The sequence below is a fragment of the Hordeum vulgare genome, chromosome 6H, assembly GCF_904849725.1.
Source record: "Hordeum vulgare subsp. vulgare chromosome 6H, MorexV3_pseudomolecules_assembly, whole genome shotgun sequence".
Classification (NCBI taxonomy): domain Eukaryota; kingdom Viridiplantae; phylum Streptophyta; class Magnoliopsida; order Poales; family Poaceae; genus Hordeum; species Hordeum vulgare.
In genome coordinates this window covers 524018052-524090140 of record NC_058523.1, presented here as the reverse complement: position 1 = coordinate 524090140, position 72089 = coordinate 524018052, and the positions used below count along the sequence as shown (strand labels likewise).

General features: G+C 45.8%; 2 protein-coding genes across 2 annotated transcripts; one reads left to right on the top strand and one right to left on the bottom strand.

The window, feature by feature from the left end:
• The first annotated feature begins 38076 nt into the window (after positions 1-38076).
• On the top strand, positions 38077-39902 carry LOC123402682 (peptide methionine sulfoxide reductase B5). The gene is made up of 3 exons (XM_045096623.1): positions 38077-38349; positions 39326-39482; positions 39591-39902. The coding sequence occupies exons 1-3, from the start codon at positions 38255-38257 to the stop codon at positions 39738-39740; spliced, it is 402 nt and encodes a 133-aa protein (XP_044952558.1). The 5' UTR covers positions 38077-38254; the 3' UTR covers positions 39741-39902.
• Positions 39903-39970: 68 nt separating this feature from the next.
• On the bottom strand, positions 39971-42968 carry LOC123402681. The gene is made up of 2 exons (XM_045096622.1): positions 40811-42968; positions 39971-40681 (listed from the first exon to the last, which is right to left on the bottom strand). Exons 1-2 carry the CDS (start codon positions 42845-42847, stop codon positions 40202-40204), a joined length of 2517 nt encoding a protein of 838 aa, XP_044952557.1. The 5' UTR covers positions 42848-42968; the 3' UTR covers positions 39971-40201.
• Positions 42969-72089: the final 29121 nt, after the last annotated feature.

Sequence of the window (72089 nt, the reverse complement as noted above, 5' to 3'; positions counted from 1 at the left end):
AACAACAAGATCAAACAGAGTTCGTCAAAGTTTTTCTTATGTCTCTTTCAGTTTGTCAACTGCATTGCTTGACGACAAGCAAGGCTTTAAGCTTGGGGGAGTTGATACGTCTCTGTCGTATCTACTTTTTCAAACTCGTTTGCCCTTGTTTTGGACTCTAACTTGCATGATTTGAATGGAACTAACCCGGACTAACGCTGTTTTCAGCAGAATTGCCATGGTGTTGTTTTTGTGCAGAAATAAAAGTTCTCGGAATGACCTGAAAATTTACGGAGAATTTTTCTCGAATTAATGAAAAATACCTGCACAAAGATCCACCGGAGGAGGTGAGCCAGTGGGCCACAAGCCCATGGGCCGCGGCCACCCCCCTTGGTCGCGCCGTGAGGGCTTGTGGGGCCCAAGAGGCTCCACCACCTTCAATCTCAGCTCTATATATTCCGTTTCGCCCGAGAAAAAAAACATAGAGAAGGATTCATCGCGTTTTACGATACGGAGGCACCGCCACCTCTTGTTCTTCATCTGGAGGGCAGATCTGGAGTCCGTTCCGGGCTCCGGAGAGGGGAAATCGTCATCATCGTCATCATCAACCTTCCTCCATCGACAATTCCATGATGCTCTTCACCGTTCGTGAGTAATCTCATCGTAGTCTTGCTGGACGGTGATGAGTTGGATGAGATATATCATGTAATCGAGTTAGTTTTGACGGGGATTGATCCCTAGTATCCACTATGTTCTAGATTTATGTTGCTACTACTTGGCTATGCTTAATGCTTGTCACTAGGGCCCGAGTGCCACGATTTTAGATCTGAACCTATTATGTTGTCGCCAATATATGTGTGTTTTAGATCCTATCTTGCAAGTTGTAGTCACCTACTATGTGTTATGACCCGGCAACCCCGGAGTGACAATAGCCAGAACCACTCCCAGAGATGACCATAGTATGAGGAGTTCATGTATTCACCACGTGTTAATTCGTTGGTCCGGTTCTTTATTAAAAGGAGAACCTTAATATCCCGTAGTTTCCATTAGGACCCCGCTGCCACGGGAGGGATGGACAATAGATGTCATGCAAGTTCTTTTCCCTAAGCACGTATGAGTACATATGGAATACATGCCTACATTAGATTGACGAACGGGAGCTAGTTACTTATCTCTCCGTGTTGTAGCTGTTACATGATGAATCACATCCGGCATACTCATCCATCACCGATCCAGTGCCTACGAGTCTTTTACTACTGGTCCTTGCTATGTTACTTTGCTGCTACTGTTGTTATTGTTGTTGCTGTTACTCTATTGCTACTGTTGTTACTCTGTCACTACTGTTGTTACTTGCTACTGCTGTCACTACTGAGTTTACTTGCTACAACACTTTACTGGCGCCATTGATACAACAAGTTACGAATAGTCTGCCGTCAACAGACCTGTTTCTGGCACCGTTGCTATCATACCACTTTGCTACTGATACTTTGCTTGCAGACACTAATCTTTCAGATGTGGTTGAATTGACAACTCAGTTGCTAATACTTGAGAATATTCTTTTGCTTCCCCTTGAGTCGAATCAATAAATTTGGGTTGAATACTCTACCCTCGAAACTGTTGCGATCCCCTACACTTGTGGGTTATCACTATCTCAGAGTCAAGTCCATACTTAGCGCTAAAATCACAAAAAAGTATTTGGTTCAACAAAGGATTTAACGCAATCAAACTTGAAATTCATACCTCACTCCATACCTTCTTCAAGCTCCCAATCTTCAGAGTTGCGTTTAATTCTCTCCATTAAATTCCATTTGAAGTCAATATCTCTCTTCATAAAAGAACCGGTACAAGAAGTGTCAAGCATGGTGCGATCATCTTGAGAAAGCCGAGCATAGAAGTTCTGAATGATGATTTCTCTCGAGAGCTCAGGATTGGGGCATGAATATAACATTGATTTAAGCCTCCCCCAAGCTTGAGCGATGCTTTCTCTGTCACGAGGCCAAAAATTATAAATATAATTCCGATCACGATGTACTAGATGCATAGGATAAAACTTTTTATGAAATTCCAATTTCAACCGATTGTAGTTCCATGATCCGGTATCATCACATAGCCTATACCATGTCAACGCCTTATCCCTCAAAGATAAGGGAAAGAACTTCTTCTTGACCTCATCCTCGGGCAAACCTGCAAGCTTAAATAAACCACAAACTTCATCTACATAGATTAGATGCAAGTCTGGATGTGATGTTCCATCTCCTGTAAAAGGATTAGCCAGCAGTTTCTCAAGCATACCCAAAGGAAATTCATAGCAAATATTTTCAGTAGGTGCAGCAGGTTGAGGAGCAACTCTTTGTGCTTCCGTTCGACGTGAAGATACCCCGAACAAGCCCCTCAAAGTATTAGTTTCCATAGTAACAAGTGACAATAAATTTCAGCACACTATATGAATGTTTCCTTACCAATTTCCACTTACCAAAGGCGCTTCAATCCCTGGCAACGGTGCCAGAAAAGAGTCTTGAGGACCCACAAGTATAGGGGATCTATCATAGTCCTTTTGATAAGTAAGAGTGTCGAACCCAACGAGGAGCAGAAGGATCTGACAAGTGGTTTTCAGCAAGGTAATATCTACAAGCAGTGAAATTATCGGTAACAAGTAGTTGTGTGGCAAGATGATTCGCAGCAAGTAGCAAGTAACAAAAGTAACCATGGTGCAGCAAAGTGTCCCAATCCCTTTTGTAGCAAGGGACAAGCTTGGACAAAGTCTTATAGGAGGTAAAGCGCTCCCGAGGACACATGGGAAATTTTGTCAAGCTAGTTTTCATCATGTTCATATGATTCGTGTTCGCTACTTTGATAGTTTGATATGTGGGTGGACCGGCGCTTGGGTACTGCCCTTACTTGGACAAGCATCCCGCTTATTATTAACCCCTCTCGCAAGCATCCACAACTACGAAAGAAGAATTAAGACAAAGTCTAACCATAGCATTAAACTAGTGGATCCAAATCAGCCCCTTGCGAAGCAACGCATAAACTAGGGTTTAAGCTTCTGTCACTCTAGCAACCCATCATCTACTTACTACTTCCCAATGCCTTCCTCTAGGCCTAAATAATGGTGAAGTGTTATGTAGTCGACGTTGACATAACACCACTAGAGGAAAAACAACATACAACACACCAAACTATCGAACGAATACCAAATTCACATGACTACTTATAGCATGACTTATCCCATGTCCTCAGGAACGAAAGTAACTACTCACAAAGCATAATCATAATCATGACCAGAGAGGTAATGAGTAGCATCAAAGATCTGAACATAAACTCTTCCACCTAGTAATCCAAATAGCATCAACTACAAAGAGTAATTAACACTACTAGCAACCTTACAAGTACCAATCAGAGTCGCGAGACGGAGATTGGTTACAAGTGATGAACTAGGGTTTGGAGATGAGATGGTGCTAATGAAGATGTTGATGGTGATGAGTCCCGTCCGACGAGAGGAGTGTTGGTGATGACGATGGCGATGATTCCCCCTCCGGGAGGGAAGTTTCCCCGGCAGGATCGTCCTGCCGGAGCTCTAGATTGGTTCTGCTCAAGGTCCGCCTCGTGGCGGTGGCGAATCCTCCGAAAGCCTCCTCCTGATTTTTTCGGGACGAAACCCTTCTTGTAGCAAAAGAGGGGAGCCAGAGGGCCAAGTGAGAGCCCACAAGCCTCCTAGGTGCGACCAGGGGGGCCGCGCCTAGTAGGCTTGTGGCCTCCTGCTCGCGCCCCTCTGGTACTTCTTCGGCCCAGTATTTTTTATAAATCCCAAAAAAAATCCTCGTTGATTTCCACGGCTTTTGGAGTTGCGCAGAATAGGTATCTCAAACTTGCTCCTTTTTCAGGCCAGAATTCTAGCTGCCGGCATTCTCCCTCTTCATGTAAACCTTGCAAAATAAGAGAGAAAAGGCATAAGTATTGTACCGTGAAGTGTAATAACAGCCCAAAAAGCGATAAATATCAACATGAAAGCATGATGCAAAATGGACGTATCACACACCTTTTTGAGAGAGACATGCACTTATCGTGAATTTGCTAGAATACTCAATGAGCTTCACTTATATCTTTTGAGTTAGGCAATTTAGCTCGCATGTGCTTCACTTATATCTTTTGAGCTAGATAATTTTGCTCTAGTGCTTCACTTAAATCTTTTTAGAGCACGGCGGTGTCATATTTTGAAGAAATAAAAACTCTCGATCTTCACTTATATCCTTTTGAGAATGCTCTCTCTAAGTAACTTGGTAATTGGCGTGTGCTATGAAATTAGTCCTAAATATGATAGGCATCCAAAGAGGATATAATAAAAACTTCCATATTCAAGTGCATTGATTAGTAAGAGAAGTCTGATTCCTCACAATTAGTTTTGAAATATGGATATGGTAATATTAGTGTTATGTTAGTAGGGTGTTGTGAATCTAGAAATACTTGTGTTGAAGTTAGTGATTCTCGTAGCATGCACGTATGGTGAACCGCTATGTTTGAAGTCGGGGCATAATTGATTTATTGATTGTTATCCTTTGTGTGGCAGTCGGGATCGCGCGATGGTTAAACACCTACCAACCCTTCCCCTAGGAGTATGCGTTTAAGATCGTTGTGGCTCCTTCTGGTGGAAAGAACTGACCAAAGTTATGCCGGTGTTCCGAGGGATAACTAGAGTCAATGTCAACAATGGCCTCTCGACGCTCTTTTGGAAAGACAACTGGAACAATGCCGTATATGCAGAAAAATTCCCTCGGGCTTTCTCCTTTGCTAGAACTGAAGATGTCTCGGTTCAGACCTTCCTGGGGACTAGCTCGCTCCAAGAAGCCTTCTCGCTGCCCCTGTCTGAACAAGCGTATGATGAACTCAGGATGATACAACAAGAAATCAGAGAAGTACAGCTAAACCCTAGGGGAGATGGCTGGGTGTGTTCTTGGGGGGCTAGCACCTTTGAGACGGCAGCATATCGACGTTTCTGTTTCCAAGAGACTACGGTGCATCCAGCGTTTCGATGGCTATGGAAAACCAAATGTGTACCGAAGATCAAGGTATTTGGATGGTTTTTGCTGATGGACAGGCTCAACACGAGGAATATGCTCAAACGGCGACATTACAACATAGGGGCTACTCTGGACTGCATGCTCTGCGATCGTCACGCGGAGGAAACACTGGAACACCTCTTCTTTGAATGCAGCTTTAGCCAACGCTGTTGGAATATGCTCAACATCACATGGTCAGAACGACAACATAGACTGGAGAAGCTACAGCACCAGAGGGAAGCGCACCCCAGGGACATGTTCATGGATGTTTTTCTGGTGGCAGCCTGGAGCAGATGGAAGGCAAGAAATAATAAGTGCTTTGAACAAATAACCCCATCTCTTGAGGCTTGGCGGCGTCGGTTTGTAAAAGACTTCTCCAATCTTAGACACCGTGTGCCTACTAGCAAGGTGCAAAACATAGATAACATTGTAGCCACCCTAGCTGACACCACATAATATGTAACTCCACCCTGCCCCACTTCCCCCCTCCCCATCTTGTACATGTGTAACTCTTGGCTTGATATATACACGCAGTAGGATTTTATCCTACTGTCTTACACTCAAAAAAAAGGAGTATGCGTTTAGCACTTTGTTTCGATTACTAATAAAACTTTTGCAATAAGTATATGAGTTCTTCATGACTAATGTGAGTTCATGGATTATACGCACTCTCACCCTTCCACCATGCTAGCCTCTCTAGTGCCACGCAACTTTCGTCGGTGCACAAACCCACCATATACCTTCCTCAAAACAGCCACCATACCTACCTATTATGGCATTTTCATAGCCATTCCGAGATATATTGTCATACAACTCCCACTGTTCCGTCTCATGACATGTGTCGTCACTTTCATATTGCCATTGCATGATCGTAAGATAGCTAGCGAGATGTCTCAACATCATCGCTAAGCTAGATCGTTGCACATCCCGGTACACTACCGGAGGCATTTCCTATAGATTCATCATTGTTCTAAGTATTTATTTGTAATTAACTAAAAGTGTGATGATCATCATTATTAGAGCATTGTCCCATGTGAGGAAATAAAAAAAGCGGCCAAAGATGCCAACCAAAAAAATGAAAAAAAGAGGCCAAAGAGCCCAAACAAAAAAATGATGAGAGAAAAAGAGAGAAGGGACAATGCTACTATATTTTTCCACACTTGTGCTTCAAAATAGCACCATGCTCTTCATGATAGAGAGTCTCTTGTTTTGTCACCTTCATATACTAGTGGGAATTTTCATTATATAACTTGGCTTGTATATTCCAATGATGGGCTTCCTCAAAATTGCCCTAGGTCTTCGTGAGCAAGCAAGTTGGGTGCACACCCACTAGTTTTCTTTTTGAGCTTTCACACACATATAGCTCTAGTGCATCCGTTGCATGGCAATCCCTACTCATTCACATTGATCATTTACTTAGTTACTGTCAAGAGCAAATTCTCTAAAATCCTGAAACCAAAGAAGAGAGCCACGAAAATACTTTTCCGCCGCTGCAAGCTTCTGTCTCCGCAAGATCCCATGTGGGGACCATTCTGGTGCCCTGCCGGAGGGGGATTCGGACACGGAGGGCTTCTTCATCAACACCATTGCCTCTCCGATGATGCGTGAGTAGTTCACCACAAGCCTTTGGGTCCATAGCTAGTAGCTAGATGGCTTCTTATCTCTCTTGGATCTTCAATACAAAGTTCTCCATGATCTTCATGGAGATCTTTCCGATGTAACTTTCTTTTGCGGTGTGTTTGTCGAGATCTGATGAATTGTGGATTTATGATCAGATTATCTATGAATATTATTTGAGTCTCCTCTGATCTCTTATATGCATGATTTCGTATCCTTGTAATTCTCTTCGAGTTGTGGGTTTTGTTTGGCCAACTTGATCTATAATTCTTGCAATGGGAGAAGTGCTTGGTTTTGGGTTCATACCGTGCGGTGTCCTCACCTAGTGACAGAAGGGGTAGCGAGGCACGCATTGTGTTGTTGCCATCAAGGGTAAAAAGATGGGGTCTATATCATATTGCATGAATCTATCCCTCTACATCATGTCATCTTGCTTAAGGCGTTACTCTGTTTGTTATGAACTCAATACACTAGATGCATGCTGGATAGCGGTCGATGAGTGGAGTAATAGTAGTAGATGCAAAAAGTATCGGTCTACTTGTCTCGGACGTGATGCCTATATGTATGATCATTGCCTTAGATATCGTCATGACTTTGCGCGATTCTATCAATTGCTCGACAGTAATTCGTTCACCCACCATAATACTTCTATCATGAGAGAAGCCTCTAGTGAACACTATGGCCCTCGGGTCTACTTCACATCATATTTTCATATCTACAAAATTACTTTGTTGTACTTTTCACCTTCAGATCTCACCTTGCAAATAATCGTGAAGGGATTGACAACCCCTTTATAGCATTGGGTGCAAGTTTGTTTGTTTTTGCGCAGGTACATTGGTGCCTCATCTTGATACTCCTACTGGATTGATACCTTGGTTCTCAAACTGAGGGAAATACTTATCGCTACTTTGCTGCATCACCCTTTCCTCTTCAAGGGAAAAACCAACGCAAGCTCGAGAAGTAGCATGGAGCATCATGAATATATCATGCTTGAAGCTTGTCGTCCAATGTTGTGGCAATCGACTTGTGAAGATGTGCTAAAGAGTGTCTCACCCATAGTGAGTATGGGGAGCAATGAACTAGCCTTCATCAAACCAACACAATCAAGAAAGGTGGTCCATCTTGAGGAAGCCGAGATCATCGTCATCTAGCTCAATAGTACTAGGTGTAAGGTATAGCTTTTCACTTGATAGGTTTTTCTATTTTAGGATAGATTGTCATATTGTCAATAGGGGCTCTCAAGTGAGTAGCTTGATCGTATCGTTCGTTGAGATCTCAAACCATTTGCATCCTTGAATCATATTTCTTGGTTCTTGCTTGGTGTTTCTCTTTGTGAGTTTTGGAGATTATGGTCATCTTCATGACAATCTCGAGTTCATCGAAGACGGAGTCCATATGCATCTTCTATGATGTTTTCGATGTTGGAATTTTTTGCCGGTTCTTCATTCATAGAGGTCTCACATTTCTATATCATTGGCATTTTCATAACTGCATGTTCTTAAGATTTCCAGTCGTTGTTTGGATATCTCTTGTCGTCCTGGATCATTATTGATAATATATATTCTCTTGGTAAGGATAAGGTAGGCAATGTGTTTGCCAAGTTTGTTGGTACTTGCTACTGCGACAACAGACCTTCCCTAGGAACGGCCCCAGGAATCCTGCTGCTACGGGCTACGCCTATAGGGACTTCCTTGGCAAATATGCAAAGGATTTCCCCGCGGCCTTGGAGCCTTGCATTGGTGTTCCCTTGAAGAGGAAAGGGTGTTGTAGCACAGCGGCGGTAAGTATTTCCCTCAGTCTGAGAACCAAGGTATCGATCCAGTAAGGAGGATCACGTCAAGTCACAAGTACCTGCACAAACACAAAGAGCTTGCACCCAACGCTATGAAGGGGTTGTCAATCCCTTATAGATTGTTTGCAAAGTGAGAACTGGAAGCAAAAAGTAAACAAAGCAAAGTAAAAGTGAAAGTGGAGACGATAGTTGTGAATAGACCCGGGCGCCGTAGTGTTTACTAGAGGCTTCTCTCGTGAAAGCAAGTAGACGGTGGGTGAACGAATTACTGTCGAGCAATTGATATAACTGTGCAAAGTCATGACGTTATCTAAGGCAATGATTATATCTATAGGCATCACGTCCAAAACAAGTAGACCGATACTTTCTGCATCTACTACTATTACTCCACACATCGACCGCTATCCAGCATGCATCTAGTGCATTAAGTTCATAAGAACAGAGTAACGCCTTAAGCAAGATGACATGATGTAGATGGACAATCTCAAATCTATGATGAAAGCCCATTTTGTTACCCTTGATGGCAACAACACGATGCGTGCCTTGCTGCCCCTTCTGTCACTGGGAAAGGTCACCACACGGTATGAACCCAAAACCAAGCACTTCTCCCATTGCAAGAATCATAGATCTAGTTGGCCAAACAAAACCCAAGACTCAGAGAGACTTACAAGGATATCAAATCATGCATATAAGAAATCAACAAAGACTCAAATATAATTCATAGATAATCTGATCACAAATCCACAATTCATCGGATCTCGACAAACACACCGCCAAAGAGGATTACATCAGATAGATCTCCATGAAGATCATGGAGAACTTTGTATTGAAGATCCAAGAGATAGAATAAGCCATCTAGCTACTAACTACGGACCCGTAGGTCTGAAGTGGACTACTCACGAGTCATTGGAGAGGCGATGATGTTGATGTAGAAGCCCTCCAACTCCAAAGTCCCCTCCAGCAGGGCACCGGGAAGGGTCTCCAGATGAGATCTCGCGGAAACGGAAGCTTGCGGCGGCGGAAAAGTGTTTTCGTGGATGCCCTGATTTTTTCTGGGGTTTTAAGGAATTTATAGGCCAAAGAGATAGGGCAGGGGAGCGCCACGGAGGCCACAAGCCTGGTTGCCGCGGGGCCCCCTGGCCGCGGCAACAGGGCTTGTGGGCTCCCTGTGAGCCCCCTGCCTTGGCCCTCAAGTCCCCCGATCTTCTTCTGTTCTGGAAAAAATTATTTCAGGGATTTTATTCCGTTTGGACTCCGTTCCAAAATCAGATCTGAAAAGAGTCAAAAACACAGAAAAACAGGAACTGACACTTGGCACTGAATTAATAAGTTAGTCCCAAAAAAAGATATAAAAGGTATATAAAACATCCAAAGTTGACAAGATAACAACATGAAACCATCAAAAATTATAGATACGTTTGAGACGTATTAGTACTCAAAGTAGTTTTGTACCCAATGTGCCTCCTTAAGGTAACTTGTACTTAAATTTTTTACATTGCTAGTTACTTGCCCCTTTGCATGTTGTGGTTTTGTACCTTGCATGTGCTTTTATATGTTGTGATTCTAATTTGCTTATCTTGAGTAATCGAGTATGTATATATTGGTTTGCACATCATGTACATATGAGTCTTGTATTGAGCCTTTTCTGCATCTTGTTTGTATCTTTGTTGGCTCTTGTGAGAGATTAATGGATTATCCCATTGTGGGGGAGTGATGTGCTTTGCGCACTTCACAATCCTATAAATGTGTATACATGAGTAATACCACTTAGTATTGATATTTCAAGATTATCTAGTTTCTATGTGGTATGTCTTACTCATGAGAAATTCAAATTATATATGGTCCATTAATTATCTATTGTTGGTTTGAATTTTCCACTTGTTAATATTGTTGGGTTATCACATTATGGGGGAGTAATACGCTATGTGCATATTACAAGCCTAGAAAATGTGTACATTTGAGGAATTGCCATTTAGTGTTGATATTGTAAATTGTCTTGTTCATAGGTGGCATGTTAGCTCTACAAGTGTCATTTGCTTGTGTTTTTGGTGTAAAGATGATGTTGGATATATTTGTAATCTAACAATGAGAATTATTTCCAAACACTTCGTGTCCTTTGATAATTGGTATTCCCTTCATGTGGTAGAAATTGCTAATCATCTTTACATTGGATATTATGTATCGTTTGTTTTCCTTGCCTCTTGTTGATTGGTTTGAACATGTCTAGTGTTTCTACAGATATAGAGAAAGTGATGACACCATCTTGTGCATTTTGTATTCAAACGCAAGTTCTATATAATGCACAAATCTTGGGGGAGCTATCCTATTTTCTTTAGAACACTCGCTTTATGCGTTTATCATAAAATCTTTTGATCCCCATCAAGAGTGTGTTGATGGGAGGCAAGTCTTCCTCTTTATGATGCTTTGTACCATCATGTAAAATTTTCGAGGGTTTGGTTTGTTTGGAACCTAGCTCTCATTTGGAAACTACATACCTCGTGTTTTTTTTCCTTCAATTGGTATCTTGTTTCCTTTTGTCTGGCACGTGTCTGTGGATATCTCATTCCTTGATGTATCTTTTAATTGATATCCTTGTGACAGCCCGATGCCGATGTTCTAGAAGATTCCCCCTTCTTTCCGTTTTCGTCGTGTGTCTATTTTTATTTGTCGCATCATCATTGCATCATGCACATCATCTGCATTGCATCGGCATCTCCGTTGCCGCCCGTTTTCAAAATTGCATCCGTTGTTAGTTGCCGGTTCTCGTCGTTGTCCGTTCTGAGCCCGACCGCAATCGCACGCGCCCGCGGCATCGTCGAAACCTTGTTTAAAAAGTGTGTGAAAAACTTTCTCTGATCGGGGTGAAACTTGGCATGCGGTCATAATTAGATATAGCTAGGCCGCGTGTCGAATTTCGTCGCGATCGGAGTTCGTCTGGTACCCGAACGGTCGACCGTACCGGCACTGTATTCGGTCTACCGTCGGACGTCTGTCGGTGTTTTAAAATTCGTTGCCGCGCCGCCCGTTCTCCCTCTCGTCTCCGGATATCCACTCTACACGGCCTCGTAACCGTTTTCCCGCGTTCGGAATTAGTCGAATCCGACCCCGCGGTTGGATCCGGAACGGAATTCCGGTTAACCTAGGCCCCCCTTTCTTATTTAAACACACCTTCCCTTCCATTTTAGGTCTCCCCTAACCCTGCCTCGAAAAGCGTGCAATTCCCGAAACCCTAGAAACCATCTCTCTTCCCCAGATCTGATCCAGCCTAGCTCACCCGGTCTGGACCGTCGGATCTCGGATCCAACGGCCTAGGGCGCCTCCCTCCTCCTGCCCGAGCTCCCTCCCATGGCAGCCGCCTCCTGTGCCCGTGTTCCTGCGCCTCCTCTAATCCCGAGCTCCCGTGCCCCGCCTCCGCGCCCGCCGGTGGCTGCCGCCGCCTCTCCCTGCCCGCCAGCCGCCGCCCTTCAAGCCCCCGTCCGCTGCCCAAGGGTTCGCCGGCCGCCGCGAACTACCTCGCCCAACCGAGGTTATGCCGCCGCCGATCTCCCTGCCCGAGCGCCGCCTCGAGCCGCCACCACCGGGAACGGAGCCCCGGTGGCCGGATCCGTCCCGCGCCTGCGTTCCCCGCCGGTTCCCCTCGCAGCTGCCTGGAGCTCCTCCGGCGACTCTCTGCCGCGCCGCCATGGTTCGTGCAGGGAGGAAGACGCGACGAGGCGCACGCTCGCCTCCCCCTCGCGTGGGCCGCTCCGCGCCAGCTGCCTGGGCCCCGAGCCGGCCCAGCTCGCAGCTCCTCCAGGCCGAGGCAGCAGCAGCCCCAGGCCTAGTTCGAGCCGGCCCGAGGTGAGATCCTCCTCCCTGCCCTCCTTTTCCTCGCCCAGTTGCATTTTAGTTATGATGCGCCCTAGTTTCGGCCCGATAGCAGATAGGCCCGGTAGGTTATTATTTTTAGGGATTTTCGCAATTAATTAAATTCCAGATTATATAGACGATTTTAGTATGCCCGTAGATTTTATTTTGTAAGTCGGATCGAGGCGTATTTTATATGGTTTTGGCGTAGAATTTCGCGTAGAATAAGATTATCCAACTTGCATAATTGTTTGACATCGTTTAGCGTGCCGCATGCCTAGAAACACGTGCTGTCCTATTACGTTTCCGACCCGTATAATTTCTCGTGCGTGTCCGGACTGCCTGTATACCGTAGATTAAATGTCCATGTTTTAGGAATCATTTTTGCATGTATTTTAGAGCGGTCAATTGTATTTTTACGTGTAGGGATTTGCCGGTAATTTATTTTCCCGCGTATAGGTTATTTTTTCTCGCATTTATGTGCGGCATTATTTTGTGTTGCAAACCCCACATATTTTATATGTTTCCGGGGTAGAAAAATCCCATGGATTTTTCTGTGCAATTAGTTTTAGCTTTTGAGCAAGTTAGTTCGCCCGATATTTTGCCGTGATGCCCTTTTGTTTATTTCGTAGGATTTATTCCGTGCTTCGTTTGACGGAGTTGTCAACTAGGAAGTTGTTCTTGGATGTTTTGTCTAGCCCCTGGTATTTTTGGTTGCAATAGAAATGCATGTTTAGGTGTGGTTTGCTTGCTGTCAAGTTGCTAGAAATAGTGCTGTTTTAGAGGAGCTGAAATATTTCTAAGTCTGGAATCTGTTATATTTTGTTGCTGTCTTGTCTTGCTTGTATCTTGTGATGTGTAGCTCTTTTGAGGTTGGTCCAATGGAGTTAGTTGTACCCCTTGTGTTTCTCTAGCATGCTGTAAATTTTCATGCCATTTGGAGACCTGTAGCTTAGGATTTTTCTGCTGTCAATATTGCTTCAGATCGAAAACTGCACTTTCATGAGGTGTAATTTTCACTAAGTCTGAAATAGTGTGTGAGATGCCATTTTGTGTCTTCTTTCCCTAGTGATCCATGATGCCATGCTAGTTGTTGTTAGTTGTTTGTAGTAGTGCTTCTTGCCCTCTTCCGTGCCATGCCTTGCTTGAGCATATCGGAGTTGTGTAGCCGTAGTTGTGGGGCGTAGAAAATGCTATGTGACTGATTTTGGCAGATTGTAGTGATTTCTTGTTTTGCTCGTAGTTTTTGAACTGTAGCTCCGATTTGATCGTGTCCTATATGAAACTTGCTTAGAATCTCGTGTAGTTTCATTTTCTCTTGTTGTTTGTATGTTTTGAAGTGCTCGTAGCCGCCGTTGCCCATATATTGCATTCATGCCACCGTATCTTGCGAAGCTTGTATCTTTTGAACCGTAGCTCCGTTGGAGATGATCTCTATGTGTAGATTGCTTGTCTTGACGTAGAATCCCGTGAACCTATTTGTTTTGCTGTTTAACAACTATTTAAATGTGTTAGTTCAGATCTGGACAGAATTGTAAATTAACATGTGAGGTCGTTCGGAGATGCTATATGTCATTTCCGACCTCATTTAAAATGCCTAGATAGGTAGATTAATTGCACTTCACCTCTTGTCATGTTTAATCACGTTTAATATTGCCGTGTCTTTAATCGGGATAGAACTAAATAAATTAACGTGGAGTTTCGTCAATATGCAACTCGTTGCATATTGACCTTCTCTTAATGTGTAGTGTTTGATTGTGTGAATTGTCATGCCGTGTCTTGCATGTATTCAGCTGCTCATGCATCATTTGTGTTGTGCATCGTGTGGTGAATTCCGTGTGTTAATTTGTGTTTCCGGTTTGCTTCGTCTCGATAGAGTTCCGCAAGCGTGTCGGATGTGAGGACCCGTTCGACTACGTCAGTTCGTCTGCTTCATGGAGTCATTCTTCTTCCAAGCAGGATCTCAGGCAAGATGACCATTTCCCCAGATACCATTACTATCATTGCCCTGCTAGTTTTATCGTTTCTATCGATTATGTCTCGTTGCCTACCACATGTTAAATATCAACCTCTCAACAATGCCATGATAACCCTAAACCTGTTCGACCTAGCAAACCACTGTTTGGCTATGTTACTGCTTGCTTAACCCCGTTGTTAGCGTTGCTAGTTGCAGGTGCAAATGCTTCCATGTGAAAAACATGGGTTCCTTGTTATATCACCATATTTAAATGCTATTTAATTTAATGCACCTATATACTTGGTAAAAGGTGGAAGGCTCGGCCTTTCTAGCCTGGTGTTTTGTTCCACCTTAGTTTCGTCTACCGGTGTTATGTTCCATAATTGAGCGCTCCTAACACGATCGGGGTTGTTATGGGGACCCCCTTGATAATTCGTTTTAGATTAAAGTTGGTCTGGCAAGGCCCAACTTTGGTACTACAATTGCCTAACAACTAATGAATTGCATAGGGAGTAATTAACCTGAGGAAATTTAATCAACCCCCGGGCCAGTGCTCCTCATGAGTGTTGGTCCAAATTGGCAGACTACGAGGCCACCGCGGGGCAACCCGAGGTTTGGTTTCTCCTAGTGTGACCCATCCGTCGTGTCCTGAGAACGAGGTACGCGACTCCTATCGGGATCGTCGACACGTCGGGCGGCCTTGCTGGATTAGTTTTACCTTTGACGAGATATCTTATGCATCGGGATTCCGGTGATGCTTTGGGTATTCTCAGAGTTGAGGTTTTCCACTAGGGAATCCGACAAGATCGCGAGCTTCGTGATGGAGGATTTCTATGCGGCTTGTGGTAATTTGTGATGGACAAGTTGGAGCACCCCTGCAGGGTTAAATCTTTTCGGAAAGCTGTGCCCGCGGTTATGTGGCAAGGTGGAAACTTTGTTTAACACTGGTTCTAGATAACTTGAAGTTAACTTAATTAAAACTTGCCAACTGTGTGCGTAACCGTGACTGTATCTTTCGTGAGTTCCTTCTCCGATCGAGGACACGGTGGGGTTATGTCTGACGTAGGTAGGTGTTCAGGATCATCCATTTGATCAACAGTAGTTCACGTCCGTTATGCGTAGGTCATCCCCCTCTTATTTCTTGTACTCGTAAGTTAGCCACCATATATATGCTTAGCCGCTGCTGCAACCTCACCACTTAACCATGCCTCACCCATTAAGCTTTGCTAGTCTTGATACCTTTGGAAATGAGATTGCTGAGTCCCCTGTGGCTCACAGATTACTACAACACCAGTTGCAGGTACAGGTAAAGGTTACTTAACGCGAGCGCGTTGATTGTTCATTTGGAGTTGGTTCTTCTTCTTCTTCTTCACCGATCTAGGATGGGTTCCAGGACGGCAGCCTGGGATAGCAAGGATGGACGTCGTTCTTCTTTTGTCGTTTGTTTTCGTCCGTAGTCGGACCCTGCTCTTACTCTTGATGATTATGTAATGTACTGATGTGACTCTGATGTAGCTTGTGGCGAGTGTAAGCCAACTCTATATATATATCTTTCTTTTCAGTACATGTACTTGTAACGATATCCATTCTTGCGACACGACGAGATGCGCTTCTATCCCTGACGAGGCCTTCGTGTCAAATTGAGGATAGGGTCGCATTTTGGGCGTGACAATCCTTCAAGTGATAGTTTTTCGTTTGGTATCTTATTATCACTTGATACCTTGTGTGTTGGTGTCTTATCAACGATGTGTTGATTTGATTCTTGAAAGCCTTGATCATGCATATTTACTATATGTAGTTGCAGGTACTATATGTTGTGCATGAAATTCAAATTCATACCTATATGCACATATTTATGTGGAGTTTGTCCTATGTATTGTTTGTTATCTAACTCTTGGTCCCAATGAGTTTGGGCACCATTTTGGTTGTGTTGTTGTTCTAGAAACAATTGGAGATGCATTGGATGCTCGACTCACCTACAAGGAAGGTGTTGACACCATGGACTTATTGGAGCCACGCTAGGATGATCTATGAACCATTATCTACTACATCAATCCAATGTTATCCCGGTAACAAGTATCTACTTTATGCATACATTTCTTGCATTCAACCTTTCGTAGGTTGCATCATGGCATGAATTTCTTGATTCGTTCTTGTGGTACTTGTTTCCTTTCTCAAAGCATCCGAACGATAATGTCTTATTGCTAGTTGGGATGTCTTTGATGTTCATAAGTTGGAAGTTCATATTGTACAATAAGAAAATATTAGGCCATGTGCTATGCTTTCAAGCAAAGATCTTATTGGTATATTTATGACTTCCTTTTGGATATCTTGTTTATTCCATCTTGTAACCATTTCGTGTGTACATCCTTCTTTGTGGATATATATCATCATGATTGTCTTCTACCTAGAATCTTTTACACATGAGAGAAGTTACATCTCTAATTGATATTCTCTTTTCTTTCACATCCACTGTTGAATTTACTTTTTCAGTTTTTGGTGCTTTCGTGAAAGGATGTGTCTTGAGTGCGGATCTTATATCCTTGCATATTGATGCACTCCTTGGTGGTGAAGATTATTTTTCCTCATGCTTGTCTTGACGAGGGTTTTGCCATTTCGATTGGTAAACGTTCTGTTGACAATTATTATTTCCTATCTTCACCATGGGTTGTCACAAGCATTGGTTATTAATTTATTTATTAGTAGGCTTGTGAACCCATTTTCTAGTGTGTGTGTGTGTGTGTGTGTGTGGGAAGGATATGTGTTGCACTTTGTTTCTCTTTTCATAAGGACTATAGTGATGTGTAATGCTCATCCCTATCATGGTCTTCTCAAGTGCTCTGCCATGACTCACACATCATTTTGGTCGAGCCTATTTGTTGGAAATATGCCCTAGAGGCAATATTAAAAGGGTTATTATTACATTTCCTTGTTCATGATAATTTTCTATTATTCATGCTATAATTGTATTAACCAGAAACAGTAATACATGAGTGAATATATAGATCACAATGTGTCCCTAGTGAGCCTCTAGTTGGCTAGCTCGTTGATCAATAGATGATCATGGTTTCCTGATCATGGACATTGGATCTCATTGATAACGATATCGCATCATTAGGAGAATGATGTGATGGACAAGACCCAATCCTAAGCATAGCACTAGATCGTGTTGTTCGTCTGCTAAAGCTTTTCTAATGTCAAGTATCATTTCCTTAGACCATGAGATTGTGCAACTCCTGGATACCGTAGGAATGCTTTGGGTGCATCAAACGTCACAACGTAACTGGGTGGCTATAATGGTGTACTACGGGTATCTCCGAAAGTGTTTGTTGGGTTGGCACGAATCGAGACTGGGATTTGTCACTCCGTATGATGGAAAGGTATCTCGGGGCCCACTCGGTAGAACATCATCATAATGAGCTCAATGTGACTAAGGAGTTAGTCACGGGATGATGTGATACGGAACGAGTAAAGAGACTTGTCGGTAACGAGATTGAACAAGGTATGGGGATATCGACGATCGAATCTCGGGCAAGTTATATACTGGTAGACAAAGAGAATTGTATACGGGATTGATTGAATCCTTGAAATCGTAGTTCATCTGATGAGATCATCGAGGAACATGTGGGAGCCATCATGGATATCCAGACCCCGCTGTTGGTTATTGGCCGCAGAGGTGTCTCGGTCATGTGTGCATGCTTCCCGAACCCGTAGGGTCTACACACTTAAGGTTCGATGACGCTAGGCTTATACGGAAATAGTGTAAGTGGTTACCGAAGGTTGTTCGGAGTCCCGGATGAGATCCCGGACCTCAGGAGGAGCTCCGGAATGGTCTGGAGGTAAAGATTGATATATAGGAACTCCTATTTTGGTCACCGGAAAGTTTTCGGGCTCATCGGTAATGTACCGGGAGTGCCGGGAGGGTGCCGGAGGAACCCCGGGAGGGGGTGAGGACCAAAGAATTGTTTGGGCTGTTAGAGGAAGTGGGACAACCCTTATTGGGCTGGCCAAGACCTTCCCTAATGGCCCATGCGCATAGGGATAAAGAGATAAGGCAAGGGAAGCTTAAAAGGAAAGGAGAAAGAGTCCTACCAAGGTAGTCCACCTCCCTTGTGGGAGGTGGACACCTCCCTAGGTTCGGCCGAAGATCCTCCTCCTTGGAGGAGGGGCCAAGGAAGCCTCCCTCCCCCTCCTTCTATATATAGTGGAGGGTTTTAGCCTTTTGGAGACACACAATTATCTCTCCATGGCCCACCCCTACTCCTCCTCTTCCTCGTCCTCCGCAGCGCTTGGCGAAGCCCTGTCGGAGAACCACATAGCTCCACCACGCTGTCGTGTCGTCGGAGCTCTCTCCCTCAACCTATCCTTCCTCCTTGCTGGTTCAAGGTGTTGGAGACATCACCGGGCTGCACGTGTGTTGAACGTGGAGGTGCCGTGATTTGGCACATAGATCGGAATCCACAGCGACCTGAATCGCTGCGAGTACGACTCCATCAACCGCGTTCATAGTAACGCTTCCGCTTAGCGATCTTCAAAGGTATGAAGATGCTCTTCCCCTTTGCTCGTTGCTGGTTTCTCCATAGATAGATCCTTGTATGGCGTAGGAAATTTTTGAAATTGCTACGTTACCCAACACTATTCTCAAGTTGTCTATTTTTAATGATTGCTCAACCATTTGTCTTGTGCAAGTGATGTTCTTAGTGTCTTATCTACTTGCTTGCACTAGTTGTGTGTTTTTATTAATTTTGGGAGAGAAACGATCCTATTTTTGTTGGAAATATGCCCTAGAGGCAATAATAAGATATTTATTATTATATTTCCTTGTTCATAATAATCGTTTATTATCCATGCTAGAATTGTATTGATTGGAAACTCAAATACATGTGTGGATACACAGAAACACATTGTCCCTAGTGAGCCTCTAGTTGACTAGCTCGTTGATCAAAAGATGGTTAAGGTTTCCTAACCATAGACAAGTGTTGTCACTTGATAACGGGATCACATCATTAGGAGAATTATGTGATGGACAAGACCCAAACTATAAACGTAGCATATGATCGTGTCATTTTGTTGCTATTGTTTTCTGTGTGTCAAGTGTTCATTCCGATGACCATGAGATCATGTAACTCACTGACACTGGAGGAATACCTTGTGTGTATCAAACGTCACAACGTTGCTGGGTGACTACAAAGGTGCTCTACACGTATCTCCGAAGGTGTCTGTTGAGTTAGCATGGATCAAGACTGGGATTTGTCACTCCGTGTGACGGAGAGGTATCTCGGGGCCCACTCGGTCATACAACATCACATACAGGCCTTGCAAGCAATGTGACTCAAGTGTAAGTCACAGGATCTCGTATTACGGAACGAGTAAAGAGACTTGCCGGTAACGAGATTGAAATAGGTATAGGGATACCGACGATCAAATCTCGGGCAAGTAACATACCGAAGAACGAAGGGAATGTTATACGGGATTATATGAATCCTTGGCACGGAGGTTCAACCGATAAGATCTTCATAGGATATGTATGATCCAATATGGACATCGAGGTCCCGCTATTGGATATTGACCGAGGAGTGTCTCGGGGAATGTCTACATAGTTCTCGAACCCACAGGGTCTGCACACTTAAGGTTCGATGACGTTTTAGTGTAGTTGAGTTATATGTGTTGGTGAACGAAGGTTGTTCAGAGTCCCGAATGAGATCACGGACGTCACGAGGGTTTCCGAAATGGTCCGGAAACGAATATTGATATATAGGATGGTTTCATTTGTCACCGGAAAGATTTTGGGCATTACCGACAGTGTACCGGGAGTGACGAATGGGTTCTAGGTATTCACCGGGAGGGGCCCACCCACCCGGGAGTGAGCTCAGTTGAAAAGACCTCGATGACGCCTAGAGGGGGGTGAATAGGCTATTTAAAAACTTCTTCAGATTCGGCTTGAACCTAATGCGGAAATAAACTAAGAGGGTACTTGTCAAGCACAAATCTTAAATGCACTAGGCACTGCAACGTGTATCAACAACACGATCTACCAAGATGGACACAATACAGTAACTAACAAGCACAAGTAAGTTACACAAACTTAATTGAGCTATATCACACGACAAGTAGGTGAACAACACAAGATACTAGATCACACTATATCAACACGATGTATCAAGGGATGCAAGTATGAACCTGTAGATATAGAGGGTATGCTTGAATGATTAATCTTGTACAAGAAATGGCCAACACAATATAATGAGCACAAGCAATATGCAATGTATGTATGCTCAAATAACACAAGTAGAGCACAAGTAAGGAGTTAGGGTTAAGGATAACCAAGGTCACTGAGACGAAGATGTATCCCGATGTTCACTTCCTTGGAGGGAAGCTAGTCACCGTTAGAGAGGTGGATGTTACCACGAAGGCACACCAACGCCACGAAGGCTCACCCTATTCTCCCTTTGAGATAACACCACGAAGGCTTTTCTCAACCACTAGTAGTAAGCCTTTGAGGACCCTCACAAACTTTTCCGGGGGAAATCACACGGATTGATTCCTCTCTGGAGAACTCCTACCGCCTAGGAGTCTCCAACCTCCAAGAGTAACAAGATCACGGGGAATGCTCAAAACTTGCTCAAATCACAAATAGCTTGGGTTGAGAGAAGGAGAGGGAGAAGATCTATCTTTTGATTGGAACAACTCTCAAAGGGGCTCACAAATGCTCTTGGGATCTAAGATTTGGAGTGAGCAAATGTGTGTGAGGTGGAAATGTGTTCTTGTGAGGATAAGGTTGTGTTAGACAACCCTCTCACGAAGTGGGAGGGGGGTATTTATAGAGTGGAGAGAAAAAGAGCCGTTGGGGACACTTTAAGTCACACAGGGTCCGGACGTCCGAAAGTTGTCGGAAGTCCGGGCGACCGCGAGGGGTCGGACGTCCGACAGGGGTCGGTCGTCCGGGGCCTGTAGATACGACTGAAACTATTTTGAATTAAACAGCGACCGGACGTCCGACAGGGGTCGGTCGTCCGAGGCCTGTAGGTGTGCCTGAACATATTTGAATTCATCAGTATACGGACGTACAGAGTGGCCCGGAAGTCCGTGTTATACAGCACAAGTTCTACCGGTGGTGGCTTCCGGATTTCCGATGAGTGTCGGACATCCGGTGGTCGGGCATCCGGAGGAAGCCGGATTTCCGAGATATAGTGCACACATTCTACTGGTGTTGACCTCCGGATTTCCGGAGCCTGGCCGGACGTCCGGCCCTCGGGCGTCCGGAGGGAGTCGGATTACCGAGATATAGAACTCAACTTCTACTGGTGCAGGCTTCCGGATTTCCGGGACTTGGCCGGACATCCGGGCCTCGGACGTCCGGAGGGAGCCGGAAGTCCGAGTTAAATGGCTCTGATTTCTCTGGTATAGGATTCCGGATTTCCGAGGTAGTCGGTCGTTCGGCCCTCGGACGTCCGGAGGAAGCCGGATGTCCGAGGCACTGGTTTTGTTTACAGATAACAACAAAGCAGTGGAGATGTGGTCTGAGCAGAAAGTGATGATGTAGTTTGAGCAAGTTCATCGCAAAACCTGTGATCCCCTCTTAATAGTGCGGGATCCCTAAGGACTCAAGAATCATAAAAGAGTACTGATGATCCATACTTGAGTGTATACTTTTATTCGCTGATCATCACTCCGCACCACTAACGTCAAAGGAACGGATACCTTTGAGTTAGCCCTTTCACCTGAGCTTGATGTTGTTGTTCCTTCTTGGCTCAAGTTGAAAGCAAGACATGATGAAGTCTTCAAGTAGCTTTCCCATACACAATGCGAAAAGCCTAGCTTATGTATTCATCTTCATTTGTCCACCATGTGAACATCCACAAGAATCAAGCATGAAGTTCTCAAGAATGCTTATCTTGATCTTGTCATGTCCACCATGTGAACATCCACAAGAATCAAGCATGTAGTGCTCAGGAATGCTTATCTTGATCTTGTCCTTGTTAGCACATGAGGTTGTCCTTGTCAGCACATGATCATTGACAATAGTTTCAATGATATATTCGTGATGATCCGCTTGAACTTGCACACCACAATCTTGATGACGATCACCACTTGACGTCATCCTTCATGGGTTGTATGAGATCTTCCTTTTGACGCAAGCCCAATGGAAACACACCTAACCCCCACATAGGAGTCTCACAAAGACCATGGGTTAGTACACAAACACGTAATGGACAATGCTTACCATACCATGGGATCACTTGATCCCTCTCGGTACATCTTGTACGCTTTGTGTGTTGATCATCTTGATTTACTCTTTGTCTGAGATCTTGATCAACCTAGTGTTTCTATGACCATTCTTTGGATAATACCTTGAATAACATCTTGGTCATCATATAAACTCCTTGAACCCAACAGATGGACTTCAAGAAGTGTCTATGGACAAGTCCTATAAATATAACTTAAAGCAACCATTAGTCCATAGGAGTTGTCATCAATTACCAAAACCACATATGGGGATATATGCTCTAACAATCTCCCCCATTTTGGTAATTGAAGACAACCACTTCAAGAGAGTTTATATAAGGAGATAAGCATAACCAAGCGCACACATACGAGGTAATAATGCATGTGTGCAAGATGTAAATGCTTACGCAATAAAAGCAAAATCCTCTAAACATATCCAAAGTAAACTCTCTAAACTTCTCCCCCATTGGCATCGATTGCCAAAATGGACGACAAGTTTAGAAAGCCAAAATAGTAGGTGGTCCTCCAAAAAGTGTGTACTTCTCAGCAAATGAGTGCAGAAAAATACACAAATACAATGATAAGTAGTTGGAGGAAAACAAACTATATTGAGGACCCAAAGATTGCAAATAAAAGGATCGTATGCCACAAAGACATACAAAGATGGAGGCAAGCAATCAAAGAATTCCAGATGGAACAAACAATCATATGGTCCTTCGAACCACATGAATAAAAGATATTATGATAGAGGCAACATAGTGCTTTATCAAAAACTAGAGAAGCTCCCCATGATTTGTGCACTAATATGAGATTTTTGTATTTGACACAGGTGCACAAAATAGGATCGTTGCTCCCCCAGAATTAATAGACACACACACAACGAGTGCAAGAACATAGATGAGACAATAGGCATATCAATTGCACAAAACTAATGGTTGAGCAACATGTAAAGGAAGCAACTTAAGAATAAGCTCAACCAAAGTAATGTGTGTGAGTCATGGCAAAGCACTTGAGAAGACTTAAGATAAGGATGAGCATTGCTCATCAACATAGTCTTGATGAATATGAGATACAAAGTGCAAGACATATCATTCCCACACACACATACTAGAAAATGGGTTCACAAGCTTACTAATAAACAAAATAAGAACCAACGCTTGTGACAAGCCATTCTGAAGATAGTAAGTAAGAATCTTGTCAAGAGGAGGGATACTAATTGAAAATGGCAAAACCCTCATCAAGACAAGCATGAGGAAAAATAATCTTCACGGCCAAAGAGTGCACCAAAGATGTAGGAAAATAAGATATGCACTCAAAACAAATCCTTTCACGTTGCCACCAAAACCGAAAAAGGAAATGCAGCGGTGGACGTGAAAGAAAAGAGGATATCAATTAGAGATGTAACTTCTCTCATGTGACCAAGATTCTAAGTAGAAGACAATCATGATGATATATATATCCACAAAGAAGGATGTACACACGAAATGGTTACAAGAAGGAAGAACACTAGATATCCAAAAAGGGAAGTCATAAATATATCAATGAGATCTTTTGCTTGGAAGCATAGCACATGGCCTAATATTTTCTTATTGTATAATATGAACTTCCAACATACGAACATCAAAGACATCCCAACTAGCAGTAAGACATCATCGTTCGGATGCTTTGAGAAAGCAAACAAGTACTACGAGAACAAATAAAGAGATTCATGCCATGATGCAACCTGGAAAAGAAAAGACAGGTTGGGTCCTTTGCAAGAAAAGAATGCATGAAGTGGATACTTGTTACCGAGACAACATTGGATTGATGTAGTAGATAGTTGTTATTTGATCATCCTAACTTGGCTCCAATAATCACATGGTCTCAACATCTTCCTTATAGGTGAGCCGAGCATCCAATGCATCTCCAGTTGTTCCTGGAACAACAAAACAAACAAAATGGTGCCCAAACTCATTGGGACCAAAGAGTTAGAAAACCAGCAATACATAGGACAAACTCCACACACATATGTGCATATAGATATGAATTTGAATTTCATGCACACTTTAGCCAATTTATGACAGGGTGGAGTTTCCCTTATATATTGGGTCAAAGGAGGAAAGCAAGCAAAAGAAGTTGTATATAGTAGCTAGATATGCATGCTCAAGACTCTCAAGAATCAACTCAACACAGAGTTGATAAGTCATCAAAAGACAAGATATCAAGTGACAATAAGATCCTAAAACAAAAGAACTATCACTTGAAAGATATCAATTAAAAGATACATCAAGGAATGAGATATCCATTGCCAATTGAAGGAAAACAAACACGAGGTATCTAGTTTCTAAGAGAGAGCTAGGTTCCAACAAACAAAGCCCTCTACAAATTTTCATGATGGCACAAAGCATCATAAAGAGCAAGACTTGCCTCCCATCAACACACACTTGATGGGGATCAAATGATTTTATGATGGGTGAATAAAGAGAGTGTTTTTAAAGAGAATAGGATAGCTCCCCCAAGGGACGTGCATTATATAGAATTTGCATTTGAATACAAAACGCACACGATGGGATCATCACTTTCTCTATATCCATAACCACACTAGTCATGTTAAAAATAGATTCATAAGAGGCAAGAAAGACAAACGAAACACAAAATCCAATGTAAAGATGATTATCAATTCCAATCATATGATGGGAATACCAATTGTCAAGGACAAGAAGTTTTTTTTTTTTTGAAATGATGCTCATTGGTAGATCACAAAAATATCCAAGATCATCTTTACCCATACAACGCAAGCAAATGACACTTGTAGAGCTAACATGCCACCTAGGAACAGGATAATTTACAATATCAACACTAAGTGGCAACACCTCAAATGTACACATTTTCTAGGTTTGTAATATGCACATAGCATATTACTCCCCCATAATGTGATAAACGAACAATATTAACAAGTGGCAAATTAAAACCAACAAGAGATACTTAATGGACCATATAGAATTTGAATTTCTCATGAGTAAGACATACCACATAGACACTAGATAATCTTGAAGCATCAAAACTAAGTGGTATTCCCCATGTATACACATTTATAGGATTGTGAGGTGTGCAAAGCACATCACTCCCCCACAATGGGATAGTCCATTAATCTCTCACAAGAGCCAACAAAAAATACAGACAAGATGCAGATAGGCTCAATACAGGACTCACATGTACATGATGTGCAAAACAACATACACATACTCGATTACTCAAGATAAGCAAGTTGGAAGCACAACATATACAAACGCATGCAAGGTACAAAACCACAACATGCAAAGGGGCAAGCACCTAACAATGTAAATAGTTTAAGTATAAGTTACCGTAAAGGAGGCACATTGGATATAAGGTAGGAACTCGATAATCCAAATGACTTGGCTTGAGATAATATGAATGATGAAGACCCCTTAATTCTTCATTATGTATCCAAGTCTCTAATGTCCTCCAAGGTCACCTATTGATCAAGTTTGAGCTTGTTGGTCCCCAACTACGTTGGGTCCTAAGAGGTTAATCACAATAGGCTTGGCAACCCAAATGGTTCTTTTCTTGACACCATTTTGAGTACCAACAAACTTGGCAAACACATTGCCAACCTTATCCTTCCCAAGGGAATATGTATCATCAATAGTGATTGGGTTGGATAAGTTACCTTTCGTGCAAGACGAAGCGACGTGACCCTTCTCACGACATAAGTAGCAACATCTACCCTTTGTTTTCTTCCCGGTTGATTTCTCACCTTGGGGAGTGTTGGCTTGGGTCTTATTGGGAAGAGGCCTTCCTTCAACTTGTAGTTGAATATGTGATTGAGTTTGTGGCCGCTTCCCTTGTTGCTTGTGACTTTGAGACTTCGTCTTCAGAGGGCAAGATCTAACATGGTGCCCTTTAACTTTGCACTTGAAGCAAATGATTTTGGCCGAATTCTTGACTTGTTCTAGGCCCCTCTTGTTCTTGTTTGAGTTTACTCCAAACTCATTTTTGTCATTCGGAGATGTTTGCTCACACAGGACGTTGTTGAGTGTGGGCATCCCTTCGTGACACTGTTCCAAGTCTTTCTTCAAAGAAGTGACTTGGGCCTTGAGCTCTTTGATTTCCTCTGCACGGTTAGTATCAACGCAAGTACTAGAGGAAGTGTAGGCTTCAATGTTAGAGCAACAAGGCAAGGAAAGTAATTCATCACATGAGGTAGCAACATTATGAGTAGACGAATTACGAGGACTAGCACATGGAAATATAGTACTTTGACTAGAAGTAGTGCCATTGTCCACATGAGGCTCGCTTGATGTTACCTTGGTGATGATAGCCTCATGAGCTAAATTTTGCACATTATGGGATGTTAGAAAATCGGCATGAGAGCTTGTGAGCATTACATGGTTTTCTTCCAACTTCCCATAATTGCTAGTTAGTAAATCAAGTTGAGCACGTAGCTCAACATTCTCCTTCAATGTTGATACTTCAAAAGAGGTAGAGTTAGATGTACAAGTATCATCAACAATATGAGAGGAGTAAGTAGCAAATAGAGACTTCTCATGAGTAGATTGAAGCTCCTCATAGATCTTAGAGGTTTTGATGAGCTCTCCCTTGACATTATTGCATTCAAGGAGAAGGACCTCAAAATCCCTTTTAAGTTTATCATGAGCAACTTCAATCTCTCCTTTTGAAGATCTTAAGTCTCTACATGCTTGATGACTCTTCTCAAGTTCATGTTCAAGTTGTTCACTTTTAGCTTGTTCATGATTAAGTGAATCATTACAGTTTTCAAAGTAAGCAAGAACATCTTGGAACCTTTGAAGAGCGTTATTTTTAGCTTTATGAAGAATTTTACTGATCACATAGATATTTTCAGTCAAGTCATCATCATCATCCTCATCGCAAATATCATTGTTATTGCACAGGGAAGATGATACCTCATTATTACCTCTTGCCATGAGGCACATGTGAACTGGAGGAGTTGATGATGATTCTTTTGGTGAATCAGATTCTTCATTAGTCAAAAGTACTTCATATTTCTTGATTTCCCCTAAATGGTTAGTCATAGAGCAACTAGGGAGAACCAAGATATTTTGATCAAGAGGACACGAGGAAGCAGGCATATCACCACACACATTTGTCAAGGAATCTTTAGGTGAAATGCATGACCTATCAGCACAATAATTTACACTATGTTTGGTGCTAGATATGCTCGTGTCCATAGAGGCTATGCCATTTTCATCAACATATATTTCTTCACTCACCATGTCATTACCTTGTGAGATTGAAGATGCTGAGGTGTGCAAGCAATCGGATATGGGAGTAGTGGTGGACTCTTTAAGATCGAAAAGAGTGAAGAGCTCATGCACCAACTCCTTCATCATAATACTGTCTTCATCAAGATTGGACCCACCATATATATCTTCAAATTTAGTCCAAACTTCATGATCTAACTTGCAAGTCGAGATAGACTTGAACACTTCAGGACTTATGGTTCGATGAATGGCAAGAAAGGCCTCACAATCAAGATACATTTCATTAGTAGATGAAGATGCATCATCCCTTTTGTCGGCAATCCCTACAAGAACAATTCATAAAGTATTTGGGCCCATGGCCCGAAAGTGATGAAGCATACGAATTCTCCATAGGGTATAATTTGTGCCATCAAAGTCAAAGATGCCATTGTGCACTAATCCAATAGTCGACATCGATACTCTCTAGGTCGTGAAACCTAATTAAAGAGAGACCTAGCTCTGATACCAATTGAAAAGACCTCGATGACGCCTAGAGGGGGGTGAATAGGCTATTTAAAAACTTCTTCAGATTTGGCTTGAACCTAATGCGGAAATAAACTAAGAGGGTACTTGTCAAGCACAAATCCTAAATGCACTAGGCACTGCAACGTGTATCAACAACACGATCTACCAAGATGGACACAATACAGTAACTAACAAGCACAAGTAAGTTACACAAACTTATTTGAGCTATATCACACGACAAGTAGGTGAACAACACACGATACTAGATCACACTATATCAACACGATGTATCAAGGGATGCAAGTATGAACGTGTGGATATAGAGGGTATGCTTGAATGATTAATCTTGTACAAGAAATGGCCAACACAATATAATGAGCACAAGCAATATGCAATGTATGTATGCTCAAATAACACAAGTAGACCACAAGTAAGGAGTTAGGGTTAAGGATAACCAAGGTCACTGAGACGAAGATGTATCCCGATGTTCACTTCCTTGGAGGGAAGCTAGTCACCGTAAGAGAGGTGGATGTTACCACGAAGGCACACCAACGCCACGAAGGCTCACCCTATTCTCCCTTTGAGATAACACCACGAAGGCGTTTCTCAACCACTAGTGGTAAGCCTTTGAGGACCCTCACAAACTTTTCCGGGGGAAATCACACGGATTGATTCCTCTCTGGAGAACTCCTACCGCCTAGGAGTCTCCAACCTCCAAGAGTAACAAGATCACGGGGAATGCTCAAAACTTGCTCAAATCACAAATAGCTTGGGTTGAGAGAAGGAGAGGGAGAAGATCTATCTTTTGATTGGAACAACTCTCAAAGGGGCTCACAAATGCTCTTGGGATCTAAGATTTGGAGTGAGCAAATGTGTGTGAGGTGGAAATGTGTTCTTGTGAGGATAAGGCTGTGTTAGACAACCCTCTCACGAAGTGGGAGGGGGGTATTTATAGAGTGGAGAGAAAAAGAGCCGTTGGGGACACTTTAAGTCACACAGGGTCCGGACGTCCGAAAGTTGTCGGAAGTCCGGGCGACCGCGAGGGGTCGGACGTCCGACAGGGGTCGGTCGTCCGGGGCCTGTAGATACGACTGAAACTATTTTGAATTAAACAGCGACCGGACGTCCGACAGGGGTCGGTCGTACGAGGCCTGTAGGTGTGCCTGAACATATTTGAATTCATCAGTATACGGACGTACGGAGTGGCCCGGAAGTCCGTGTTATACAGCACAAGTTCTACCGGTGGTGGCTTCCGGATTTCCGATGAGTGTCGGACATCCGGTGGTCGGGCATCCGGAGGAAGCCGGATTTCCGAGATATAGTGCACACATTCTACTGGTGTTGACCTCCGGATTTCCGGAGCCTGGCCGGACGTCCGGCCCTCGGGCGTCCGGAGGGAGTCGGATTACCGAGATATAGAACTCAACTTCTACTGGTGCAGGCTTCCGGATTTCCGGGACTTGGCCGGACATCCGGGCCTCGGACGTCCGGAGGGAGCCGGAAGTCCGAGTTAAATGGCTCTGATTTCTCTGGTATAGGATTCCGGATTTCCGAGGTAGTCGGTCGTTCGGCCCTCGGACGTCCGGAGGAAGCCGTATGTCCGAGGCACTGGTTTTGTTTACAGATAACAACAAAGCAGTGGAGATGTGGTCTGAGCAAAAAGTGATGATGTAGTTTGAGCAAGTTCATCGCAAAACCTGTGATCCCCTCTTAATAGTGCGGGATCCCTAAGGACTCAAGAATCATAAAAGAGTACTGATGATCCATACTTGAGTGTATACTTTTATTCGTTGATCATCACTCCGCACCACTAACGTCAAAGGAACGGATACCTTTGAGTTAGCCCTTTCACCTGAGCTTGATGTTGTTGTTCCTTCTTGGCTCAAGTTGAAAGCAAGACATGATGAAGTCTTCAAGTAGCTTTCCCATACACAATGCGGAAAGCCTAGCTTATGTATTCATCTTCATTTGTCCACCATGTGAACATCCACAAGAATCAAGCATGAAGTTCTCAAGAATGCTTATCTTGATCTTGTCATGTCCACCATGTGAACATCCACAAGAATCAAGCATGTAGTGCTCAGGAATGCTTATCTTGATCTTGTCCTTGTTAGCACATGAGGTTGTCCTTGTCAGCACATGATCATTGACAATAGTTTCAATGATATATTCGTGATGATCCGCTTGAACTTGCACACCACAATCTTGATGACGATCACCACTTGACGTCATCCTTCATGGGTTGTATGAGATCTTCCTTTTGACGCAAGCCCAATGGAAACACACCTAACCCCCACATAGGAGTCTCACAAAGACCATGGGTTAGTACACAAACACGTAATGGACAATGCTTACCATACCATGGGATCACTTGATCCCTCTCGGTACATCTTGTACGCTTTGTGTGTTGATCATCTTGATTTACTCTTTGTCTGAGATCTTGATCAACCTAGTGTTTCTATGACCATTCTTTGGATAATACCTTGAATAACATTTTGGTCATCATATAAACTCCTTGAACCCAACAGATGGACTTCAAGAAATGTCTATGGACAAGTCCTATAAATATAACTTAAAGCAACCATTAGTCCATAGGAGTTGTCATCAATTACCAAAACCACATATGGAGATATATGCTCTAACATCAGTAACCCTAGGGTGGTGCACCGGCCCTCTGTGGGCTAGTGAGGCCAACCCAAGAGGGCTATGGCGCCACAAGTGGAAAAAACTAGAGGAAAAGAAAAAACAAGGAAAGAGGGAGGTGGGAAGGAAGGAGAGGACTCCTTCCCCCAAACCGAATTGGGGTGGGAGTCCACCTCCTCCCAATCGGCCGACGCTCTTAGGGCTCCGTTGAGCCCCAAGGCTAGACCCTCCCCTCCTCCTATATATATTGGTGGCTTTAGGGCTTTTGAGACACAACTTTGCCACGTGCAACTCAAACCTATACCACGTAGTTCTTCCTCTAGATCGGATTTGTGCGGAGCTCGGGCGGAGCTCTGCAGGAGTAGATCATCACCACCACCGGCACGCCGTCACGCTACCGGAGAACTCATCCACTTCTCCATCTCTCTTGCTGGATCAAGAAGGCCGAGATCATCATCGAGCTATACGTGTGTTGAACGCGGAGGTGTCGTTCGTTCGGCGCTAGATCGGAACGGATCGTGGGACGATGGTGATTTGAATCACAAAGTTGTACCACTACATCAACCGCGTTTCATAACGCTTCCCTATTAGCGATCTACAAGGGTATGTGGATCCATTCGCCCTCTCGTAGATGAACATCACCATGATAGGTCTTCGTGTGCGTAGGAAATTTTTTTGTTTCCCATGCAACGTTTCCCAACAATTTTGTGCACTTGTTCTTAAGATTCTGGATAGCTCTTGTCGCCCCGAATCCAACAAGCTTGAGTTTGCTCGATTCGTAGCTCGTATGCGAAAGTTATGGCAGTTTCAGTGACCAGTGGTAGTACCGCACGTGCAAACGGTAGTACCGCAGGTGTGAGCGGTATTACCGCTTTAGGAGCGGCAGTAGTTTTTTACTACCGCTCTCTGGCGATAGTACCGTCCGGTCAGACTTTTGCACATCCGCAGCCTCAGCGGTGGTAGGCACGGAAGTAATTTTTTACTTCCCTGGTTGGTGGATCTACCACGGTAGTACCGCTCCTTGCAGCGGTAGTACCGCTCCTAGCAGCGGTAGTACCGCTGTGCTCGGGCTGAGAGTGGGGGTAACGGTCACATTCTTTCCCCCACCATATAAAGGGGGTCTTCTTCCCATTGGACCTTATCCATCCGTTGAGCGTGTGTTCTTCCCCCATTGTTGACCTTCTTAGAGCTTTCTAACTCTCAACCCCTCCAACGATTCTTGCTAGTTCTTGAGGGAAAAAGAGAGAGGAGATCTAGATCCACATCTCCACCAATCAGTTTCTCCTCTATGTGAGGGGAACCCCTTGGATCTTGATCTTAGAGTTCTTTGTGAGCTCCGTGTTTTTCCTCTCATATTTCTCCATAGCTTTTGTTATTGTGGAGGGATTTGAGTGTGAGGGACTTGACCACTTCGTTTGTTCTTGCCATTGCATTAGTTGCATCGGTTTGAGTTCTCCACAGTGATACGTGGAAGTGAGAAATTGAGAAGCTTATTACCCTTGGGTACTTTGTACCCCTAGAAACTTGGTGGTGCCTCGGAGCTAAATCATTGTGGTGTAAAGCTCCGGGCAAACGTCGGGGTCTCCAATTAAGTTGTACAGATTGCCCCGAGCATTTGTGGTCACCTCAAAGCCATATGCCATTGTGGTGAAGCTTCGTGGTGTTGTTGGGAGCCTCTAATCAAGTTGTGGAGATTGCCCCAACCTTGTTTGTACAGGTTCGGTGACCTCCCTCAAGGGTCCCTTAGTGGAATCACGGCATCTTGCATTGTGCGAGGGGCGTGAGGAGATTACGGTGGCCTTAGTGGCATCTTGGGGAGCAATGTGCCTCCACACCGCTCCAAACGGAGATTAGCATCCGCAAGGGTGTGAACTTTGGGATACATCGTCATCTCCACGTGCCTCGGTTATCTCTTACCCGAACCCTTTACTTATGCACTTTACTTTGTGATAACCTTATTGTTTCTTGTCATATATCTTTATATCACTTAGTTGTTTATCTTGCTTAGCATAAGTTGTTGGTGCACATAGGTGAGCCTAGTTGTTTTAGGTTTTGTGCTTGACAAATTAAACGTTAGTTTTATTCCTAATTGTTTTAAAGCGCCTATTCACCCCCCCCCCCTCTAGGTGACATCCACGTCCTTTCAGGAGGGAAGTTGGAGTATCAGGGGTCAGGGTATCTTGTCATTGGTTTTTGCACGTGTTTTTTGGAGGATTGCCACAATCAGATCGAGAATGTGCACCGGTTTCAAATCCTGTTTTTGAGCTTCTATGTGAGCCAGTGCCATCAATAGATATGTTGTCACCTTTATCAGTACCCATAGGCACCTGGGTATTAGCCCGAGGGGGGTGTTGAATGACCACTTCCTCTTCCACTATGAGTGGTTCAACTTCCACCAGGATCCTGTACAGCTTTCCATTAATGCCAAAAATCCTATCTCCAGGAAATCTAGTATGATCTTTGCAAGCAATTTTGACTCTAACAGTTTCAAAGACTTCTTTTTCAGAGGACTCTTCCACCTTGTGGGTAGACCTGGGCATTCGGTCTAACCGAACGATCGGTTTGGTTTTCCGGGTCATAAACATTTTCGGTTTCTTAAAACATGCACACCGATCGGGTAATGCAGACATAGGTAACCGATTTTTTGAAAAAACAAAAAATCGATTTGGTCACCAGTTTTGACGAGGTAGCTGAAGTCTAGTACTAGCACGGGACAATGCAAAAGGATAGTCGTAGATGTCTTCTATAGTTTTGCCTATGCTTCCTTTCTCACTCGCAACCCGAGGTGGTACTAGAGCACGCACTATTGTAGTGAAACTAATGCATTTTAGATGGGCTGATTGCTACACCGTATGAGCGATACCACCAAATGTGTACATGGCTGGACTTAGATGAGAGAGAAAAGATACTAGAGAGACTTGGCTTGTCGGTCTAGCTGGGCGAGCAGGACTAGCCGATCGATGGCCTCGACGGGGAATATAGGAGCAACCGCACGTGTACTGTAGTTTCGGGTTATTAGGTATTTTCTGTTAACTAGGTTCTAAAACTAAAATTATCAAACAAATTTCGGTTATCAAGATTTAATAACTGAAATAGAAACAACACTTTTCGGTTTCGGTTCATTCGGTTTTGGTCCCGGTTCTTTCGGTTCGGTATATCGGTTCTCGGTTAATATGCCCACCCCTACTTGTGGGTCACCATCCTCCAGATAAAGCAGCATTTGGGCTTGGTGCATTTATCCTTGTGATGACCAGGATCCCCACAGTTGTAGCAAGTAACTATGGAGTCAGACATCAAACCAGGACAAGGCTGGGGATTCTTTTGGGTCACTTCCTACTTCTTCCTCTGTTGATTTTTCGATTGGTTTTTTGCTTTGTTGGAGATCCAGTAGATCCCTCACTATGATCACCCTGCACCCCACCCTGTGGTCCTTGGATTTGAGGGGGGGGATACCACTATTGTTGCGCCCCTCCTCATTACTGTTGTGGGAAAGGACCAGTAAATGGCCCTCCGAATGGCCAAGTGGGAGGAGGCCCCTCAAACCCGTAGCCAAAGAACTATTGCTGAGGGGGCGGGCCCATACCTTGGCTCGATTGCTGCTCTTCTTGCATCCAGGGGTTGGGGTGGTCGGAGCACCTCGTCTTGTTTCTACCATGGTCATGCCCTCTCCCACCATCACCCATCTCGGTGGCAGCGGCAGGGGAGGAAGGGAGGTGGGGAGTAATAACATTAGGGACCACTTCCCCCAGCCTTGCTTTTATATCTCCCCTTAGCTGGTTGTGCCACCGCTCCACCTCTTCACCATGGCTGGTTGGCAAAAAGGGGCAAAATTGACAAAAATGACCCCTGGGGGGAAAGAACTCACGGAGTGACCCCTCGGGGAAAATATGTCACCCGGCTGACCCTTTTGTGTGGCGCCCGACACCTAGGCGCCACACTACACTACACTGTGTGACGCCTAGCCGTTCGGCGCCACACCCCCCGAGCACCTGGCAGAGAGGGCCCACCCCCCAGGCCGTGTGACGCCTAAGCCTCAGGCGTCACACATTGTAATGTGTGGCGCCGAACGCTTAGGCGCCTCACATTGACTTAACAGGCCACGGGCCAGCCCCCTCCCCATGGAGTGGGGAGGGGGTGGGGAGGGGGGCTGGCCCGTGGCTGTATAAGTCATTGCAAGAATCATAGATCTGGTTGGCCAAACAAAACCCAAGACTCGGAGAGACTTACAAGGATATCAAATCATGCATATAAGAAATCAACAAAGACTCAAATATATATCATAGATAATCTGATCACAAGTCCACAATTCATCAGATCAGGACAAACACACCGCCAAAGAAGATTACATCGGATAGATCTCCATGAAGATCATGGAGAACTTTATATTGAAGATCCAAGAGAGAGAAGAAGCCATCTAGCTACTAACTACGGACCCGTAGGTCTGAAGTGAACTACTCACGAGTCATTGGAGGGGTGATGATGATGATAAAGAAGCCCTCCACCTCCAAAGTCCCCTCCAGCAGGGCGCCGGGAAGGGTCTCCAGATGAGATCTCGCGGAAACGAAAGCTTGCGGCGGCGGAAAAATATTTTCGAGGCTCCCCTGATTTTTTGCGGAATATTTGGGAATATATAGGCGCAAGATCTAGGTCAGGGGGCGGCCAGGGTGGCCACAAGCTTTCCCACCGCCGCCTCCCCCTGGTGGCGTGGTGGGAGCTTGTGGGCTCCCTGGGCCCACCTGGCTTGGCCCAAAGGCTCCCTCGTCTTCTTTCGTTCGGGAAAAAATCATTTCGGGGTTTTATTCCGTTTGGACTCCGTTCCAAAATCAGATCTAAAAAGAGTCAAAAACACGGAAAAAACAGGAACTGGCACTTGGCACTGAATTAATAAGTTAGTCTCAAAAAGATATAAAAAGGTACATAAAACAAAGAAAGAAGGCAAGATAACAACGTGAAACCATCAAAAATTATAGATACGTTTGAGAAGTATCAGTCGTCATCGAGCTGTACGTGTGCTGAACGCGGAGGTGCCGTTCGTTCGGCACTAGATCGAGATGGATCGTGATAGGGTCGCGGGACGGATCATGATGAGATCGTGGGACGGGTTGCGATTTGGATCGCAAAGATGTTTCGCTACATCAACCGTGTTATATACGTTTCCGCTTAGCAATCTACAAGGGTACGTAGATTCACTCTCCCTTCTCGTAGATGATCATCACCATAGATAGTTATTGCGTGTGCGTAGAATTTTTTTCGTTTCTCATGCTACGTTCCCCAACAACCGCTCCCCCTCATCACCATGGCTGGTTGGCAAAAAGGTGGGCGACATGGCACCCTTGTCAGCAACACCATGGACTTGGCTCCTTGCAGGTCTCGTCCATTTCTGAAACTTGAAACCTCCAAACTACTCCATGACCGGGAGCAAATACGGTGATTCAGATCCACCAACCTATGCAGCGCCTCCACTCTTCTGTGCTATTATGCCAATCGATCGATAGAGCTCCTCGCTAGTGCTTTGCTCTCTGGATTTTGAAGTTGCCAGAACGCTTTCCATTTCATTCTCTGGTCCACCAGCGGTGACTTCTCCGCCGCCAGCTCCCACGAGATGATTTCTGCTCGTTGTGTGACCCTGTTCGGCGCCATGAGCTAAACTTCCTCCGCCGATGCTTCCACCATGATCCTTGTCACCAGCTTCTGAATCGAGTCTAAAGATGTGTCAGTAACTCTTCTGAAAATGGATTGATGGAAAGCGGCGGCGACGACCTATGAGGGTGCGTTGGACCGGTTTGTGCCCCTGACCCGGTATGTGACTCGGTCGGGGACTCCGGCTTTAGATGTTAGGCTAGGTGAGAGGTTTGGGTATGTGGCTCACACTTTCTGCACCCCTTCATCATTAGATAGGAATAGCGACAGATATTGTTAAGAGGGTGGCTTCAGATATATTGATGTATTGCTTTGTATGGCTGATGGTCAGAGGTCATCCTTCTTTTCTAAAAAAAGAAACTTCTGAATCGAGTCTGCCCTTCTGCCTGATTGTCTCATCCTCACAAATAGCCTCCGAAGATGTGGCTAGATTAACTCTTCCTCTCTCACTGGAATTCTCCCCATGCTTGCATTTGAGGAGTATGTCTCAAATCTCTGTGTGCAGTGAGGATATCCTCCAAAGACCAGCAAAAAGATCCAAAGAATTCAGGCACGGGAATAGGGGATGCCCTCTCTACACGCATCACCAAGCTTGTCGGCATGCTGGAGCTGGCAGGACAAGCTGATAACACCAATGTTAGTCGGTCGCCGGTGCGGGTGAGAGGAACAACAACGGGGCGGCCTCCTCTGGCTCTGGAGGGGCCCGGGCCCTCACATTCCCATTGATGCAGCACCATCTCGCCACTCGCTCTGGATCCCCGCACCACGCCTCCTGCTTCACCCAATTGACGAACGCCGCAGGTGGTTTTGTGTGGTGTGGCATCCTCGACTTATCTCCTCTTGTCCCCTCAAAGTAGATCCTCCTCACTAAATTGAACAGCTCACGATCTGCTTGATCCTTGCATGTCTGAGCATACATGACCTGGTACTTTCTCCCGACCAAAACTGTGATTTCCTACGCTCCACGCTCCGCATCTCTCCATTCCTGGACGCGGTGGATCCACGATATTGTGTCGTCGCGGATTCGCACCGCCCTCTCCTTCCATCTTCGAGCCCACGTATCCCGACGCATCTTCGACGACATCGAGTCCAACGGCTAAAACATCTCTGAGAACGACTCGTACACGAATGGAAGTGGCATCGGCAGCACCTTGATCAAGAAGGCGGCGACGAGCAGGTGGATCTAGCTCTTGGCATGGCGTGTAGGGGAAGTGCGAGCGGGCTAGGGTGAAGGGATGGGTGGGGCGGCGATGGATTCAGGCGCGGTGGCGAGATTTTGCCGGCGGTGGGGGGCGGCGGTCGCCCGCGCGGTTGCCACTACGATCGCGAGGGCTATCCTATGCCCTCGTCCACCCTGTTTTTTCATCCTAAAAGTTGCACATATCCGTTTCACATATGCGGACAAAGTGCATGTTGGATCCCTTCAAGTAGTATTCCTTTGTCTCAAATTATTTGTCTTAAATTTGTCCTCGTACGTGGGTAGCCGAGAACCCGTCCAAGTTCAACGCGCCTGCACCGGGTCGTTGTACTACTACATTAATTGAATCGAGTGCCAAATGGATGCCGTGCTTCCCATCCGCATCCGCATCCGAAGGCTCCAAAACGTGGCCAGTCGCACCCACCGCGCAACAAGTCTCCGCTATCCTTCCTGTTCCCCTCCTCTGCTCTCAATCCCCCCTTCCCTGCCTCCCTCCCCGGCGCTCCACCGGCTTCGTGCTGCCTGCGTTCGCCGCGCGCGGGGGAGCGATCGATGGCGTCGGGCGACAGCAAGCCTCGGAGCGAGGAGGAGTGGCGCGCCGTCCTCTCCCCCGAGCAGTTCCGCATCCTCCGCCTCAAGGGCACCGAGTCAGTATATATACCTACTGCTTATCGCCATCTCTCGCCCCGCCAGTTCGTTCTCTCTCAAGTGTATGCCGTGCGTGTTTGCGATGACGATGTTTAGGATCCGTGTTGGCGCTCGCGCGATTGCTTTGGCCGATTTTGATGCGGGCGCCATGGCCATCGATTGGTAGGAGGATTCTTGGAGATTCGAACCCGTTGACTCTGCTTGCTACTCACCGTTCTTGTCTTCTTGTTGATGGATAATGTCTATCCTAATTGAACAATTAGATCCCCACTTAGCACTATCCCAGCCAGTTTATTGTGGCTACCTGCGTTCAGCCAACCTGTGTGAGTTCATGATTTCTTATGTAAGAAGGATTGTAGAATTATACTCGTATAGAGTAAAAAAAAATCCTTTTTAGGACAGAGTCTAAATTTGCAACAACAACAAAAAAATAAAAACTGCTGACATGTCCTGATGGCCAGTACTCTTGTAGACAATTCCCTGTAGTGTCAAGTTGTTCATATTCTACCACACGGTATGTGTGTTTAGCAACTTGATCATTGAAACTGAGTTACGATTTAGTTAGTACTCTGCTTTAGAGTTAGAAAAAAAAAATCAAAAACAGAAGTTACTCGGAAACTGATTGTATAGACTGGGAGATTTAAAATTGGCGAGTAAACTTCGGTAATTTTTCATCTATTTGCCTGGCTCTGAAGTTCCGTCAACTTCTCAAATATGCATCTAAACTGACGTCAATGTCTATATAAGAAGAATGCCGAGAAAGCACAAGATGTACTAAACCACCACAGGCCACAGTGGGATGGCTATAACAACTAGAAAAGCTGCAAAAACATATAGAAACTGAACTAAGTTAGCCCAAAGGGAGCCAAACTCTGAAGTTTCAACTTGACGACCTTTGTTTGTCACCTGACGTGCAAAATTATTTCTGAAAATGGCGCCAGCATGCCTTCAACCTAATCTGAAATTGCAATCCAGGTTGCCCGGAACTGGTGAGTACAACAAGTTCTACGGTGGCGGGGTGTACAACTGCGCTGGCTGCGGAACGCCCCTCTACAAGTCCACCACCAAATTCGACTCCGGCTGCGGCTGGCCGGCCTTCTTCGAGGGGCTCCCTGGAGCCATACACAGGACGGTATATATGCTTCAGCAGCCGTTCACTACCTTTATTCTATCATCAGGTCCTTTATTTTCTTTGTTTGGATAACATACTGAATAGTACCATGTTCCCTTGTGTGTTCAGCCCGATCCTGATGGTAGGAGGGTAGAGATCACATGTGCATCTTGTGGTGGGCATTTGGGCCATGTGTTCAAGGGAGAGGGCTTCAAGACGCCTACGGACGAGCGCCACTGCGTCAACAGCGTTTCCATCAAGTTCACTCCTGCCTCCTGAGTCCAGCTCTGAAAGTTATTTGGATGAACTTGTCAGGCCATAAAACTAGTGTGAAAACAAATAATGATTGGGTCTCAGTGTCTGTTCTCACGAAGTTATGTGGATGAATTTCCCTGACCCGAAACTGCGGAAAGCGGGTAAATAAAACATGGGGTCTTGCAAGTTTCTACTGTTAACCAGGCTGTAATCTTGTGCTCCTACATTGCCGTCAACTGTGACGACCTAATCCGTTCCGTCTGGAAGTGTTGAAGGAGTATATACGTCTTATACACACCATCCTGTTTTTTGGAACTATACACACTGAACTCTCTAATCGCATTGACTAGATAGTGACCAACAATTCCCTATGCAATACAAAAAACAGTTTTGTGTCTCGCAATACTAGGAAGAGAATGCTCAACTCCCTTAACTAATCGCATTCCGTGGTTCATTCAGAGCGTCATCGCAGTCTTTCGTTAGATTCAGTTGTCGCTTTCTCCTCCTCCGGCACCGTCTCCGTCCCCGTCGGCGAGCAGCTGGAGCGCGGTGTCCACGATGGCAGAGAAGCTCTCGCGGTGCTTGCCGATCGGGACGCTGCCAGAAAAGACGTGGTAGCACTCCACCTCCGACGTCGTCTCGGCGACGGCCTCGAGCAGCCGCTCCATCCCGAGCTCCCGGAGCAACCCCACAAAGCCGCCGCCGCCGCGGCGTCGAGGTGAGCTCGTCATGAGCCAGACAAGCTGCTGCACCAGGAACCGCCGCATCCGTGGCACCTTGATCTCCGGGTACCTGTATTGCCGCAGGATGGCGAGCAGCCGCTCCACGTAGGCGCGCTCGTCCAGGCCGGCCCGGCGCAGCTCGGCGGTGAACTGCTCGATGTCGACGAACCTGCAGATCTGCGTGGTCAGCCCGACGGACACTTCCAGGATCTTGTCTCGTCCTGTCATGGTGGCTCCCAGCACCTGAATGCCAAAGATATATACAATGTGTCATCCAAATGTCTTGTCCGAAGATTGCGTCAGCCATGGTTTGGTAGGATCACGCAGAAGAGAAATACTATAACAGGACCAAGTAAGTAAAAGATCTGGTACCGTGGGCATGGCCTTGGTCACCGTGCTGAGGCGCGTCCGATGCTCCTCTCCCGAGTAAGCGCAGAGGTTGCGCAGCACCCTCATGGCGTTGAGGCATCGAGGGTCGTGGCCGTCCAACGCGGACGCCAGCTGATCGAGCACGTCGGCCCTCTTGAGGATGGCGGAGCAGCTCGCCTCACTCTCCAAGGCAAGCATCGCCAGCGCCTCGCCGGCCTCGTTCCCGAGCTCGCACTCGCTGGCATTGAAGAATATGGACATGAGCAGCTTGACCACGCCACCGGTGCCCACGATCGTCTCCTTGGCCCTATCGTCCATGGCCATCCCGGTGAGGACGTCCATGGCCAGCTTTTGCAGGTCCATGTGCTGGTGGCCGTGCCGCAGCACCCCCCGGAGGTTGCTCACCGTGAACACGTTCTCGGCGACGTCCCGCCGCAGCGCCTTGCCCGTCGCCCCCGTCGTGTACACGAGCATCTTGATCACCTGGAGCGCGCGCTTCACGGAGCGCACCTGGGAGTCGGAAGCGCTCGGGTTGAGGAGCAGGGCCGGCGAGACGTGCGTGAACTCCACAATCTTGGCCAGCAGGCCACGCGCGTTGCCGATCTTGCCGCAGTTGTCGTGATCCCTCGCGAGCTTCTTCAGTATGTGCAGGCCCAGAAGGTTGAACTGCAGGTAGTCGTAGAGACGGTCTGGCACGGCGGCCGCGGCGACGGCCCCCAACGGGTGGTCCACGGACGCCAGTGGGCCGCGGCCGGTGTAGAGCAGGGACATGACGGACTCGATGGCGCCCGGGATGCCAGACACGCGGAGCGCGTTCTGGCGCTTGCCGGCGAGCTTGGACACGACCTCGGCCGCGCACTTGCGCACCTCCTCCTCGTCGTGGCGCTTCCAGTTGAGCATCTCGACGGCCCGCTCGATGGAGCGCGGGTTGGTGCCGAGCTTGCGCAGCGTGTCGCGCGCGGAGCCCTTGCCGGTGGCCAGCTGCTGCAGGATGCGGATGCCGATGAGCTGCTCGTCGAGGAAGTCGGAGAGGATGAGCTCCTCGGCGAAGGTGACGAGGTCCATCTTGATGCCGTCGAAGATGCTGCCTTCGATGCACTGCGAGTAGGCGTCGTAGAAGAAGCGCTTGAGGGAGACGAGGCCGTAGGGGCCGAGCTCGCACTCGGCGCTCACTTGGTCGAGCAGCTTGCAGACGGACATCTTCCACGTCCAGTACGCCTTCTCCAGCAAGAAGAGGGACGCCTCGAGCAGCGCCAGCGCGTAGAAGAGCAGCAGCGCCGGCCGCATGTTCTTGGCGTCACCGAACTCGTGCTTCCGGAGCCGCATGACCGAGAGCGCGACGCAGGCGAACGCCGAGAGCACCTGCAGCCAGTTGAGCAGCCTGCCTATCTTCTTGGAGACGAAGACCCAGCCGGTGTAGGGGAGCAGCGGCACGTCGGGCGCGTGCCAGGTGCGCTGCTTCATGAGGGCCACGATCTGCCGCTGGAAGAGCGCCGCCCTGGCGCGCGTGTCGCCGACCCCGAACGCCGCGGCCGTCTGGGGCTCGGCGATGGCGTGCGCGATGCGGCGGAAGAAGCGGGAGCTGGAGCGCAACGCGTTGCCCGCCGTGGAGGTGAGGGTGGCGTGGTGCTGCCACTCCAGCTCGTGGCTGCGGCTGAAGACGCGCGCGGCCTCGCTGACGAGGATGACGGTTATGTACCAGAAGTCGGTGGTGTCGAGGTCGCTGGCGAAGCCGCCGAGCAGCACGACAGTGGCCCACGCGAAGTCGAGCTTCCCGAGCCCGCTGGCCGCCTTCTCGAGGACGGCGAGGCGGAGCGCGAACAGCGTGAGGCGCTTCTCGGGCGGCTCCCAGCCGCCGCTCCTGCCCGAGCTGCCGTGGCCGCTGCCGCTCCCCGGCGTCATCTCCCGCCACGGCTCGGAGAAGGATATCGAGCCGCCGCCGCCGCTGCCTAGGCCGCCGCCGACCCGGTGCTGGACGATCTCGATGCTCGGCGGGTTCTTCTTCATGGCGCCGCCGCCGTCGTCTTGGTTGGACTTCATGGATGGGAAGCCAAGCCACACGCCACGAAATGGTGTTGGATTTGAAGCGAGCGCTTGCAAACACGAGCTGGAGAACGAACGTTTCTACTTGTACAGGTGGTCAACGTACGTGGAAGAGTTGGCTGCGTCAACGGTCAATTCATGGAGAGATGAAGGCTACTGGCGCGAAGTGGCCCATGATTGGGTGTCTGGACGTGGCGAGGACGATGGCGACATGATCGGCATATTATTCCTCCAAGTTTTGTGGCTGGTGCAAGGAAGAATGTCTGTGCCCGACTGACCTGTATCATCCATCCATAGGAACAACAACAACAATCTTTGAGAGGATACCAAAAAACAAAACAATCTTGGGGATCTTGTTGTGTAGATAAAAGCGATATTATAGTCGTGGCAGGAGAATTAGTACGTGTTGTAAAAAAAGGGACAGGATCAATGGAAACAGTCAGAGGTAAACGAACCGTGGTTGTCGACCGGAGAAGGGGAGGGAGCGTTGAAGAAGATGGCGGTGGTGGACGTACGACGGGTCGTGGCCCGCCAGCTTACTGACGTTGCCGTGCAAGCAAACGACAGACTGCGATCGCATCAATTGGTCCGGCCGGGTTGATCTTCTTCTGGTTCCAATGGAAGGAAACCGATTTCTTCAAGCCTGTAGCACGCACTACGTGGCCGCCGCCCCTCTCTTCCTCTTATTATCCACACATTAAGTGCGTATATCCACACATCACGTACGTGCCAACGTGGAAGCACAGCCACGGACGCTGGCGCCCGCGCCCGCCACCGCAGCAGCAGCAGCAGCAGCTCATCAACGGATGTTTTTCTATTTTATAAATTAGTACGTTGATGGGACTGAGGCGAATTAGAGACGGATGCTTGTGTAGTACAATGTCATATGGTTTATTTGGTTTTTGATGACTTGAAATGTTCATATGATTCGACATTCGCAAGTGAGGGAGCAAGAGCAATTCCAGCCGTTTAGTCCCAGCGCATTCGGCAAATGCCTTTTTGGCATTGCGCTGGCGGGTTTTTCGTCTTGAGGACGAGCGAGTTTTTAGCCACGTTCTCAGGTTTCGGTCCCGAGACGTCAACTATTTTTAAATTTATCTATCCCTCTACCCAAAAAACGACACGAGTTTGCCATCATCATGCCATAAGTCGGCGACGTGGATGACATAGTTCTGCGATCAACTCAATAGTTCGGCAACCAATCACACCCAATAGTCCGGCAATCAAAAAGAAGACAACATGAAACGAATCAAACGGACAGCTGGGCGGCTCCTCTGCCACGGGACTGGCCACAGTCGGGCTCGCGGTCGGCGTAGTCGGGCTTGTCGTTAACTTGGTTTCTGCGTTCGAGCTGGGAGTCGTCGTCGGTGTTGTTGTTGTGTTCACCACTATGGTCGCCATCGGCACGGGCATCTGGATTAAGACGAGTTGGCGCTCCATCAGGTACCACGCCTTCACCTGCTCGTCCATCGTCGACGTGTCTGCCCCCATCAAGAATGTTAGGTCGGTGTTCCTCTTCTTCGCGACGACGTTGGTCTTGAGAAGATCGGGTCCATGCTGACGGTCTTCCACGCTTCGGGAAGGCACTCGTCTTCCTTTGACGTCCACTTGACGCGGGGGTCGGCTGGCTTGGCATTCGACGGTCGCTTCTCCCCCTCTTCCTCTTCGATACTAGTTCCGGCTCCATCTCCACCTGTCCTTCCTCCCGCTCCTCCTCCTCGGTGTCGTCGAGCTCTTCGTCAATGCCGTCGGCAGTGTTCATTGTTTCATCCTGCACGCCGAACCTCGGGTAGGACGCGGCGGCGGCAAAGCCGCTCGTGATGACCCCGTCCATGTCGGCGTCGATGTGGGCAAATTGTGGCGCCGAACCGGGCACAAACGAAAGGGCACCACGAGGCAGAGCCGACGGAGGCGAGGCTGCTGACGAGTACGCTGACGGCGAGTAGTTGTACTGGGTGTTGAGGCCGACGTTGAACGCGAGGGAGGGAGTGCGCGGGTCATGGTTCAAGCCGGTGGGGGAGGAACGATGTGGCGCGCCATGCGGGAAGGTAGTATTGGGGGTTGAAACCGCCATGTGCGTCGCCGTCAGAGTAGCCAGGCGAGGGTGCGTAGCCCCAGGGAGGTTGCGGCGGCGAGAGGTTGACCGGCGACGATGCGACGCTCTGTCAACCCCTCCATGCGCCCTCCGGGTTGCGGCCGGGCGGATACATCATCCCCGCGCGAGACGCCTTTTTCTGATCGGCCGCCTCCGCCGCTTCCCTGATCCTCTTGGCGTCGAGCCTTCTCCGCCGGTCGGTTGTGACCGCCTCTCGGCGGCTGACATCCTCCCTTCACTCGGCGTCTGAAATGCCCGCGCGGTCTAGGCATCGACTTTTCCTCTGCTTCGGCTGGGTGGAATCAGCAGCGGTGGCGGGGCGAGGGACGGTGTACTTTTTTGACGGCATGGCGGCCGAATGGCGAGAGCGGCGAGGGGGAGGGGAATGAAGGGAAAGGGGAAGAAAACGACGGGAATATGCCTCACTGTCGCCGACGGCAAGGACCCGCTCGACTTTTCGCTTCGGTCGGCGTCCAGGCATGCCTAGGGGGCTGGGTTCGGTTCGGATTCGCCGGCTGTTATTTCGATCCAAACAGGCGTTAAACGAGGAGTTAGGGATGCGACTGGACTAATTTTTCATCGCTGACGATAAAAAGGCGCCCTCGTGGGACCTGTTCAGGGGGAGGAGTGGAGATGCTATAAGGCAATGAAGGAACTGTACGTATATGTTTGATTTGGTCTGAGGCCCACGGTTAAGTACTACTAGTGCGACGTACGTGCACAGAATTTTGACGTGGTCACCACAGCGACACAATTTGCCATGTAGGCATGTACTCCAGAAAAAGAACATATACTCCGTATATTTCTTAAAAAACGGGGACGCAGGTGGTCACGACTTGCCGGCACTCGTAGTTCCTGTGGAAGGTTGGCGTGCAAGAAAACTGGCCCCCGAGCGGAGGAAGCAATACCACGTCCATGCGGACTCGTCTGACCACATCTATGCAGCGCGCGCACGGCCAGCAGGAGACCAGCAGCTTACGTGGCCACGACGCGGCCGCAGCTCGTGGTGCTGTGCGAGCACGACTGTGACTCCGTGACACTTTTTTCCCCTTCCATTCCGATACTCTGCAGGTCAATCCATTCCGCGAGATCACCCGTCTCAAACTTAGTCGAATCCAAACTGTGGTTGACTGAAGTGGCAGAGTTTAAACGAGATTCGAGAAAGAGCTAAGACCCATTTCATCCGTCGTCGTTGACAAAATTAATGATCCAATGCGTCGATCCATTGACCAAACGCGTCCGTGCTGACCCATTTTCGGATCAAAATTGGGACTGAAATACGTCGGCGCGGACGCCCGCCCCCCTTCGCTGTCCGCCCCCAACCACCGCGGTTAGCATTATTTATGAGGCCGTCATCCTCGGGCCCACGCGTCAGCGACCGCGGCCAGCATTTTTGAATTCGAGCGTGCGGTGGGTTGCGCCATCTGCTTCCAGAACCCCGCCCGTCCACATCCAGCCACCTCCTCGGCGACCAAAACCCTAGCATACCATGGCCAGCGACTTCCCAAACAAGGGCAAGGTCCCGCTCTACCCCCGCGTCATCTCCCCGCGGTCGTCTTCCCATCGGCCTCGCGAGCGCGAGAGCGTCCCGCTGCACCAAGCGAGGTGGCACTGGGAGCACCGCGTGACGCTCCCTTACCCCGATGTCATGATGTCGCACGACTAGCATCTGGATCCGAGAGGATTCCGGTGCCGGTCGTGCCGCGGTCATCGCGGGTGCATGCACAGGAGGTGAGCCGCCGTCGGCGTCTGCTGACGACGGAGCAGCGGCGAGACCGTGTGTACGCGTTCGACTCCCCTAACTGGGAGGTGTGGTTCGCGGTGGAGCACGAGCGCAGCGCCGTCGTGGCGTGCACGAAGTGCAGTCAGGAGGCCCTCCGTCGCCCCCGCTTGTCGTCAGCAACGAGGACCAGGAGGCTGAGGCCGCCTACCAGGCGTCGCTCGCAGCTGTCCTCCGCGACAGCAAGGAGGAAGCGCGGCGCAGGGTCGACGAGGAGGCGGCGTACCTGGAGCAGCTCGCGGAGGCCATCGCGCCATGGGCCGCCGGCAACTGCGTCGTGCCACCTCCGCCGAAGCTCGAGCCCACGGAGCCGCGAGAGGTCTACCAGTGGACCGGCGTCGTCCAGGAGTTCGTCACGGTGCCGCCCATCTGGCTGGGCGCTGATATGTCTCCGTCGTATCTATAATTTTTGATTGTTTCATGCCAATATTCTACAACTTTCATAAATTTTGGCAACTTTTTATACTAATTTTTGGAAATAACATATTGATCCAGTGCCCAGTGCCAGTTCCTCATTGTTGCATGTTTTTTGTTTCGCAGATTATCCATACCAAACGAAGTCCAAATGCAATAAAAAACCTACGCGGATTTTTTGGGAATATTTATTATTTTTGGGAAGAAGAATCTACGTGAAACGATGCCCGAGGAGGTCACAAGCCCAGGAGGCGCGCCCCCCCCCTAGGGCGCGTCTGGCAGGCTTGTGACCAATCCCTAAGGCGGCTGGGGCCCTTCTTTCGCCGCAAGAAAGCTAATATCCGGAAGAAAATCGTGTTAAAATTTCAGCCCAATCGGAGTTACGGATCTCCAGGAATTTAAGAAACGGTGAAAGCCAAAATCTGGAAGCGCAGAAACAGAAGGACACAGTGGGAGAGATCCAATCTTGGAGGGGCTCTCGCCCCTCCGCCGCCATGGAGACCATGGACCAGAGCGGAAACCCTTCTCTCATCTAGGGAGGAGGTCAAGGAAGAAGAAGAAGAAGGGGGGCTCTCCCCCCTCTCTCCCAACGGCGCCGGAACGCCGCCCGGGACATCATCGTGTGACGACGATCTACACCAACACCTCCGTCATCTTCACCAACACCTCCATCACCTTCCCCCATCTATATTCAGCGGTCCACTCTCTCGCAACCCGCTGTACCCTCTACTTGAACATGGTACTTTATGCTTCATATTATTATCCAATGATGTGTTGTCATCCTATGATGTGTGAGTACATTTTCGTTGTCCTATCGGTGATTGATGAATTGCTATGATTGGTTTAATTTTCTTGTGGTTATGTTGTTGTCCTTTGGTGCCCATCATATGAGCGCGCGCGTGGATCACACCATAGGGTTAGTAGTATGTTGATAGGACTATGTATTGGAGGGAAAGGGTGACAGAAGCTTCAGCCTAGCATAGAAATTGATGCATACGAGATTGAAGGGGGGCAATATATCTTATTGCTATGGTTGGGTTTTACCTTAATTAACGTTAGTAGTTGCAGATGCTTGCTAATAGTTCCAATCATAAGTGCATATAATTCCAAGTAAGAGATGACATGCTAGCAGTGGCCTGATACGTCTCAAACGTATCTATAATTTTTGATGGTTTCACGTTGTTATCTTGTCAACTTTGGATGTTTTATGTACCTTTTATATCTTTTTTTGGACTAACTTATTAATTCAGTGCCAAGTGTCAGTTCCTGTTTTTCTGTGTTTTTGACTCTTTTCAGATCTGATTTTGGAACGGGGTCCAAACGAAATAAAATCCCCGATTTTTTTTCCAGAACAGAAGAAGATCGGGGGACTTGAGGGCCAAGGCAGGAGAGCCACAGGGGGCCCACAAGCCCGGTAGCCGCCACCAGGGGGCCGACTGCTACCAGGCTTGTGGCCTCCCTGGCGCTCACCTGCCCTAGCTCTTTGGCCTATAAATTCCCTAAAATCGCAGAAAAAATAAGGGCATCCACGAAAACACTTTTCCGCCGCCGCAAGCTTCCGTTTCCGTGAGATCTCATCTGGAGACCCTTCCCGGTGCCCTGCCGGAGGGGACTTTGGAGTGGAGGGCTTCTACATCAACATCATCGCCTCTCCAATGACTCGTGAGTAGTCCACTTCAGACTTACGGGTCCGTAGTTAGTAGCTAGATGGCTTCTTCTCTCTCTTGGATCTTCAATACAAAGTTCTCCATGATCTTCATGGAGATATATCCGATGTAATCCTCTTTGGCAGTGTGTTTGTCGAGATCCGATGAATTGTGGATTTGTGATCAGATTATCTATGAATTATATTTGAGTCTTTGCTGATTTCTTATATGCATGATTTGATATCCTTGTAAGTCTCTCCGAGTCTTGGATTTTGTTTGGCCAACTAGATCTATGATTCTTGCAATGGGAGAAGTGCTTGGTTTTGGGTTCATACCTTGTGGTGACATTTCCCAGTGACAGAAGGGGCAGCAAGGCACGGATCGTGTTGTTGCCATCAAGGGTAACAAGATGGGCTTTCATCATAAATTTGAGATTGTTCATCTACATCATGTCATCTTGCTTAAGGCGTTAGTCTGTTCTTTTGAACTTAATACACTAGATGCATGCTGGATAGCGGTCGACGTGTGGAGTAATAGTAGTAGATGCAGAAAGTATCGGTCTACTTGTTTTGGACGTGATGCCTATAGATATAATCATTGCCTTATATAACGTCACGACTTTGCGCGGTTCTATCAATTGCTCGACAGTAATTCGTTCACCCACCGTCTACTTGCTTTCATGAGAGAAGCCACTAGTGAACACTACGGCCCCCGGGTCTATTCACAACAATCGTCTCCACTTTCACTTTTACTTTGCTTTGTTTACCTTTTGCTTTCAGTTCTCACTTTGCAAACAATCTATAAGGGATTGACAGCCCCTTCATAGCGTTGGGTGCAAGCTCTTTGTGTTTGTGCAGGTACTTGTGACTTGACGCGATCCTCCCACTGGATCGATACCTTGGTTCTCAAGCTGAGGGAAATACTTACCACCGCTGTGCTACATCACCCTTTTCTCTTCAAGGGAACACCAACGCAAGGCTCCAAGTGTTGGAATTATGCCCTAGAGGCAATAATAAATATAGTTATTATTATAATTCCTGTATCAAGATAATCGTTTATTATCCATGCTATAATTATATTGAATGAAGACTCATTTGCATGTGTGGATACATAGACAAAACACTGTCCCTAGCAAGCCTCTAGTTGGCTAGCTAGTTGATCAAAGATAATCAGTGTCTTCTGATTATGAACAAGGTGTTGTTGCTTGATAACTGGATCACGTCATTAGGAGAATCACGTGATGGACTAGACCCAAACTAATAGACGTAGCATGTTGATCGTGTCATTTTGTTGCTACTGTTTTCTGCGTGTCAAGTATTTGTTCCTATGACCATGAGATCATATAACTCACTAACACCGGAGGAATACTTTGTGTGTATCAAACGTCGCAACGTAACTGGGTGACTATAAAGATGCTCTACAGGTATCTCCGAAGGTGTTAGTTGAGTTAGTATGGATCAAGACTGGGATTTGTCACTCCGTGTGACGGAGAGGTATCTCGGGGCCCACTCGGTAATACAACATCACACACAAGCCTTGCAAGCAATGTAACTTAGTGTAAGTTGCGGGATCTTGTATTACGGAACGAGTAAAGAGACTTGCCGGTAAACGAGATTGAAATAGGTATGCGGATATTGACGATCGAATCTCGGGCAAGTAACATACCGAAGGACAAAGGGAATGACATACGGGATTATATGAATCCTTGGCACCGAGGTTCAAACGATAAGATCTTCGTAGAATATGTAGGATCCAATATGGGCATCCAGGTCCCGCTATTGGATATTGACCGAGGAGTCTCTCGGGTCATGTCTACATAGTTCTCGAACCCGTAGGGTGTGCACACTTAAGGTTCAGCGTTGTTTTATGCGTATTTGAGTTATATGGTTGGTTACCAAATGTTGTTCGGAGTCCCGGATGAGATCACGGACGTCACGAGGGTTTCCGGAATGGTCCGGAAACGAAGATTGATATATAGGATGACCTCATTTGATTACCGGAAGGTTTTCAGAGTTACCGGGAATGTACCGGGAATGACGAATGGGTTCCGGGAGTTCACCAGGGGGGGCAACCCACCCCGGAGAAGCCCATAGGCCATGAGGGTGGCGCACCAGCCCTTAGTGGGCTGGTGGGACAGCCCAAAGGGGCCCTATGCGCCTAAGAAAGAAAAATCAAAGAGAAAGAGAAAAAAAGGAGGTGGGAAGGGAAGGAAGGACTCCCACCCACCAAACCAAGTCCAACTCGGTTTGGGGGGGGGGAGCCTTCCCCCCTTGGCTCGGCCGACCCCCTTGGGGCTCCTTGAGCCCCAAGGCAAGGTCCCCTCCCTCCCACCTATATATACGGAGGTTTTAGGGCTGATTTGAGACGACTTTTCCACGGCAGCCCGACCACATACCTCCACGGTTTTTCCTCTAGATCGCGTTTCTGCGGAGCTCGGGCGGAGCCCTGCTGAGACGAGATCATCACCAACCTCCGGAACGCCGTCACGCTGCCGGAGAACTCTTCTACCTCTCCGTCTCTCTTGCTGGATCAAGAAGGCCGAGATCATCGTCGAGTTGTACGTGTGCTGAACGCGGAGGTGCCGTCCGTTCGGTACTAGATCGTGGGACTGATCGCGGGATTGTTCGCGGGGCGGATCGAGGGACGTGAGGATGTTCCACTACATCAACCGCGTTCACTAACGCTTCTGCTGTACGGTCTACAAGGGTACGTAGATCACTCATCCCCTCTCGTAGATGGACATCACCATGATAGGTCTTCGTGCGCGTAGGAAATTTTTTGTTTCCCATGCGACGTTCCCCAACAGTGGCATCATGAGCTAGGTTCATGCGTAGATGTCTCCTCGAGTAGAACACAAAAGTTTTTGTGGGCGGTGATGTGCGTTTTGCTTCCCTCCTTAGTCTTTTCTTGATTCCGCGGTATTGTTGGATTGAAGCGGCTTGGACCAACATTACTCGTACGCTTACGAGAGACTGGTTTCATCGCTACGAGTAACCCCGTTGCTCAAAGATGACTGGCAAGTGTCGGTTTCTCCAACTTTAGTTGAATCGGATTTGACCGAGGAGGTCCTTGGATGAGGTTAAATAGCAACTCATATATCTCCGTTGTGGTGTTTGCGTAAGTAAGATGCGATCCTACTAGATACCCGTGGTCACCACGTAAAACATGCAACAACAAAACTAGAGGACGTCTAACTTGTTTTTGCAGGGTATGCTTGTGATGTGATATGGCCAACGATGTGATGTGATATATTGGATGTATGAGATGATCATGTTGTAATAGATAATATCGACTTGCACGTCGATGGTACGGCAACCGGCAGGAGCCATAGGGTTGTCTTTATACTAACGTTTGTGCTTGCAGATGCGTTTACTATTTTGCTAGGATGTAGCTTTAGTAGTAATAGCATGAGTAGCACGACAACCCCGATGGCAACACGTTGATGGAGATCATGGTGTGGCGCCGGTGACAAGAAGATCGTGCCGGTGCTTTGGTGATGGAGATCAAGAAGCACGTGATGATGGCCATATCATGTCACTTATGAATTGCATGTGATGTTAATCCTTTTATGCACCTTATTTTGCTTAGAACGACGGTAGCATTATGAGGTGATCTCTCACTAAAATTTCAAGACAAAATTGTGTTCTCCCCGACTGTGCACCGTTGCTACAGTTCGTCGTTTCGATACACCACGTGTTGATCGGGTGTGATAGACTCAACGTTCACATACAACGGGTGCAAAACAGTTGCGCACGCGGAACACTCGGGTTAAGCTTGACGAGCCTAGCATGTGCAGACATGGCCTCGGAACACATGAGACCGAAAGGTCGATCATGAATCATATAGATGATATGATTAGCATAGGGATGCTTACCACTGAAACTATACTCAACTCACGTGATGATCGGACTTGAGCTAGTGTAAGTGGATCATGAACCACTCAAATGACTAAGAGAGATGTACTTTTTGAGTGGGAGTTTAGCAAATAATTTGATTAAGTTAAACTCTAATTATCTTGAACATAGTCTAAGTCCACTTTGAATATATTTGTGTTGTAGATCATGGCTCACGCGACAGTCACCCTGAATTTTAATACGTTCCTAGAGAAAGCTAAGTTGAAAGATGATCGAAGCAACTTTGTAGACTGGGCTCGTAATCTTAAGCTAATCTTACAAGCTGGGAAGAAGGATTATGTCCTTAATTCTGCGCTAGGAGATGAACCACCCGCTACGGCTGATCAGGATGTTAAGAACGCTTGGTTAGCACGTAAGGAGGACTACTCAGTAGTTCAATGTGCAGTCTTGTATGGCTTAGAACCGGGACTTCAACGTCGCTTTGAGCGTCATGGAGCATTTGAGATGTTCCAGGAGTTGAAGTTTATCTTTTAGAAGAACGCCCGGATCGAGAGGTATGAGACCTCCGATAAATTCTATGCTTGCAAGATGGAGGAGAACTCGTCTGTCAATGAACATGTGCTCAAAATGTCTGGGTACTCAAACCGTCTAGCTGAGCTGGGGATTGAACTCCCGCAAGAAGCTATCACTGACAGAATCCTTCAATCACTGCCGCCAAGCTATAAAGGCTTTGTGTTGAACTACAACATGCAAGGGATGAACAAGTCACCCGGCGAGTTGTTTGCGATGCTGAAAGTCGCAGAGTCAGAACTCCGTAAAGAGCATCAAGTGTTGATGGTGAATAAGACCACTAGTTTCAAGAGAAACGGCAAAGGCAAGAAGGGTAATTCAAAGAAGAGAGGCAAGCCTGTTGCCAATTTGACGAAGAAGCCCAAAGCTGGACCTAAGCCTGAAACGGAGTGTTACTATTGCAAGGGTGTGGGTCACTGGAAGCGCAATTGCCCCAAGTATCTGGCAGATAAGAAGGCGGCCAAAGAAAAATCAGGTATATTTGATATACATGTTATTGATGTGTACTTAACCGGCTCTCGTAGTAGTGCCTGGGTATTCGATACCGGTTCTGTTGCTCATATTTGCAACTCGAATCAGGAACTTCGGAATAGACGAAGGCTGGCGAAAGATGAAGTGACGATGCGCGTAGGAAATGGTTCCAAGGTTGATGCAATCGCCGTCGGCACAGTGTCACTTCAGTTACCATCAGGATTAGTGATGAACTTAAAACATTGTTATTTAGTGCCTGCGTTGAGCATGAACATTATATCTAGATCTTGTTTATTGCGAGACGGTTACTCTTTTAAGTCAGAGAATAATGGTTGTTCTATTTCTATGAGTAACATCTTTTATGGTCATGCACCCAATGTGAGAGGATTGTTCATATTGAATCTTGATAGCGATACACACATACATAACATTGAGACCAAAAGGGTTAGAGTTAACAATGATAGCGCCATATTTTTGTGGCACTGCCGCTTAGGTCATATTGGTGTAAAGCGCATGAAGAAACTCCATGCTGATGGACTTTTGGAGTCACTTGACTTTGATTCACTTGACACGTGCGAACCATGCCTCATGGGCAAGATGACTAAGACTCCCTTCTCCGGAACAATGGAACGTGCAAGTGACTTGTTGGAAATCATACACACCGATGTGTGTGGTCCGATGAGCGTAGAGGCACGCGGCGGATATCGTTATTTTCTCACCTTCACTGACGATTTGAGTAGATATGGTTATGTCTACTTGATGAAGCACAAGTCTGAAACATTTGAAAAGTTCAAGCAATTTCAGAGTGAAGTGGAAAATCATCGTAACAAGAAGATCAAGTTCCTACGGTCTGATCGTGGGGGTGAATATCTGAGTTTCGAGTTTGGTGCTCACTTAAGACAATGTGGAATTGTTTCACAATTGACACCGCTTGGAACACCACAGCGTAATGGTGTGTCCGAACGTCGTAATCGTACTTTATTGGAGATGGTGCGATCTATGATGTCTCTTACCGATTTGTCGTTATCATTTTGGGGTTATGCATTAGAAACAGCTGCATTCACTTTAAATAGGGCACCATCAAAATCCGTTGAGACGACACCATACAAACTGTGGTATGGCAAAAGGCCAAAGTTGTCGTTTCTTAAAGTTTGGGGATGTGATGCTTATGTCAAAAAGCTTCAGCCTGAAAAGCTGGAACCCAAAGCGGAAAAGTGCGTCTTAATAGGTTACCCAAAAGAGACAGTTGGGTACACCTTCTATCTCAAATCCGAGGGCAAAGTGTTTGTTGCTAAAAACGGAGCTTTTCTCGAGAAGGAGTTTCTCTCGAGAGAATTGAGTGGGAGGAAGATAGAACTTGACGATGTTGTCGAACCTCTCATCCCTCTGGATGGTGGCGCAGGACAAGGGGAAACCTCTGTCGTTGTGACGCCAGTTGAGGAGGAAGTTAATGATGATGATCATGAAACTCCGGTTCAAGTTTTTGTCGAACCACGCAGGTCGACGAGACCACGTGCTGCTCCAGAGTGGTACGGCAATCCCGTCTTATCGATCATGTTGTTAGACAACAATGAACCTGCAAATTATGAAGAAGTAATGGTGGGCCCAGATTCCAACAGATGGCTAGAAGCCATGAAGTCCGAGATAGGATCCATGTATGAGAACAAAGTGTGGACTTTGGAAGTACTGCCTGAGGGCCGCAAGGCTATTCAGAACAAATGGATCTTTAAGAGGAAGACGGACGCTGACGGAAATGTAACCGTTTATAAAGCTCGACTTGTGGCAAAAGGGTTTTTCACAAGTTCAAGGAGTTGACTACGATGAGACATTCTCACCCGTAGCGATGCTTAAGTCCGTCAGAATCATGTTAGCAATAGCTGCATTTTTCGATTATGAAATCTGGCAGATGGATGTCAAAACGGCGTTCCTTAACGGTTTCCTTAAGGAAGAGTTGTATATGATGAAACCCAAAGGTTTTGTCGATCCTAAGAATGCTAACAAGGTGTGCAAGCTCCAGCGATCCATTTATGGACTGGTGCAAGCATCTCGGAGTTGGGACAAACGCTTTGATGAGGTGACCAAAGCATTTGGGTTTATACAAGTGGTTGGAGAATCTTGTATTTACAAGAAAGTGAGTGGGAGCTCTGTGGCGTTTCTAATATTATATGTGGATGACATATTGCTGATTGGAAACAACGTAGAGTTTTTGGATAGCATAAAGGATTACTTGAATAAAAGTTTCTCTATGAAGGACCTAGGAGAAGCTGCTTACATTCTAGGCATTAAGATCTATAGGGATAGATCAAAACGCCTGATAGGACTTTCACAAAGCACATACCTTGATAAAGTTTTGAAGAGGTTCAAAATGGAACAGTCCAAGAAAGGGTTCTTGCCAGTTTTACAAGGTACGAGATTGAGTAAGACTCAGTGCCCAGCAACTGATGAAGATAGAGAGCATATGCGATCCGTCCCCTATGCTTCAGCCATAGGTTCTATCATGTATGCGATGTTGTGCACTAGACCGGATGTTAGCCTGGCCATAAGTATGGCAGGTAGGTTCCAGAGTAATCCAGGAGTGGATCACTGGACAACGGTCAAGAATATCCTGAAGTACCTGAAAAGGACTAAGGAGATGTTTCTCGTATATGGAGGTGACGAAGAGCTCGCCGTAAAAGGTTACGTCGATGCAAGCTTTGACACAGATCCGGACGACTCTAAGTCGCAAACCGGATACGTATTTATTCTTAATGGGGGTGCGGTAAGCTGGTGCAGTTCCAAGCAGAGCGTCGTAGCAGATTCTACATGTGAAGCGGAGTACATGGCTGCCTCGGAGGCGGCTAAGGAGGGTGTCTGGATGAAGCAGTTCATGACGGATCTTGGAGTAGTGCCAAGCGCACTGAATCCAATAACCTTGTTCTCTGACAACACGGGTGCCATTGCCTTAGCAAAGGAACCACGGTTTCACAAGAAGTCGAGACACATCAAACAATGCTTCAACCTCATCCGCGACTACGTCGAAGGGGAGGACGTAAATATATGCAAGGTGCACACGGATCTGAATGTAGCAGACCCGCTGACTAAACCTCTTCCACGGCCAAAGCATGATCAACACCAGAACTGTATGGGTGTTAGATTTATTACAATCTAATTCGCATGATGATGTGAGGGCTAGATTATTGACTCTAGTGCAAGTGGGAGACTGTTGGAATTATGCCCTAGAGGCAATAATAAATATAGTTATTATTATAATTCCTGTATCAAGATAATCGTTTATTATCCATGCTATAATTATATTGAATGAAGACTCATTTACATGTGTGGATACATAGACAAAACACTGTCCCTAGCAAGCCTCTAGTTGGCTAGCCAGTTGATCAAAGATAATCAGTGTCTTCTGATTATGAATAAGGTGTTGTTGCTTGATAACTGGATCACGTCATTAGGAGAATCACGTGATGGACTAGACCCAAACTAATAGACGTAGCATGTTGATCGTGTCATTTTGTTGCTACTGTTTTCTGCGTGTCAAGTATTTGTTCCTATGACCATGAGATCATATAACTCACTAACACCGGAGCAATACTTTGTGTGTATCAAACATCGCAACGTAACTGGGTGACTATAAAGATGCTCTACAGGTATCTCCGAAGGTGTTAGTTGAGTTAGTATGGATCAAGACTGGGATTTGTCACTCCGTGTGACGGAGAGGTATCTCGGGGCCCACTCGGTAATACAACATCACACACAAGCCTTGCAAGCAATGTAACTTAGTGTAAGTTGCGGGATCTTGTATTACGGAACGAGTAAAGAGACTTGCCGGTAAACGAGATTGAAATAGGTATGCGGATACTGACGATCGAATCTCGGGCAAGTAACATACCGAAGGACAAAGGGAATGACATACAAGATTATATGAATCCTTGGCACTGAGGTTCAAACGATAAGATCTTCGTAGAATATGTAGGATCCAATATGGGCATCCAGGTCCCGCTATTGGATATTGATCGAGGAGTCTCTCGGGTCATGTCTACATAGTTCTCGAACCCGCAGGGTCTGCACTCTTAAGGTTCGGCGTTGTTTTATGCGTATTTGAGTTATATGGTTGGTTACCGAATGTTGTTCGGAGTCCCGGATGAGATCACGGACGTCACGAGGGTTTCCGGAATGGTCCGGAAACGAAGATTGATATATAGGATGACCTCATTTGATTACCGGAAGGTTTTCGGAGTTACTGGGAATGTACCGGGAATGATGAATGGGTTCCGGGAGTTCACCGGGGGGGGGGGCAACCCACCCCGGAGAAGCCCATAGGCCATGAGGGTGGCGCACCAGCCCTTAGTGGGCTGGTGGGACAGCCCAAAGGGGCCCTATGCGCCTAAGAAAGAAAAATGAAAGAGAAAGAAAAAAAAAGGAGGTGGGAAGGGAAGGAAGGACTCCCACCCACCAAACCAAGTCCAACTCGGTTTGGGGGGGAGCCTTCCCCCCTTGGCTCGGCCGACCCCCTTGGGGCTCCTTGAGCCCCAAGGCAAGGTCCCATCCCTCCCACCTATATATACGGAGGTTTTAGGGCTGATTTGAGACGACTTTTCCACGGCAGCCCGACCACATACCTCCACGGTTTTTCCTCTAGATCGCGTTTCTGCGGAGCTCGGGCGGAGCCCTGCTGAGACAAGATCATCACCAACCTCCGGAGCACCGTCACACTGCCGGAGAACTCTTCTACCTCTCCGTCTCTCTTGCTGGATCAAGAAGGCCGAGATCATCGTCGAGCTGTACGTGTGCTGAACGCGGAGGTGCCGTCCATTCGGTACTAGATCGTGGGACTGATCGCGTGATTGTTCGCGGGGCGGATCGAGGGACGTGAGGACGTTCCACTACGTCAACCGCGTTCACTAATGCTTCTGTTGTATGGTCTACAAGGGTACGTAGATCACTCATCCCCTCTCGTAGATGGACATCACCATGATAGGTCTAAGTGCACTTAGGAAAATTTTTGTTTCCCATGCGACGTTCCCCAACACCAAGGCCGCGGGGAAATCCTTGGCATATTTTCCAAGGAAGTCCCTATAAGCGTAGCCCATAGCAGCAGGATTCCTGGCGTCGTTGCCAGGGAAGGTCTGTTGTCGCAGTAGCAGAAGGATTTCTAGCGCCGTTGCCGGGGAGGATCGCTTGCCGAGGAGTATCAAGACAGGAATAATCTCCCGTCAACACGCCTATTTCTGGCGCCGTTGCCGGGGAGGAAAGATCAAGTTAAGATCTATCCAAGTAGGTGTCACAAACTCATCTCTTGCATTTACCTTTTTTTTGCCAGTTGCCTCTCGTTTTCCTCTCCCCCACTTCACATTTGTCGTTTTCATTTGCCTTTCTCCCTTGCCGTTTTCATTTGCCTTTTTGCCTTTCTCCTTTGCCGTTTTCTTTTGCCTTTTGCCGTTTTCCTTTGCCAGTTTTCTTGCTTGCTTGTGTTTTTGTTGGTTTGTTGAAGTCATCATGACTAAAAACACCAAACTTTGTGACTTCTCGAGTACCAATAATAATGATTTTATTAGTACTCCGATTGCTCCCGCCACTAGTGTGGAATCTTATGAAATCAACGCTGCCTTGCTGAATCTTGTTATGAAAGAGCAATTCTCTGGCCTTCCTAGTGAAGATGTCGCATCCCATCTCAATACCTTCATTGAACTTTGCGTTATGCGAAAGAAAAGAGATGTGGATAATGATGTTGTTAAGTTGAAGCTTTTTTCTTTCTCGTTGCGAGATCGCGCAAAAACTTGGTTTTCTTCTTTGCCTAAAAATAGTATCGATTCTTGGGATAAGCGCAAAGATGCTTACATATCCAAGTATTTTCCGTCGGCTAAGATTATCTCTCTCCGTAACGATATCATGAATTTCAAGCAACTTGATCATGAACACGTTGCACAATCTTGGGAGAGGATGAAGTTAATGATTAGAAATTGTCCTGCTCATGGCTTGAGTTTGTGGATGCATGATTATACAAATCTTTTACGCTGGTCTGAATTTTGCTTCTCGCAATATCTTGGACTCTGTCTCAGGTGGAACATTCATGGAAATCACGTTAGGAGATGCTACAAAACTCCTAGACAATATCATGACCAATTACTCTCAGTGGCACACTGAAAGATCACCTGCTAGGAAAAAGCTACACGCTATAGAATAAATTAACTCGCTTAGTGCTAAGATGGACGAGTTAATGAATTTGGTTGCTAGTAGAAATGCTCCTTTAAATCCTAATGACATGCCACTATCTTCCTTGATTGAGAGTAGCAACGCTAGTTTGGACGTTAATTTTGTTGGTAGGAACAATTTTGGCAACAACAATGCTTTTAGAGGAAACTATGTTCCTAGGCCTTTTCTGTAACATCCCAAATTTTGGAATGTTAATATAATTATTAGATTGATTGTTTGTTTGTTTGCTGAGTGTTTGAAACTTGTGTGAAATTCGAAACTTTTCGAAACTTTTGAATGAGAGGGAATAAAATGACTTTCCCCTTCTCCGGTGAATTCAAATTCAATCTTTTAAAAACAACGAGAGAAGATGACATGACTTCTTCAACTATAAAGAATTTGAACGGAGATGTTTGCATTTGAATTTTCCTTGCATTTCCATTCGTTTTCTTCGTGCAACAAAATGCCGGGGAATACATTTTAAAGAGCGGAGGAACATGACCCTCAAATACCTGGGCAATTTTGAATGTTATTTGCACCCTCAAACTTAGAGGATCATTTGAAAATTATTTGCAAAAGAAAATAAATCTTTTAGGAAATTTTGTGAAAATAATTTTTTCTGAAGTTTTTATTTTTGCCGTGGAAAATGCCCATCATTAATATTTTATTTTTATGATAATTTTAGTATATAAAAACTCTTTATTCCGAATTGATTTGGTTTCCCTTTTAACGTATTAGTTTCCTAGTTTTGAAAATAGGAAGGAGATCACTTTTATTAGGAAATACCACTGGCCCATTAAACACTTTCCTATTCTTGGCCCAAGAAGATCATCTTCTTCCTCCTCCTCCTTTCACGTGACAAAGAAACTTTCCCGCCATGAAGAGGATATTCCCTCCTCCGGGATTCGCGACGCACATACCTTCCCGGCGCCTCCCGTCGCCTCTATAAGAAGCCCCTACCTCTCCTCGTTCCATTCCCGTTGAAACCGCCGCCTCTCCTCGCCTCTAGCTCGCGCACCCCTCGCCGGAGTTGTCACCGTAAAACTTGCCGGAAAACCCACTGAAACTCCTCCACCTCGCCACCCCTGCACCTCCTCCACCTCCACCCTTCGGCCACCTCCCCCCACCACCTCGGCCCCCCTCCTCCACCACCTCTCCACCCCGCTGCTGCCCCTTCTCCACCCCCCATCACCATTGCCACGAGCAGCAGCAAAACCAGCAGTTTTTACACCTTACACCTCGCCCCCTGCAACCCCCTCCCTCCACCTCGCCTCCCCACCCCTGCCGAGAGCCCCCACCCTTCGGCCCCCTTCCCCAACCCCGCCGGAGTGCCCCCCCTCCCCGCCGGCGACCCACCCCACCGGAGCCCCCTTCCCACCTCGGCCATACAGCCACGGGAGCAGCTCCACCACGGTAAGAACTTCTCCTCCCTCTCTGTTATTTCCCTTCTCTTGTTTGTAGCCCTTAGATCCTATTTAGATGGTTAGATTAGATCTTAAAATACCTCTTCGGTTAGATTAGAAAAACCGTGCTGGTTTTATTTCACTTATCATTTAACCAGCGAGTTTCGCTTAGCATCGGCCGTTTGCTCCTAGCCATGAAACAAACAGCACCCGCAGCCAACCGTAACTTGCCACGTGTACCCCAATAGCTAGCTAGTTATCTCCAGTTTTTTCCGTCAAAATAGCAAAAACAGCAACTTTCAATCTTGTTTTGACCATAACTTTTGATCCCGAAGTCCAATGACATTGATTATTTTTCCAGTAGATCACAAATTTCCTTTAGTTTTTAAAAACATATAATTTGTCTAAGTTTGAAATTCTCAAATATAAGTTAGAGCAGATTTAGTTTAAACCTTGTTTTGCCTATTCCAGGAGTTTAAAAATAGATTTTAATTTGATTCCTTTTGGTACTGATCACTAGTGATCTTATTTATAAGTGGTAAAAAATTCAGATTTGTTTGAGTATTTTAGCTCACTGTTTCATGTGAAACAATTTCTGTTTCACCGCTTTTAGGATTTCGGCTAATTCATTTTCTACTTTTGTTTTAAAATATTTTCTTTATTATTTCAGAAAGATTATTATGTTTTGTTTATGTTAGATAACAGTAGTTTTGCAACAAGTTCTTATTTTAGTTTTATTTGTTTTTATGAAAACAATTCTAGCTCCGTAGTAACGTGCAATTGTTTTCACCGTTGTTTCAAATCCCGTTTGGGAATGCCTTCAAAAGTTTTGTGAAAAAGACTTTATTTTATCCTAGTTAAACTTATATCTTAGTTCTTTGTTAATATTTTCTGTTAGACAAACTATTTAGTGGTTGACGTAGTAGAAGATTCTTTAGTTCTATTTGAAGTTTCTTTCGGTTTCTTATTCGCTCTCGCTCTTTTGTTTTGATTGCTAGAATGATTGCTAGTATGAGTGCTTATGTGAGTGCTATGTTTTCTATATAGATTTCATCGGAGAGTGACGAGTAGTCAATCAAGTTATTTTCTCGAGAAATTCTTCTTCGTCAACATCACAGGCAAGTCACTTTGATCATACAATTACCTATGTTTTCGATGCATGGTAGATCACCTTTCTTTGCCCAATTGCATGCTGCCTAGGTACTTGGAAACTTTAGTGTAAGCTGTAGTATCATGTGGTAGGAACACAACAACCCCGACACTTGGCCCCGGGACGACAATGTTATATTTGCTATGCTTAAGTAGACGGGTTATCGGTTGAGTGTATACCACGAGTGATGCGAGATTGATATAATAATGAAGACCGGACTAAGACCATATTTTCAAGACCTCGGACGCAATGCAACACTGGGTGAAGGACGGTTGATCGGCTCCCTGGAAAACCCAGTGGATGCCCGGGATGCTGGAGAGGCCATGTCATCCTGCGGAAAGCTTCACCCAGGCTCAAAGAGACGGAAGGATATTTTCAAGACCCAAGGCTTACCTGCACAACCACAAGTCATTATGGGCTCTGGCTTGGTTGGACAACGCGGCGACTCTGGACAGGCGGTGCTAGCAGATGTAGACGAACGGTAGGAATGGATGGGCACCGACATGGATTCAGAGGGACCCGTTGAAAGACCATGTTTTGATCATCCGGTCTTCAAACATCTTGAAGTGCGAGGACATGCTCGGAGGCGATCAAATCTTGTGGGGAACGTGTGCAAAACTCTGCAGAGTACTCAAACCTAATCGATTAGCCGTGTCCACGGTCATGGACGACTTGAGCCAAAGGAACTGAAGTTATCTGGATTTCTCAACACCATTATATATATTTGAGAGGGTAATATTGATAACTCGGGTATGAGAACTGGTTGGCGGAACCATCTCATTAACAACCAACTACGTAGTAACATTTTGCTTTTAGCCCTCTCTTGATGTAGTATAAAACTTGCTTTTCGCTAAAAACTTATAGCCCCACCTACCATATATGCATATAGTATAGATGATTACTTTTCACCCCTCTCTTATGTGACTTGCCGGCATATTCAATATGCTGACCTACACGGCTGCAACGTCTTATGTTGCAGATATTTTTCTTCGACGACTAAGAGTACGATTCAGGGTTACGGTCTACACTCAACTTGCCGTTGGTGTTTATTGGGACTCCACTCCCTTGACTGCTTCCGCTGAAATATTTAAGGTATATATCAGTTTTACGCTATTTACATGTGATTGCACTTTGATATATACATTGATGTACTATGTGTGCCAGCATACTGATCCAGGGATGGCACAGAAACACAGAGGCTTGACTCGTTTTGAGTCGGGTCGCTACGGAGATGGTATCAGAGCACATGTTGAGTGTAGGACGTGACCCTAGAAACTGGAAATTTCTTAGGAAAGGATCTCTCAAAATTTCTATTTTTCAAGAACACCTTTTACTTCTCATCTCTTCTGATCTCATCAAACGTTCTCTCTCTCCTCAAATAGTTAGACAACGCCCTTTCCCCTTTGACCACGTGAAGGATCAACCGACTCCCACTTCAAGTAAAGAGGATTTCATCATGCAATTGAAGCTACACCCATTGAAGACTCTCAAGACCCGAAGAATTCAAAGACCCTGAAGCATTCGAATATTTATATGACCCTTAGAAGTCCAAACCCCTGTTATATACCCACGTTAGTTATGATGATTTGTGAGCCGTCATTGATGTGTGTTTCCGACGGCCACAACTAAAACCTATTCTCAAAAATACTGTTTGTATCTCCCTCCCTCTCTTACCCGTCTCATCCCCAAAACCTCAACCCTACCAGATGGAGTATGAAGCTGGACTTGTAGTCTCTGGACCAATGACCCAGCTGGAGGCTGATATATGGATTCAAAACATGGAGAACCACTTCGAGAGCAACTTGATCTCAAGGAAGTATGAAGTGGAACACGCTCTCCAGTACTTTACCCAAAGTGCTGCAATCTGGTGGAAAATGCATCATGCCATACAAGGATTTAGTGGAGCAGAAAGTTGGGGCGAATTCAAGAACACTCTGTTAAGATCCCGACTTATTCGGAAGTACTATGATAATCCGAAGGAGAAGACTTGTGTATGCAAGATCTGTGGAGAAATAGGACACACCCAGGAAGAATACACGGATGGATGCACTCATTGTGAAGAAAATCACCCAGCTGAGGAATGCCCAACTAGTCAGGTGACTTGTTTCTTGTGTGAAGGAACCACCCACTACCCAGCTCAGTGTCACCTTTACCCCAAGGTGCAACAAGTTGTCAAGCAGCAGAAAGATGCAGTGAAGGAAACCCTCAAGAAGAAGATTCTAGAAGAACCGGTGATGAACGAAAATATTGAAGACCCTGATGGACAAGGTCTGACCAGATTTTTCTCCAATGCATGCTACTCATGTGGAGAAGAAGGACATTATTCACAGGACTGCACGAAGAGAAGCCAAGAGTATCTGGGATACTTCCCGACGGAAGAAGTGGAGTTTGATCCACTTGAAATAGAAGAACTGGCCAAAATAAAGGAGTCCGGAAAGAAGAAAAAGTACCCTCGGAAGAACCAAATCTCTGCACACATAACCCTGAGTCATGTCAGATGTTACAAGTGTATGAAATTTGGCCACCACAAATACATGTGCTCAGGAAGGAAGCCGGAAACCCAAGGAGCAAAAGAAAACACTAAGATGCCTCGAGACTTGTCGGAAATCATTTGCTTTTGTTGCAAGGAAGCAGGACATTTTGCCAGCGATTGTCCACAAAGGAAGAAAGCTAGAAAGGAGTAGTTAAGTTTTGACCGTGGCAATAAGTGTAAAAGCACTCTTGTTTTTCATGAGATCATGGAGTGAAGTTTTTGTAACAGAAGTCCCTGAGATTGTAATAACATCATGAATAAATGGAATTTATTGTCTCATGATTGCCTATGCTGAAAATGTATGCGTTGTTTCTCTTCGAACAAAGATCTCTGAACATTATGAGGATATGAGAAAATATGGTCTATGCAGACATGAGTATAATTCAATTTTAAGTGTGGTAGTAATCGGTAAACCCACAGGATCCATTGAGTAGGAATGGACCAGGAATACCTGAGTGAAGTACGTGTGGAGATGAAGCTCATGACCACCATGATGAAGCAAAAGATGGATGATTTCAAGGAGCACCTCGGAAAGTTCGAGTGGAACTAAAGTACCTCAAAGAGAGGCAGATGAATAAAGTTGGCAGAAATGCTCGACCATACCGAACAATGTGGATGGCAGCATTTGTAATAAATTACTTTTGAGTTGGAATTTTGAAGAAAGCAAGGATGTAATAAAGGATTGATTATGAAATGAATATGATTTATGGAAGAAGCTATGATGGATCAGCAAACGTTTTCTTAGGAACATACGAAAGCCAGAGAGTTGTGAGGATACGATAGATGTTTCTTTCAGCTTGCAGAACCAATGGATTATCCGAACTTCGTTCGTGGACAAGAGAAATTCTGCAACACTTGTGAGGATGCCCAAGTGTTAGAATGCGAGATTCGCTAAACCTTATACAGAGAAATGATTTGGGTGCGGAATGGATTGATCACCATGACGACTTACTCTTATCATTGATCTTGCTATTCGGAATGGTAAATCTGAGAGACTTACCCATATAGAGAGACGACGTTCTTTGAAGCTTTTGTTTAAGCCTTAGAGTGGTATAAGAAAAGCCCATGTACATGGCACTTGTTGTCACGCGTAGGAAATTATATGGTGAGGATGAAACCAAGACCCCTCACTCTGCAGGATAACCACAAATGGTAGACCACCATAAGAACCATCGATATGTTATTTAGAATTGACCATGAGACTGTCAGTTAAGGAGACCCAGTGACGGAAGAAGCTTATATCAACGGGAGAGCATCACCAAAGGATTTAATATGAAGACTGTGCGATGTCAGTTGCCAAAACCCCAGAGGATCGTTAAAGCATTTTGAGGGACCAGTATCTCTCATTTTAAGTGTGGTAGAATCCCACCTTGCCGGAGATTGGATTTGTTAGAAGACCTCCAAAACCTAAACCTTTTCTTTCTAGCCTCTTCGAATCTCGAGGACGAGATTCATTTTAAGTGTGGTAGTGTGTAACATCCCAAATTTTGGAATGCTAATATAATTACTAGATTGATTGTTTGTTTGTTTGCTGAGTGTTTGAAACTTGTGTGAAATTCGAAACTTTTCGAAACTTTTGAATGAGAGGGAATAAAATGACTTTCCCCTTCTCCGGTGAATTCAAATTCAATCTTTTAAAAACAACGAGAGAAGATGACATGACTTCTTCAACTAGAAAGAATTTGAACGGAGATGTTTGCATTTGAATTTTCCTTGCATTTCCATTCGTTTTCTTCGTGCAACAAAATGCCGGGGAATACATTTTAAAGAGCGGAGGAACATGACCCTCAAATACCCGGGCAATTTTGAATGTTATTTGCACCCTCAAACTTAGAGGATCATTTGAAAATTATTTGCAAAAGAAAATAAATCTTTTAGGAAATTTTGTGAAAATATTTTTTTCTGAAGTTTTTATTTTTGCCGTGGAAAAATGCCCATCATTTATATTTTATTTTTATGATAATTTTAGTATATAAAAACTCTTTATTCCGAATTGATTTGGTTTCCCTTTTAACGTTTTAGTTTCCTAGTTTTGAAAATAAGAAGGAGATCACTTTTATTAGGAAATACCACTGGCCCATTAAACACTTTCCTATTCTTGGCCCAAGAAGATCATCTTCTTCCTCCTCCTCCTTTCACGTGACAAAGAAACTTTCCCTCCATGGAGAGGAGATCCCCTCCTCCGGGATTCGCGACGCACATACCTTCCCGGCGCCTCCCGTCGCCTCTATAAGAAGCCCCTACCTCTCCTCGTTCCATTCCCGTTGAAACCGCCGCCTCTCCTCGCCTCTAGCTCGCGCACCCCTCGCCGGAGTTGTCACCGGAAAACTTGCCGGAAAACCCACTGAAACTCCTCCACCTCGCTACCCCTGCACCTCCTCCACCTCCACCCTTCGGCCACCTCCCCCCACCACCTCGGCCCCCTCCTCCACCACCTCTCCACCCCGCTGCTGCCCCTTCTCCACCCCCCCATCACCATTGCCACGAGCAGCAGCAAAACCAGCAGTTTTTACACCTTACACCTCGCCCCCTGCAACCCCCTCCCTCCACCTCGCCTCCCCACCCCTGCCGAGAGCCCCCACCCGTCGGCCCCCTTCCCCAACCCCGCCGGAGTGCCCCCCCTCCCCGCCGGCGACCCACCCCACCAGAGCCCCCTTCCCACCTCGGCCATACAGCCACGGGAGCAGCTCCACCACGGTAAGAACTTCTCCTCCCTCTCTGTTATTTCCCTTCTCTTGTTTGTAGCCCTTAGATCCTATTTAGATGGTTAGATTAGATCTTAAAATACCTCTTCGGTTAGATTAGAAAAATCGTGCTGGTTTTATTTCACTTATCATTTAACCAGCGAGTTTCGCTTAGCATCAGCCGTTTGCTCCTAGCCATGAAACAAACAGCACCCGCAGCCAACCGTAACTTGCCACGTGTACCCCAATAGCTAGCTAGTTATCTCCAGTTTTTTCCGTCAAAATAGCAAAAACAGCAACTTTCAATCTTGTTTTAACCACAACGTTTGATCCCGAAGTCCAATGACATTGATTCTTTTTCCAGTAGCTCACAAATTTCCTGTAGTTTTTAAAAACATATAATTTGTCTATGTTTGAAATTTTCAAATATAAGTTAGAGCAGATTTAGTTTAAACCTTGTTTTGCATATTCCAGGAGTTTAAAAATAGATTTTAATTTTATTCCTTTTGGTACTGATCACTAGTGATCGTATTTATAAGTGGTAAAAATTTCAGATTTGTTTGAGTATTTTAGCTCACTGTTTCATGTGAAACAATTTATGTTTCACCGCTTTTAGGATTTCGGCTAATTCATTTTCTACTTTTGTTTTAAAATATTTTCTTTATTATTTCAGAAAGATTATTATGTTTTGTTTATGTTAGATAACAGTAGTTTTGCAACAAGTTCTTATTTTAGTTTTATTTATTTTTATGAAAACAATTCTAGCTCCGTAGTAACGTGCAATTGTTTTCACCGTTGTTTCAAATCCCGTTTGGGAATGCCTTCAAAAGTTTTGTGAAAAATACTTTATTTTATCCTAGTTAAACTTATATCTTAGTTCTTTGTTAATATTTTCTGTTAGACAAACTATTTAGTGGTTGACGTAGTAGAAGATTCTTTAGTTCTATTTGAAGTTTCTTTCGGTTTCTTATTCGCTCTCGCTCTTTTGTTTTGATTGCTAGAATGATTGCTAGTATGAGTGCTTATGTGAGTGCTATGTTTTCTATATAGATTTCATCGGAGAGTGACGAGTAGTCAATCAAGTTATTTTCTCGAGAAATTCTTCTTCGTCAACATCACAGGCAAGTCACTTTGATCATACAATTACCTATGTTTTCGATGCATGGTAGATCACCTTTCTTTGCCCAATTGCATGCTGCCTAGGTACTTGGAAACTTTAGTGTAAGCTGTAGTATCATGTGGTAGGAACACAACAACCCCGACACTTGGCCCCAGGACGACAATGTTATATTTGCTATGCTTAAGTAGACGGGTTATCGGTTGAGTGTATACCACGAGTGATGCGAGATTGATATAATAATCAAGACCGGACTAAGACCATATTTTCAAGACCTCGGACGCAACGCAACACTGGGTGAAGGACGGTTATCGGCTCCCTGGAAAACCCAGTGGATGCCCGGGATGCTGGAGAGGCCATGTCATCCTGCGGAAAGCTTCACCCAGGCTCAAAGAGATGGATGGATATTTTCAAGACCCAAGGCTTACCTGCACAGCCACAAGTCATTATGGGCTCTGGCTTGGTTGGACAATGCGGCGACTCTGGACAGGCGGTGCTAGCAGATTTAGACGAACGGTAGGAATGGATGGGCACCGACAGGGATTCAGAGGGACCCGTTGAAAGACCATGTTTTGATCATCCGGTCTTCAAACATCTTGAAGTGTGAGGACATGCTCGGAGGCGATCAAATCTTGTGGGGAACGTGTGCAAAACTCTGCAGAGTACTCAAACCTAATCGATTAGCCGTGTCCACGGTCATGGACGACTTGAGCCAAAGGAACTGAAGTTATCTGGATTTCTCAACACCATTATATATATTTGAGAGGGTAATATTGATAACTCGGGTATGAGAACTGGTTGGCGGAACCATCTCATTAACAACCAACTACGTAGTAACATTTTGCTTTTAGCCCTCTCTTGATGTAGGATAAAACTTGCTTTTCGCTAAAAACTTATAGCCCCACCTGCCATATATGCATATAGTATAGATGATTACTTTTCACCCCTCTCTTATGTGACTTGCCGGCATATTCAATATGCTGACCTACACGGCTGCAACGTCTTATGTTGCAAATATTTTTCTTCGACGAGTAAGAGTATGATTCAGGGTTACGGTCTACACTCAACTTGCCGTTGGTGTTTATTGGGACTCCACTCCCTTGACTGCTTCCGCTGAAATATTTAAGGTATATATCAGTTTTACGCTATTTACATGTGATTGCACTTTGATATATACATTGATGTACTATGTGTGCCAGCATACTGATCCAGGGATGGCACAGAAACACAGAGGCTTGACTCGTTTTGAGTCGGGTCGCTACATTTTCCTTGTAACTCCTCTAACAATTATGGCAATTCCTACAACAACACTTATGGAAATCGCAACAAATTACCCTCTGATTTAGAGAGTAATATCAAAGAGTTCATCAACTCTCAAAAGATTTTCAATGCGTCTGTAGAGGAAAAACTACTCAAAATAGACGATTTGGCTAAGAGCGTTGATAGGATGTCTTGTGATATTGATGCTCTGAAAGTTAGATGTGCTCCTCCCAAGGTCAACTTGGATGAAACTTTAAAAGCTATGTGTGTCTCCATGAATGAGAGCAAAGAAAGAACCGCCCAAATTCGCTAGGCATGAATGGTTTAAAAGGGTGCGTTCTAGTGATGCAAATCACGAAGATCTTAAAGTACTTGGTGTGACTCCTCTTGAATCTTTGTTTTCGCGTGTCAAACCTATTGATGAAGGGGCTGGATATGAATCCACTTTGGTTGAAAAATGCCCCAATGATTCGGAGTCCACCTATCTTGATGATAAAGGTGTGGAGAGTGGAGTAGAAGAAATCAAAATATTGGGGAGTAATGAAACTCCCACTTTGGATTTAAAGGAATTCAATTATGATAGTTGCTCCTTGTTTGAATGCATTTCTTTGATGCAATCTGTTGCAAACTCTCCACATGCTTATAGCCAAAGCAAAGCCTTTACCGCTCATATTGTAGATGCTATGATGAAATCTCTTGAAGAGAAACTCGAATTAGAAGTCTCTATACCTAGAAAACTTCATGATGAGTGGGAACCTACTATCAAAATCAAGATCAAAAACTATGAATGCAATGCTTTGTGTGATTTGGGTGCTAGTGTTTCCGTGATTCCAAAGTCTTTATGTGATATTCTTGGTTTTCATGAGATTGAAGAGTGTTCTCTTAATTTGCATCTTGCGGATTCTACTGTCAAGAAACCCATGGGAAGGATCGATGATGTTCTTATTGTTGCAAATAAGAACTATGTACCCGTGGATTTCATTGTACTTGACATAGATTGCAATCCTTCATGTCCCATTATTCTTGGTAGACCTTTCCTAAGGACTATTGGTGCCATCATCGATATGAAGGAAGGGAATATTAGATTTCAGTTTCCTCTAAAGAAGGGCATGGAGCATTTTCCTAGAAAGAAAATAAGATTGCCTTATGAATCTATGATGAGGGCTACTTATGGTTTGAACACCGAAGATGACTATACGTGATTCCATCACCTTTTGCCTAGCTAAGGGCGTTAAACAATAGCGCTTGTTGGGAGGCAACCCAACGAATCTATCCTTTTTCTTTCTGTTTTGTGTTTTCCAAACTTTCATAATTCTGTTATGATTGTGTTTTTTGTGTTTCTTTTGCGTTTGTGCCAAGTAAAACCGTTATGACTAGTCTTGGGGATGATCGTTTGGTCATGCTAGAAAAGACAGAAACTTTCTTCTCACGAAAAGAATTTTCATTTTTTTGTAAGAGCTTTTGAGTTTATTATTTTTGCTGCTGATTGCTACGCAAATTCTTCAGACTGTCGTAATTTTTCAGAATGTTTGAAGTACCAGAAGTATACGAAGTATACAGATTGCTACAGACTGGTCTGCTGTTACAGATTCTGTTTTTGTTGAGTTGCTTGCTTATTTTGATGAAACTATGGATAGTATCGGGGGGTATTAGCCATGGAAGATTGAAAATACAGTAACCCAACATCAACATAAGTAGAATTCAAGTTTGCTACAGTACCTAAGGAAGTGGTGGTTTGCTTTCTTATACTAATGTTATCACGAGTTTCTGTTTAAGTTTCGTGTTGTGAGGTTTTCAAGTTTTGGGTGAAGTTCTTATGGACAAAGAGATAAAAGAGTGGCAAGAGCTCAAGCTTGGGGATGACCAAGGCACCCCAAGTTGATTCAAGGATGCCATAAAAGCCTAAGCTTGGGGATGCCCCGGGAAGGCATCCCCTCTTTCGTCTTCAATCCATCGGTAACGTTACTTGGGGCTATATTTTTATTCACCACATGTTATGTGTTTTGCTTGGAGCGTCTTGTATCGTAGGAGTCTTCTATTTTTGTTGTGTCACAATCTTCCTTGCTGCACACCTAGAGA

Bases quoted from the DNA above. Each gene is read 5' to 3' on its own strand.
- LOC123402682 (XM_045096623.1), top strand. From the start codon at position 38,255: ATGGCGTCGGGCGACAGCAAGCCTCGGAGCGAGGAGGAGTGGCGCGCC. The intron at 38,350-39,325 runs GTCAGTATATAT...ATTGCAATCCAG, and splicing joins CTCCGCCTCAAGGGCACCGA to GTTGCCCGGAACTGGTGAGT. The intron at 39,483-39,590 runs GTATATATGCTT...TTGTGTGTTCAG, and splicing joins CTGGAGCCATACACAGGACG to CCCGATCCTGATGGTAGGAG.
- LOC123402681 (XM_045096622.1), bottom strand. From the start codon at position 42,847: ATGAAGTCCAACCAAGACGACGGCGGCGGCGCCATGAAGAAGAACCCG. The intron at 40,682-40,810 runs GTACCAGATCTT...TTTGGCATTCAG, and splicing joins TGACCAAGGCCATGCCCACG to GTGCTGGGAGCCACCATGAC.